The sequence below is a fragment of the Schistocerca cancellata genome, chromosome 4 (assembly GCF_023864275.1).
Source record: "Schistocerca cancellata isolate TAMUIC-IGC-003103 chromosome 4, iqSchCanc2.1, whole genome shotgun sequence".
NCBI classification, from domain to species: domain Eukaryota; kingdom Metazoa; phylum Arthropoda; class Insecta; order Orthoptera; family Acrididae; genus Schistocerca; species Schistocerca cancellata.
The window spans coordinates 547941730-548013818 of record NC_064629.1 but is presented as its reverse complement, the minus strand read 5'-3'; the positions used below and the strand labels follow the sequence as shown (position 1 = coordinate 548013818).

At 43.2% G+C, this 72089-nt stretch overlaps 1 pseudogene; it reads left to right on the top strand.

Moving 5' to 3' along the window:
- Positions 1 to 43407: 43407 nt before the first annotated feature.
- Positions 43408 to 43525, top strand: LOC126185727 (5S ribosomal RNA; annotated as a pseudogene).
- Positions 43526 to 72089: the final 28564 nt, after the last annotated feature.

Below are 72089 nucleotides of genomic sequence, written 5' to 3'. Positions count from 1 at the left end.
TCTCTAATTTTACATTCGTGATCTCCTCGGGAGGTATAAGTAGGGGGAAGCAATATATTCGATACCTCATCCAGAAACGCACCCTCACGAAACCTGGCGAGCAAGCTACACCGCGATGCAGAGCGCCTCTCTTGCAGAGTCTGCCACTTGAGTTTGTTAAACATCTCCTTAACGCTATCACGGTTACCAAATAACCCTGTGACGAAACGCGCCGCTCTTCTTTGGATCTTCTCTATGTCCTCCGTCAACCCGATCTGGTACGGATCCCACACTGATGAGCAATACTCAAGTATAGGTCGAACGAGTGTTTTGTAAGCCACCTCCTTTGTTGATGGACTACATTTTCTAAGGACTCTCCCAATGAATCTCAACCTGGTACCCGCCTTACCAACAATTAATTTTATATGATCATTCCACTTCAAATCGTTCCGCACGCATACTCCCAGATATTTTACAGAAGTAACTGCTACCAGTGTTTGTTCCGCTATCATATAATCATACAATAAAGGATCCTTCTTTCTATGTATTCGCAATACATTACATTTGTCTATATTAAGGGTCAGTTGCCACTCCCTGCACCAAGTGCCTATCCGCTGCAGATCTTCCTGCATTTCGCTACAATTTTCTAATGCTGCAACTTCTCTGTATACTACAGCATCATCCGCGAAAAGCCGCATGGAACTTCCGACACTATCTACTAGGTCATTTATATATATTGTGAAAAGCAATGGTCCCATAACACTCCCCTGTGGCACGCCAGAGGTTACTTTAATGTCTGTAGACGTCTCTCCGTTGATAACAACATGCTGTGTTCTGTTTGCTAAAAACTCTTCAATCCAGCCACACAGCTGGTCTGATATTCCGTAGGCTCTTACTTTGTTTATCAGGCGACAGTGCGGAACTGTATCGAACGCCTTCCGGAAGTCAAGAAAAATAGCATCTACCTGGGAGCCTGTATCTAATATTTTCTGGGTCTCATGAACAAATAAAGCGAGTTGGGTTTCACACGATCGCTGTTTCCGGAATCCATGTTGATTCCTACATAGTAGATTCTGAGTTTCCAAAAACGACATGATACTCGAGCAAAAGACATGTTCTAAAATTCTACAACAGATCGACGTCAGAGATATAGGTCTATAGTTTTGCGCATCTGCTCGACGACCCTTCTTGATGTTGGGGCGTGAGCGGAAGACGGCCTAACGGTGTGCGGGACCGTAGCCCAGCTTCATGGAGACGGTTGCGAATGGTCCTCGCCGATACCCCAGGAGCAACAGTGTCCCTAATTTGCTGGGAAGTGGCGGTGCGGTCCCCTACGGCACTGCGTAGGATCCTACGGTCTTGGCGTGCATCCGTGCGTCGCTGCAGTCCGGTCCCAGGTCGACGGGCACGTGCACCTTCCGCCGACCACTGGCGACAACATCGATGTACTGTGGAGACCTCACGCCCCACGTGTTGAGCAATTCGGCGGTACGTTCACCCGGCCTCCCGCATGCCCACTATACGCCCTCGCTCAAAGTCCGTCAACTGCACATACGGTTCACGTCCACGCTGTCGCGGCATGCTACCAGTGTTAAAGACTGCGATGGAGCTCCGTATGCCACGGCAAACTGGCTGACACTGACGGCGGCGGTGCACAAATGCTGCGCAGCTAGCGCCATTCGACGGCCAACACCGCGGTTCCTGGTGTGTCCGCTTTGCCGTGCGTGTGATCATTGCTTGTACAGCCCTCTCGCAGTGTCCGGAGGAAGTATGGTAGGTCTGACACACCGGTGTCAATGTGTTCTTTTTTCCATTTCCAGGAGTGTAAATGGTGCAAAAGGAAAACACAGTGTGTATAAGAAGAGGAAATGTACCTACTCAAATTATGATACAAGAGATGGCACTGCAAGATATTGATCCATTTCCATATCTCCGCAGCCTTATCTGTAATGACGGGGACGTAGATGCAGACATCAGCAGCGGAGCTGGCAAAGCTTCTGCAGTATTCCAACGAATGTGAATGCGACCCATATGGCAACGCTTCGAATCCACTCTATCATCCTACCGCTGGCCATATACGAAGGTGAAACCTTGAAATGACTGTAGAATCAGCACACAAGCGCAATGTTTTTCACCAACGATGCCCGAGGCATATTTTCAAGATCAATTATCGCGACCCGTTTGAAATGATGAAGTACTGAGAAGATGCAGTCTGCACAAAAACGTTGCTGAAAGAAGACTGAAGCACAAAAGAGGGAAGAATGTCCAAATCAGCACTACTGTGGAAACCAACGGATGGAGACAGAAGTAGAGGAAGACCTCGTAACACCTGGAAACGAACTTTTGCAGAGGATCTTCAACATAATGGCATGAACTGGGAGGAACATGAAAACCTGGTAGCTGATCGAGTTCGCTGGAGGAAACTTGTTACTCGGTGTCCTACTTACAATTAGCACTGAAGAAACCAAGTCTAGGTAAATAAGTGTTACGGGCCACGAGTCGGGCACACACTGAAAATTCTAGCATAACATAAAAAACCCTTTAAGATCTGGTAACCGTTTTACAGCAAACCACGATGCTCTGTTTTTGTTTCCAAGTTATGATTCTTTGAGATGGATAGCGAAGCTTTATAGATATCCTGTATTACACTATTGTACAAGAAACTGTAGTCTCTGCCGAGCGCTTCACAGTGACCTATGGAGTGTAGTGAGCGTTTCCACGATGATACAAACGTTCAACAACGATGGAGTAGGACAAATGTATCTACCACTAAAACGTTTCATATTTCTTCGGAAAGCAACAACAATAACACTGAGAGAAGAAACCGTGCCGGCCGCAGTGGCCATGCGGTTCTAGGCGCTTCAGTCCGGAACCGCGCGACCGCTACGGTCGCAGGTTCGAATCCTGCCTCAGGCATGGATGTGTGTGATGTCCTTAGGATAGTTAGGTTTAATTAGTTCTAAATTCTAGGGGACTGATGACCTCAGATGTTAAGTCCCATAGTGCTCAGAGCCATTTGAACCATTTGAAGAAACCGTGACGAGATGTACATTTATTTAAAACACAACAGTATAAAAATCACAATGGAGTTTGGTGGCAACTTCATAAATTATTTGGATCTAATCGTAGACATCAGTGACTGTATTCATACTTTCAAGATTTATAGGAAAGCTACCACCACAGGTATAGTAATACCGACCGTTCTCAACACCCAGTGATCCATAAACAAGCTGCCAATCATTCAATAATACATCACCTAATATCCATCGCCCTGAGTGAAGACAACTTCCAAATGGAATTAAATGCAATCAAATATGTACCATAGCACAATGGGTATCCTCCTGTCTTGGTGGGCTTCATAATGCAAACAATCAAAAACAACAAGGGTACCGGTACTCAGTTGTTCACCCTGTCCATGACCCACAACCTCAAGAACGCTATAAATGGTGCACAATTCCATACTTAGGAAGAGTTTCAATGGATGTAGCCAAAACCTTAAATCCAGGAACGTAAAAACATCATTTTATGTTCACAACACCATTGAATACTTTTTGACCAATGGTAAAGACAGCACTCCACCTTTGAAAAAGAGCGTAATATATAAAATTAGTTGTAATTGCGGCAAATTCTGTATAGGTTCAAATAGTTCTAATGGCTCTAAGCACTATGGGACTTAACATCTGAGGTCATCAGTCCTCTAGACTTAGAACTACTTGAACCTAACTAACCTAAGGACATCACACACATCCATGCCCGAGGCAGGATTCGAACCTGCGACCGTTGCGTCTATATAGGTCAGTCTGGCAGGGCAATAAGGAACACCACAGAAATTGGAAACTTAGAAAAGGAGACTCTACTTTTGCAGACCACCTGCTTAGAAAAGAGCATAGTTTACAAGGTGGAACATGAAGCGTTACATCACATCCATAAATGAAGGAAGATGAACTGTCTTAAAATAATGGAAATTAATAAACACATGTCTATCAACCCAAATTTAGTACTGAATGACCAGTTCCCTTACTCACCATTTCTAACTGCATATACTACCCGTAATCCCATCCAGGTTATGTTGCAAATTACCCCTGTTACTCACATGACCACCGAGCGAGGTGGCGCAGTGGTTAGACACTGGACTCGCATTCGGGAGGACTACGGTTCAATCCCGCGTCCGGCCATCGTGATTTAGGTTTTCCGTGATTTCCCTAAATCACTACAGGCAAATGCCGGGATGGTTCCTCTGAATGGGCACGGCCGACTTCCTTCCCCATCCTTCCCTAATCCGATGAGACCGATGACCACGCTGTCTGGTCTCCTTCCCCAAACAACCAACCAACCAACTCACATGACCCATATCCCTTTATTTCAGTTACTATATTTGCCCTCGTTGTATCAAAAATTTTGCTTTGTATCATCACAGCTACTTCACTCACCTGTTTAATGTCTCTATTATATCTTATAAGTTTGTAATTTAGAACCAATTAACGACAAGATTATTTTGTTCAGCCACATCTTTGGAATATGTCACGAAAGTTTATTGTTCAGTTATTTTCCTCTATGTACAACTGTTGTAGTTTGCCTATAGTTCATTAGTTAATGTGTCACATATTTTATTTTAGTTAAATAATTATAATCTTTCATCGCATTTACACTGAAACGATCTCTCTTGTTTTATTCTTAATTCTAATATTAACATTTTCATCTCTGGAAATGGAGATACTTTGTAGATGCTATAGTACAAAAACATTGATCCAAAAACTTTTCACAGTACCACATGCTAATCTTCGTACCTGATGATGGCGTAACAGCCGAAAACCGGTTCGTGTAACAGTTAACAAATATTGTAGAGTATTGCACCAGTTTTGTGTGTTTCACTCATAACTTATTTAAAATATTTTCTGTAAACAGTGCTGCACAGCTTCAGTGTATTTAAAGGACGGCGCCAGGAAACCGCCAGAAGCTGTTGTAATGTATACTTACAGGGTAACAATTATTGAACTATATGAAATAAAATTGACATAACTTCTGAACGGTTTGCGTTAGGATGTTCAAATTGCACGGTTGGCCGGGAGGCATGATGGAAATTAGTATAAGCATGCATGGTTTGGTTTAGCGACGAAGCCCACTTTTATTTGGATGGGTTCGTCAATAAGCAAAACTGGCACATTTGGGGGAATGAAAATCGGCGTTTCGCGATCGAGAAGTCTCTTCACTCTCAACGGGTGACTGTTGGCGTGCAATGTCCAGTCACGAAGTAATCGGTGCGATATTCCTTGACGGCACGGTGACTACCGAATGGTACGTGAAGGTTTTGGAAGATAATTTCATCCCCATTATCCAAAGTAACCCTGATTTCGACAAGATGTGGTTCATGCAAGACGGAACTTGACCCCATCGAAGCAGGAGAGTATTTAATATCATGGAAGAGCACTTTGGGGACCGCATTCTGGCTCTGGGGTACCCAGAGGCCAGTGGCATGGGCCTCGATTGGCCGCCATATTCTCCCGATCTGAGCACATGCGACTCCTTTTTCTGGGGCTGTATTAAATACAAGGTGTACAGCAATAATCCCAAAACCATTGCTGAGCTGAAAACAGCCATTCAAGAGGTCAGCGACAGCATCGATGTTCCGACACTTTAGCAGGTCATGCAGAATTTCGTTATTCGTCTGCGCCACATCATCGCCAATGATGGCAAGCATATCGAACGTGTCATAACCTAAATCCGAATATCTGTAGTGATGTTTAAATGTTGAACAATGTGTGTGCACACCATAGTTTGTAACTAATTTACGTTTTTTCATATAGTTCAATAACTGTCACCCTGTATTTATCGACAATCAGTTTCGGATAAGCATCCGTCTTCTAGTCATTTACACACTAATAAATATTTATAAGAAATAGTATGCGTCAAAATAATTAAGATGAACCATTGGATATACCAAATACTTACGGATGCCATTACATCAGGCAGAAGGAAGATTGCTTGGCGTCGAGTATACAGGGAGATTTTTGTTAAATGGGAATGAACTGTAGGAAACTATTGCTCAGGGGATGAGGAGCCAAAAAGGCCATATAGCCGGAAATGTGTGCTAAGAGCGGTACAGTCACGTGAAGATGGAGATTAAAGATATTTAATAGTTTAGATTTCAATTATTGAAAGCACACGTGAGAAAACACTAGGCAAATGAGAATGCTTTGTCTGCATCAGTGTGTTAGCTCCACACACAAGAGGGCAGTGAGCTGGAGTACCATTATGCAGCAGCCGCACTCTTCAGCAGTAGCTCTCGCCGCGTTAAACCGTTGGCACTTTATCTTGGGCATCATCACGCAGCTGTGTCCAAAGTAATGAACAGTAAAACTTTAACGAGACCCTAGACGACTATTGCGAGGAGCCTAATCCGATATTTGTTGGCGTCTGTCGTGTCCATCAACTAACTGCGATTGCTGACGGCTGAGGAGAAAGTGGGATTGAGGTGGCCGTACTTCGGAGTTAATGACCTCGGAATGGTTATTTGCCAGTGAGCTTCCAGCTTAAAAAAAAAGTCTCCTGCTAAGTGGTGAGAAGGTCAGTGACCATGTTCTATCTGCTGGGAGATATTGTAGAAAGTGCTGTGTTGTTATGAAGATATGAAACTCAGCCATACATTCCGCCTGCTTAGCTGGGCGGTAAAGTGCTCGCCTCCCATGCAAGTGGGCCCGGGTTTGATTCCCGTCGGGGTTGGAGATTTTCTCTGCTCGGGGTCTGGGTGTTGTGTTGTTCTCATCATCATTTCATCCTCATCACAGGCGTGAAAGTCGCCCAATGTGGCGTCGACTGACATAAGACATGCGCTTGGCAGTCGAACCTCCCCGGATGGGGCCTCCCGGCCAACAATGCCATACGCTCATTTCATTCATTCAGCCATACATAGAAGAGCGCCGAGCTGCCTAGTTCTCAGGAGCAGCTGAATTTAGGCTAGCCTCCGACAGAGGGCGCACAAGGAAGGAACTGGTTCAAATGGCTCTGAGCACTATGCGATTTAACGCCTAAGGTCATCAGTCGCCTAGAACTTAGAACTAATTAAACCTAACTAACCTAAGGACATCACACACATCCATGCCCGAGGCAGGATTCGAACGTGCGACCGTAGCTGTCGCTCGGCTCCAGGCTGTAGCGCCTAGAACCGCACGACCACTTCGCCCGGCAAGGAAGGAACTGTTTTGTGCGTAATCTCTTGGTTGATTTGGGTGAAGGGGCCAAAGAGCGAGGTCGTCGGTCCCATCAGATTAGGGAAGAATGGGAAAGGAAGTCGGCCGTGCCCTTTCAAAGGAACCATCCCGGCATTTTTCTGAAGAGATTTAGGGAAATCACGGTAAACCTAAATCAGATCCGTCCATATAGCCGTGCGTGTTAAAGTGCCGCTTTCGGGGCGAGGAGATTCGCGGACGCCGGATCTTCTCCGCCCAGCCAATTAAGGGAGAGGATCGTTGTGCCAGCGAGACTGGATGTGGTTTTTAGGCGGTTTCCCACATCCGACTGGGTGACTACAGGGCTGGTACCCAGTTACAGGATTCGCAAACATTTAGAGAAACTTTCATACACTTCCACATGCAGCCAGTTGTGGTACACAAATTCCGTCCCAGAGGATGACGGGGTAGCAACCGACCGCTCACTAAATTAATCATGCGACATCCCTAGTGACCATGCCGAACCTGCACCGCTGTGGGACAAAGACAAAAGTGGATATCCAGCCTCCAGACGCAAACATAAGCAGAAACACGGCTCCTCTTAGTATCCACTCAGCACTGCACAGTACCGCAAGACAGCATTACAACCGTGCGTACAGGCACTACCAAGGTGTGCCAAACTGGACATTTTACAAATGACTGTAATTGTCGTTTACTGGATTCAGGACTAGCCCAGAGTTAAAGATAAATCAGCGCAGTTGATCATGAACTACCGCAACGCACCATCTTCATACTACAGATAAGTATTTGTAAAGTTTATATTAATAAATAATTATAAATTGTTGATAATCTGTGTCACCATCATTTTGCTGTCGCTGTTGTCTAATCGTGTTTGGCACTGTGACGAGACTGTAAAGTCGCTGCATGCAAGCCACCCCATAACAACAGCCACATTCGATGGTGAAGGGTCCTCTTCCTCCCACATTTATATATTTGGCACAAACAGCATTTGATGAATACGGCAGAGAGTACCTTGAACTTTTTAAGTAATTAATTTGTACGGGATTAATTTGTGCTAATGGGTTCGAGTTATTCACTGAAATGGGCGCCAGACTAGTTAACTACAACTCATGTAAATTAGACCTATCAAAACATAGCAATTAACGTAAACAACATTAGAAAATCTTTACATTCCAATGACTAGCTCAGAAAAACAAATATTGACAGGCTGCTCACAGAGCAAGACTTTCTCAGGGCGTTTTCCCAGAATTACATGAGATGAAAACGAGTGCGCATCTAGGGTTCGGTTCTGGAGGGATGAGGGTCACACTTGTTACTGTCTCGTGAAATAACAGTGCGTCGAAATTTTAGCGTTAATGGGCTGTGGCAACAGACGATCGATGCGTGTGCCTTTGCTAACAGCACGACATCGCCTGCAGCGCCTCTCCTGGACTGGTGACCATATCACTTGGATACTAGACGACTGGAAAACTGTACCGATTTCAGTTGGTAAGAGCCGATGACTGGGTCAGAGTTTGGCGCAGACCCCCACGAAGCCATGGACCCATGTTGTCAACAAGGTGCTGTGCAAGCTGGTGCCGGCTCCATAATTGTGTCGGCTGTGTTTACTTGCACCGGAGTGGGTCCTCTGGTCGAACTGAACCGATCATGGACTAGAAATGGTTATATTCGGCTACTTGGAGACTATTTGCAGATATTCGTGGACTCCATTTTTATGGATGACAATGTGCCATATCACTAGGTCACAATTGTTCTCGGTTGGTTTGAAGAACATAATGGACATCTCGAGTGAATGATTTGGCCACCCAGATCACCCAACATGAATCCCAAAAAAAATGATTCAAATGACGCTGAGCGCTATGGGACTTAACATCTGAGGTCATCAGTCCCCTAGAACTTAGAACTACTTAAACCTAACTAACCTAAGTACATCACACACATCCATGCCCGAGGCAGGATTCGAACCTGCGACCGTAGCGGTCGCGCGGTTCCAGACTGAAGCGCCTAGAAACTTCAGCCACATGAATCCCACTGAACATTTATGGGACATAATAGAGAGCCCAGCTCGTGCTCAAAATCCTGCACTTGCAACACTTTCGCAGTGATGGACGTCTATAGAGGTAGCGTGGCTCAGTATTTTTGCAGGGGACTTCTAGCGGCTTGTCGAGTCCATGCCACGTCGAATTGCTCACTACGCTGGGCAAAAGGAGGTCCGAGACGGTATTAGGAGGTATCCCATGAGTTTTGTCACCTCAGTGTAAATTACAGAACTTTGCGATCTTTCCTGATGCGTTAAGATTCAAATGCTGTTTCGTTATAAATAAGACCAGTGCTGTGGACACAGTGGTAATATCTGTAGAGGAAAAGTTATTGTTACAGATAGAGAGAGATCGTGTGCGTGACAGTTCATGTTAGGGCTACGAAATGCACCGTAGCTCTCATAGACCAACCATTATTCTAATCCTTCTTTAACTAGCGAATAATGATCCAAGTTAAAACCGTCAAAAAGTTCAGTGTGGTCGTTTCTAGGCGCTTACTGTCCAAACCGGAAACCACACCCACGACCGGCGTGGAGGCGGCTTAAGATGAGACCGTGTACTCGGGAGCAGCGAGACTCGTGCTGACCTCGTTCTGGACGAGTCGTAAAACTGCGGCCTCGTTCCTTCCCACCTCCGCCGGCCTCGTTATATGGGACCGCCGAGCATCTGCCCGCTGCGTGCGGTTGTTAGGTATTTTGCATCGGCCGCCTGCTGATGGGGTAACTGGTGTCAAATGCAATCTTCTCCTTGAGAGACGGCAAAGCAGATATTGGCTAGATTGGCTGATTGCCCCATCCGGCAGCGACGCCCTCACAATATCAGCAGCCCTCTCATAACTGCTATTTGCTCAAGGTGACCTCTGACGGTCTCTGGCCTATTGCTTTAACCCTGTCATAGCCGCTGTTAGCTCAAGGTGACCTCCCATAGTCTCGCGAAATGCTTGAACTCAGTGCCTTTAACACTTTGTATACCAACAATATTTTTTTTATAAAATTTAATTTTTATTGAACTATTATTGTCTTAACTTAGATACAAACAAGAACGCTGGTGTGCAAAACTGAAGGACGAAAGTAAGTTTTGCGTTAAGTGCCACTACCAAGTAACGTAGCTCGATGAAGGTTGGATCATACATGGAAAGAACTGCTACGGTATAGTACAGAAGATAACTGAAAGAAACACGGTAATAGACAATCAGACATGATGCTTTTATTCAAAGACAATAACTACACTTCCCTTGACAATATAACGGGCGGGAGATGGTTCTTAGTAGGGTGCGTGTTCACCATGTACGCCAGTGGAATTTCTGCAAGGTTTTCCCACGTTGGTCATAAAGTTGGTAGGGAGTTCTTGTGGTAGGTCGTTCCATTCCTCCATCAGCGCGGTTGGTAGCTGCTGGGTGGTCGTTGGTGAATGTAAACGCGTTGCAATACTTCTCCCTAACGCGTCCCATACGTGTTCGATGGGGAAACGGACAGGACAGTTCATTCGCCGAATATCCTCTCTTCCCAAGAGCTCCTCAACTTGCGCTATTCGATGCGGTCGCGCATTTTCGTCCACAAATATGAAGTCGGGGCCGAATGCACCTCTTAACAGACGTACATCAGGAAAGAGTACAGTGTCACGGTAACGTAACTGGTGACTATACCGTGCGCAAAGATATGGTCAGTCTGCCCATGTAACATTGTGTCTCCCCACACTATAACACCTGGACCACTAAAACGATCATGTTCGACAATGTTCCTGGGCACATGAAGTGTTCCCACCTTTCACCATATGAGGGCACGTCCAGAATCAGCACTCATGGTCAACCTGTTGTCTTCCGAAAAGAGCACGCGGCCCCACTCCACGTCTCGTGGTCCAATCCCTATGCTCCTGGGACCATCGCAAACGGTGTCGCCATAGTGCGGGTGTCAACGAAAAACAACGTAATGGTAGCCGGCAATGCAGTCGCCGTGCCACTGTGGGGCGTGAGATTGTCTGTCCTGCAGTCCTGTTAATGTGACTACAATTGCACCAGCGTATTGCCATGGGTCTCTTCTTGCCTGCTGTACAACGTAGCTGTCATCTGCTTTTGTAGATGACAAGTGCAGACCACGTCCTCTCCTTCGTGCATCAGTGTCTGTGGTTCGGAACACTCCCCATGCGCATTAAACAACACTGTGAGTAATACCAAAATCGTGGGCTATAATAGCCACACTTCGTCCTTCTTCAGTTGCCTGAGGATATGCGTGTGAAGTCATCCAAAAGTCGTCTCTGCGCCATTGTATAATGGAGACCACAACCGCAGAGTACTGTAACTGCTCGCTGACTGACAAGCACTGTCTTTCCAGTTCTTTTAATTGCCTCACGCTGCGGGGGCAGCCCCATTTGGGGCCCAGGTATCTGTTACCGACTGAGAGACATCTGGAAAAATGCTCCCTAGCTTTCGTTCATTTCCACCGAGTAGTTAACGTGCTGGTCCGCAGTTCGAGGTCTCGCGGTAGCGTTCTCGCTGTCCAAGCATGGGGATCCGGGTTCGATTACCGGCGGGGTCAGGGATTTTCACCTGCCTCGAGATGACTGGGTGTTGCTGTGTCGTCTTCATCATCATCATTCATCCCTATTACGGTCGGAGGAAGGCAATGGCAAACCACCTCCACTAGGACCTTGCCTATTACGGCGGCGCGGGTCTCCCGCATCGTCCCCTACGCTCTGTCAAGGAGTATGGGACTTCATCATCATCAGTTAATAAGCAATGTTACTTTATGTAGCTTGTCCTTCAGTTTTGCAGAGGAGTGTAGATATCAAATCAACGTAAGTAGAAGTCCGCTACTCGCCATTAAAACAGAGCCAACGGAAAGGATAGCAAATAACGAAATTTTGCTTATTTTGCCTATGGCGTATAACAGAGAGAACATATGAGTAAATTTGTGTGAGAGATGCATGCAGAAAGGTAGTGAAGTACAGAGAGCTACCAACTCTGGCAGCAACAGTGAATCCAACCCCACTGGATATCGAGTCGAACTGCTTTAACCAGATGACAGTGTCCGTCAAAGTTGTAGGCGAGGGGTGGCGTGCCAGTCTCTCAACAACTCACGACGAGATGTTTTCAGTGGGTGAGACGTCTGGAGGGCGTGTTGGCCAGAGCATAAGTCGAACATCCTCTGCATCGAGGTGGGTGAGGACAGCACTGGTTCAAATGGTTCAAATGGCTCTGAGCACTATGGGACTCGACTGCTGTGGTCATAAGTCCCCTAGAACTTAGAACTACTTAAACCTAACTAACCTAAGGACATCACACACATCCATGCCCGAGGCAAGATTCGAACCTGCGACCGTAGCGGTCGTGCGGTTCCAGACTGTAGCGCCTTTAACCGCTCGGCCACTCCGGCCGGCTGACAGCACTGATAACATGCAGCATAACTTCATGGAGTCCTCGAAGAAAGGGGACAGTCATCAGCCTTTACACGTCAGAAATGTAGCAGATGCTTTCCAAATAACCAACTACGTAAATCAGAGGTCATTGTTGTACGCACCCAATAGCATATCATACCATCACGCCATTCACGTAGCCCACAGCCGACATGGTGCTATCGATTACATCAGGCCCTGCGGGAGAGCAGGTGTATTTCCCATGTAGCATTATACTGCCTCCATCGGCCTGTCTCCGTGGCGCCGTGCGTGTTTCGAGCAGCCATTCGCCTGGATGACGGGATATCCCAACACGACAATTTACCTAGTGCAACAAGAAACATGATTCATCCAACTGGGCGATACGTTCCCGTTGATCCATAGTCCAGTCTTGATGATCTAGTGGAGTCATAACTGACGATGGCGTTGGCTCAACATAGAAACACATAGAGGTCGTCTGCTGCAAATCCCCAGTTCAACGATGTGTGCTGACAGGTGCATGCCTGCACAAGTATTGTACTCTGTCGTCAGATCTGTCACACATCGTTGTCTACCCTGCTTTACAGATTGGGAAAGTCTCCTAACTCCACGTTCTGTGATGCGGCGTGGACCTCCAACCCCATGTCGCGTACTGGTGGTTTCACCGCACCGTCCTTCAATCACTTTCCATGGCTGCTCACGACAGTAGCATGCCAACAGCTGACCAGCTTGGCCGATTCCGAGACGCTCGTTCCCAGGCGCCGAGCCATAATGCTTGTCACTTTTATCAGTGGACATCCGTATTTTCAACCCTTATCGTCATTAAAAAAATTCCCTGTCGTCTCCTCTTGTACATGGCGGTCAGAAACAGTCTCAAAAGCTTGTAAGGGTGTTGCAGTGTAGCTTGTGTTGAGAAATAATTGTTAAGAAAAAAATTCGATACGTTGCGCCGTTTCTGAGTTAATTAGCGTTGAAGTTGGCCAATCACGCCGTTAGCGTGCAAATTCGAACGGCCCACCGGAGACGGTGCCGCCAGATTTGGTCTTCGTTGGTTTCCTAAAACGGAACAAGAAGGGAGATTCTTGACCAGCCTGCATACTTCCTTCACCGTGCAGCATGCCCGCAACGTGAACAAGCGGCATTTAATCTCGCAGTGATGAATGATATTTGGTTTGTGGGCGCTCGACTGCGCGGTCATCAGCGCCCGTACAAAGTCCCAATTTTTACACAGTCCAATCTAGCTAGTGTTACGAATGATGATGATGATGGTTAAAAGATGAGGACAACACAAACACCCAGTCCCCGGGCAAAGAAAATCCCGAACCCGGCCGGGAATCGAACCCGGGACCCCGTGATCCAGAATCAGCAATACTAGCCACTAGACCACGAGCTGCGAACAACATTGCGGTGGGCAGTGGTCATAACATTTTGATTCAACAGCGTGCCTCGATTGAAATAGAATCTCTGCAATGAACTGAAGCATGGTGCAGGGAGTGGCAATTGAATCTCAATGTAGACAAGTGTAATGTGCTGCGAATACATAGAAAGAAAGATCCTTTATCATTTAGCTACAACATAGCAGGTCAGCAACTGAAAGCAGTTAATTCCATAGATTATCTGGGAGTAGCCATTAGGAGTGATTTAAAATGGAATGACCATATAAAATTAGACGTCGGTAAAGCAGATACCAGACTGAGATTCATTGGAAGAATTCTAAGAAAATGCAATCCGAAAACAAAGGAAGTAGGCTACAGTACACTTGCTCGCCCACTGCTTGAATACTGCTCACCGGTGTGGGATGCGTACCAGATTGTGTTGATAGAAGAGATAGAGAAGATCCAACAGAGAGCAGCGCACTTCGTTACAGGATCATTTAGTAATCGCGAAATCGTTACGGAGATGATACATAAACTCCAGTGGAAGACTCTGCAGGAGAGACGCTAAGTAGCTCGGTACGGGCTTTTATTGAAGTTTCGAGAACATATCTTCACCGAGGAGTCAAGCAGTATATTGCTCCCTCCTACGTATATCTCACGAAGAGACCATGAGGATAAAATCAGAGAGATTGGAGCCAACACAGAGCCGTAGCGACAATCTTTCTTTCCACGAACAATACGTGACTGGAATAGAAGGGAGAACCGATAGAGGTACTCAAGGTACCCTCAGCCACACACCGTCGTGTGGCTTGCGGATTATGGATGTAGACGTAGAAATGATAGGGGTTAAATAAATCAATATGGTATGAAGTTAGTTGCTATTTAAGAAAAATTTTTGGAAATCATAAGTAGAAAGATGAAAAATTTAAGGCAAGTCCGGAGATACAATGCTCAGCCAGAACATTATGACTACCGACCTGCTGTCCAGGCGATAGCAGCGCCACTTGGCGAGGAATGACTGCTAGTGAGGCACATGCACGGTGCACGTAGTATCAATGAACGTGCTGTCCATGTGTAGAATGGGGAATGCGCACGATCTGCCTGAATTTGACCGAGGGAAGACTGTGATGGTCCGGAGGCTGGGCAAGAGCATTTCGGAAATCGCACGATTTGTCGCGTGTTCGAGAAGTGCTGTGATCAGCGTTTTCAACACGTGGCGAAACCAAGTGAGAGCAGGTCCAGACGTCGTGAAGTTGGGCGGTCACCCCTCATTACGGATGTCGGACGTAGCACGGTACAGGCGGCGAATTGCGGCGGAACTAACACAGACTTTAATGCTGGGCGGAGCACAAGAGTGTCTGAACACAGTGCACCGAACATTCCTAAAGATAGGCCTCCGTGGCCGACGACCCATGCATGTGCCAATGTTAACAGCACGACATCGGCAACTACGACTGAAATGGGCGCCACGTGACAATCTGCACTGGCCGTTGGCGCGGTGGCAGAGCGTTGCATTGTCTGATGAATCCCGATACCGTCTTCACCATTCCGATGGAAGTGCGCGAAGCCGTTGTCTTCCAGGGGAACAGCTTCTTGACACCTGTCTTGCGGGAAACATTCACATGCGCACCCATGGGTCCAGTGGAGCTCGTGCAAGGCACCATGACGGCCACGGCGTATCGTACACTGGTCGTGGACCACATGACGATCATGTTTCCCGAAGGCAGTGGCATTTTTCAACAAGATAATGTGCCCTGTCACAAGGCCATGAGTGTGATGGAGTGGTTCGAGGAACACAACGGCGAGTTCCAACTGATGTGCTGGCACCTCAACTCACCAGATCTGAACCTGATCGAACACATCTGAGATGTGATGAAACGTGACGCCAAGAGCTCGTCGTCCCACTCCCCGGAATTCGTGGGATTTAGGCGACTTGTGCCCACGTATGTGGTGCCAGCTCCCTCCAGCGACTTTCCAAGACCACATTGCTTTCATGCCACTATGCGTCGCAGCTGTTATCCGTGCCAACGTTATGCAGGTGATCGTAACCTTCTCGCTGATCAGTGTATACTGACAGTCTAATGATTAAGGTAACTCCTCGCGAAAAGAATGAAATAATGGTTCCATTGCCGGGGCAAATTTTCAACTGATACGACATATTCGGTGATTTGTTGCTCAGGTAGTGATGTTCAACTTTGATGCTATTGGATAGGAGTAAGCCACGTACCAGAACGAGGTTTAACTTCATCCCAAAAAAATGGCTCTGGGCACTATGCGACTTAACTTCTGAGGTCATCAGTCGCCTAGAACTTAGAGCTAATTAAACCTAACTATCCTAAGGACATCACACACATCCATGCCCGAGGCAGGATTCGAACCTGCGACCGTAGCGGTCGCCCGTTTCCAGACTGTAGCGCCTAGAACCGCACTGCCACTCCGTCCGGCCTAACTTCATCCCATTTTGATTCATAACAACTCAGATTATCACACATCTATACGGTAAAGATGTACACGTGGCACTTCAAAACTGGTCACAGGATGCAAAATGAGAATTAGGTCCACGATGATGGATTAGCCGAGCGGTCTTAGGGGCTGCAGTCATAGACCGTGCGGCTGGTCCCGGCGGAGCTTCGTGTCCTCCCTCGGGCATACTTTAAGTTAAGTAGTGTGTAAGCTTAGGGACTGATGACCGTAGCAGTTAAGTCCCATAAGATTTCACACACATTTGAACTTTCTTTTCTTTTTTTTTTTTTTTTTTTTTTTTTTTTTTTTTTGCCCGCGCCCAGACACTTTTGAACTGTTTGCAACCATCACTACCTCAGCACAGTAGTATCTTTAATTTTTGCATTGGAGTTACTGTAATACTGCTGTCCATTTGTCTTGATTTTCTGGCGTAATAAAGCAACCTGATCGCCTGTCAACAAGGAGCACCGAATTTCGTTCATAGGTTTGTAACCCTGTTACACCGTTCGGTACTCGTGCAATTGGCCGCGATTAAATGCACCGAACTACTGAAAAAAGGCTTCAGTTTCGAAGATGCTAAACCGTAAGGATGCGGGAAGGTGTAAAACTAATCATTACTATGACACGTGAATACGTTGCCCAAATAACAATCGGTTGCAAACATGCGTAATTATACAGACTAATTTTGATCAGTTAGTCGAATGTTATGAATTACGTTAATACAATTTAATGAAAATTTAATTCCAGAATGAGATTTTCACTCTGCAGCGGAGTGTGCGCTGATATGAAACTTCCTGGCAGATTAAAACTGTGTGCCCGACCGAGATTCGAACTCGGGACCTTCGCCTTTCGCGGGCAAGTGCTCTACCATCTGAGCTACCGAAGCACGACTCACGGCCGGTACTCACAGCTTTACTTCTGCCAGGCAAAGGTCCCGAGTTCGAATCTCGGTCGGGCACACAGTTTTAATCTGCCAGGAAGTTTGAAAATTTAATTGCTGAGTGAAATAGTAGGGTCACCAATCCAAAAGTGGACAATAGTTTCGGTACTGAATAGGTTAGATTGGATTTTAACTTTTGAAGCAATTAATGATACGTACATGAACTACAACGATCATTACAAATGCGGGAGCTCAATTAAACACGCAAGCGATCACAGTAATCTAGCTTGTCAATTACCCGTATACTCAACACTTTTTCATTATTTAAATTCATAACTGCTTGGCTTTTGCTGCGCGCAACCGGGTAATAATTAAGCAGCGTTGCCTCACGATAATGTTCACTGTCACTGAGTTTAACTAACCTGTCTTTCCAAACAGCAAAAGTTCATTATCAAAAAGTATAGTGTAGGTCTCCCGCGAGCAAGCAGAAATGCCACAACACGATATGGGATGGACTCGACTAATGTCTGAACTAGTGCTGGAGGGAACTGACATCATGAATCCTCCAGGGATGTCCATAAATCCCTAAGAGTACGAGGCGGTGGAGATCTCTTCTGAACAGCATGTCTGGGGTGTTTGGTGGCCAGCGAAAGTGTTTAAACTCAGAGGAATGTTCCTGGAGCCACTCTGTAGCAATTCTGGACGTGTGGGATGTCGCATTGTCCTGCTGGAATTGCCCACGTCCGTTGGAATGCACAATGTACATGAATGGATGCAGGTGATCAGACAGGATGCTTACGTACGTGTCACCAGTCAGGGTCGTATCTAGACGTATCAGGGGTCGCAAATCACTCCTGCTGCACACGCCATACACCATTACAGAGCTTCCATCAGGTTGAACAGTCCCCTCCTGACATGCAGGATCCATGGATTCCAGAGGTTGTCTCCATACCCGTACACATCCATCCTCTCTGTACAATCTGAAACGAGACTCATCCGACCAGGCAACATATTTCCAATCATCAGCAGGCCACTGCCGGTGTTGACGGGCCCAGGCGAGGCGTAAAGCTTTGTGTCGTGCAGTCATCAAGGATACACGAACAGGCCTTCCGCTACGAATGCCCATATCGATGATGTTTCGTTGAATGGTTCGCATGCTGACACATGTTGATGGCCCAGCATTCAAACCTGCAGCAATTTGCGGAAGGGTTTCACTTCTGTCACTTTGAACGATTCTCTTCAGTCGTCCTTGGTCCCCTTCTTGCAGGATCTCTTTACTGCCTCAGCGATGTTGGAGATTTGATGTTTTATCGGATTCCTGATAATCGCGGTACACTCGTGAAATGGTCGTACGGGAAAATCCTCACGTCATCGCTACCTCGGAGATGGTTAGTCCCATCGCTTGTGTGCCGACTATAACACCACATTCAAACTCACTTAAATCTTGATAACCTGCCATTGTAGCAGTAGTAACCGATCTAGCAACTGCGCCAGACACTTGTTGTCTTATGTAGGTGTTGCCAACACCAACGCTGTATTCTGCCTGTTTATATATCTCTTTATTTGAATACTCGTGGCTATACCAGTTTTTTTGGCGCTTCAGTGTCGATTTTTCCAAGAATCCGATTGCCGATTTTATGGCGGCAGCTAGTACTATCAATAACAGGATGATATATGGCGCAGATAAGACTCAGTAAACAGGAATACAGCGGATGCTTCCGTAACCAAGGTAGTTGTGGTGTTTGATGTTTTAAGAGGCACCTTATCGAAGATTTATACCGCATACAGAGAAAGCAGAAAAAACATCATCAACTAATACGCAACGCAGACGAAAGTGTGCATTGAGTGGTCGCGATGGACGTCTTTGAAGATGATTGTGGTGAGAAATAAGAGTACAATAGCTGTAAAAGTCACTGCAGAATTGCATGTAGTACATACGAACTCTGTCAGCACCAAAACAACACGAAGGGAGGTCTGTAAGCATGGAATTACTGGGCGAGCGAAGAGATCACTGCCTCGCGGAATAGCCGTGCGGTTTGGGGCGTCTTGTCACGGTCCGCACGGCTTCCCCCGTCGGAGGTTCGAGTCCTCCCTCTGGCATGGGTGTGTGTGTCGTCCTGAGTGTAAGTTAGTTTAAGTTAGATTAAGTAGTGTGTAAGTTTAGGGACCGATGACCTCAGCAGTTTGGTCCCATAAGACCTTACCACAAATTTCAAAATTTCCAAAAGATCACTCATAAGTGACGCAAATCCCCGTAACAGGAAAACGTGGAGCCGAAGACATAAAACCTGGACTCGAGAGAATTCGTTTATCTTTATGTGAAATTCGTGCTCAATATGGAAACCAAATTTCTGCGTAGTAAGTACATTTATTTCTTTGTATTTTATGTACCCTGCTTTGACTGGGTATGTCTTTATTCCAGTCTTCTACTAGTCCAGTGATAGTCAACTTGGCCCTTGCTGCCCACTAGCTTTGATGATGGCTGGCGAGCGATAGGTGTTTTAAAACCATCTTCATTACATTTTTTAAATTTTCGCAGAAAGTGTTTGATAATTAATTATTATTATATGCTTTAACTTGCTGTAACTCTGCTTTACAAAATTTTGTATGGGAAGTTACTTCCCAACTGTATAAACTACCGTCAGTGTGGAACTGGTGGGCGGTTAGAACATTTGACTACTGTCCATCTTCTCCACCCCTCCTCCCCCTCCCACTTTGAGTTTACCACTACCTCTCCCTTCTCCTTGTCGATCTCCTCTCTTTCCAAGTTATCACCCTCACCCCAATAGGAGGTTGCTGGTTCTTAACCTTGCAGTAATTCTTTCCAGATAGTAATATTCGTGCCAAATTTGGTTGAAATCGATCCAGGGGCCTAGGAGATGCTTTTTACAAGTGGCCTCGCCCACAAGTGCATGTGTCACATATATTTCACATATTTCACACGTATTTGTGCACATTTCACCTGTCTCACTAGTCAGCTACCTCCTGCAGTTTCATTTTCACGCCGGTCAGTATTTTATGACGCCATATCATCTGAAATTCGTGTCATAAAATAATATAATTTTGCATGTACATCCAGTGGTATATGTGGATACTGTGTGCGAAATATGTTGCGAACAGAGCTCGTAGCAAAGAAGTAATAAATTTAAACATCATCCATGAACTGGCAGTTTCTCGCGCACCTCAGTGTCTATGATGTCATATCTCCTTAACTATGTGTCGTGCAATGATATAATATTGCTGGAACATTCAGTGGTACATGCGACATGTGTCAAAAATTTGTTGGGAATACAGTTAGTAGTAAAGAAGTAATAAATTAAACCTTCATGCAGGATGCGAAAATATACAGCGAAAATGTAGTAAACAATAACCTTTTATACTTTTACCATTTTGAGGGGGTTATCAGCGAGAAAAGAATCTTAAAAGTTTGAAATTATCTGTAAAGTTTGTTGCAAGTCATTAAGTGCTCTCATTCTCAAGTAGTGGATGGATAAAGTACGGGTATTCGCGCGTCGTGGACTACACTGCTTTTTCAGCACCACCCCCAACCCTTAGACAGGTAAGTGGTTCTTACCGCCACTATTAATCTTTCCAGACAGTAAGTGATATGTGTAATAAGTTTGACTGAAATAGATCCAGTGGTTTAGGAGGAGACGTGGAACATACATACATCCATTTTTACAGTACGTATGGATTTATGTATTTATCACAGTCCACTTTCTCGATTATAACAATGGACCGGGGTGTCCCAAAATAATGTATACACACTTTGAAACTGAACATCTCTTTAATGAAAGGGCAATTTTAGGGGTGTTAGGTGCCTCGTGGTCCGATTTAAAGTGGTAAATGTTCAAACTCGCGTCCGTCTATCGCACTGCATCGTCGGCAACCATTTACGACTGGGCGACCTGCCAACTTTATTGTTCCCAACGGAATAGCATCACTGGCTTGCTCAATTTGCTCTGTAAGAACATCCAGTGTGTGTGGTCTCGCAGCGTAAACTCTTGAGAGTACCCCGCAGAAAGAAGTCTAGAGCAGTTAAATCTGGAGATCGAGCGGGATACTCCACACTCCTTCTTCGTCCTGTCCATCTGGCAGGGAATGTACGATTGAGAAATGCCCTCACATGCAGGCGAAAGCGAGGTGGCGCCCCATCCTGTTGAAAGTAATAATCTTCATTTCGAAACAAAACGCTAAGACCAGGAGTTATCATTTCCAACATTTCCAAGTACGAGTCGCCCGTGACATTGCTGTCAAAGAAGTACAACCCGATTAACCTTGTAGAAGCCAGACCAAACCAGACTGTTACTCCTGGTAGATTAATATGCCTCTGCATTGTTACGTATGGATTCTCCCTCGCCCAGTACATGCAACTATGGCGGTTAATTGTTCCATCAAGTTTAAACGTCGCTTCATCTGACCAAAGAATTTGATCTTGGAAACGTTGTCCTTCTTCACATCTGTTAGTGAACCACTCACAAAATTCTCATCGCCTATCAGGATCATCCTGGTGAAGAGCATGGAGAAGTCTTGGAATGTAAGGCTTACAGTTCTAAGACCGCAAAATTCTATGAACACAGATTTCTTCGGGGATCGTGTGTATGCCTGGATTACTGCATCAACACTCTCGTTTGTTGATCTTCTGTTTCGTCCGCTATGTCCCTTCTTCATATCGTGCACCGTTCCTTCAACTTCAAACTTATCTCTGACTTTTGTAATTGTTATTCTTGCCGGCGGTGGTGTTCCAAATTCAACTCTCCAACGTCGGCGTACCGTTCCAGTAACACTTTAGCACCAATTACCGTTGTTCAAACGATAACTCCATGTTTGCTGACAATCCTGAAACAAAAGAAAGTATTGTTATGTTTTTCACCGCCTTCTAAATTATTACCCATAAAATTGTATTTCAGTCTCCTTTAATTAAAGAGATATTCTGTTTCAAAGAGTGTACACATTATTTTGGGACACCCTGTACATATACTATGGCTATTGTGCAATGGAAGGATGTCATGTGATAGGATGAGTCGGGTTTCACATTATTTTCAACTTGTTCCGAAGTTTAAGTCCAAAGAGTGAAACATGGCGGGAGATTGCGCGATGATTCCGGCAGCTGTATCGTCGTATTCCATTAGCTCCACGCTTACTCTGCATGGTCACATTACTGCCAAAGATTATGTGACCATTTTAGCTGATCAGGTCCCTCCCACAGTACAATGCCTGCACCCCAATGATAATGCTGTGTTCCAAGAGTGATGGGGCTCCTGTTCACGCACCAGCCCGGGACTGGTTTTGTGGGCACAAGGTTGAATTGTGCCATCTCCCCTGACCACCACTGTCACGAGATATCAATATTATTGACCCTTTGTAGTCAACTTTGGAGAGAAGGGTGCCTGATCGCTGTCTACTTCCATTATCATTACCTGAACTTGCCACTATTTTGCAAGAAGAATGGTAAAAACCACACAGGACGTGTATTTATGATTCTGAGACGATATGAAGCTGTTTTGAGTGCCAAGGGTTTTCCTACATCCTATTAGCATAGTAATGTGTTTTATTTTTGGTGTTCCCACAGTTTCGTCCACCCACTGTTATTTCACAGGAACAAGGATAAATGGGGAAGGCTTGTATAAATCAAATGATAGTATGACTCTGTAAGAAGCCAGCAGAGACCACAGGTCTCATATATCGAAATACTTAAAAAATATTCCCGACCAAGTCCAGAAATTTAGTTGCGACGTTGGTGATCACCCTGTATACAGGGTGAGGCATTTAAAACTGTTTTTGAAAGTATCTGGAAATCTACAAATCAGTTTAAAAAAAATAAAAAGTATTGTTCCTCCCGACGGATGATCTCCAATAACACGAAACTCGAACCCCCTTGCCCCATCCCCAGAGGGTGGGAGATGATCAACTTTGAAACCTTAAATAGGAATCCCCATTTTTATTGCGGTTTCGGATTCTCTGGGAAAAATACGTAACTTTTGTGTTTACTGTTTCATTCGTTGCTTGATAGATGGCGTTTTAATCGAAAAAAATCAAAATGGGTTAATAACCTTTTATTTGCTACAGGCGTACCAACGGCCTTGTCGCAGTTGTAACACCGGTTCCCATCGGATCTGTGAAGTTAAGCGCTGTCGGGCATGGCTAGCACTTGGATGGGTCACCGTCCGGCTCTGCCGAGTGCTGTTGGCAAGTGGGTTGCACTCAGCCCTTGTGAGGCCAATTGAGAAGCAGCGACACAGCCCACGAAAACTGTGGTATGCTGACCACATGCCCCTCCGTATCCGCATCCGGTGAAGCCTAATGTCTGATGATGATATGGCGGCCGGTCTGTACCTTCAAGGCCTGTTCGGACTAGGATGGTTGACATTTTTAAAAATATCGGAATCCGATATATCGATATTTAGAAAAATATCATTGTTGGTTCTCGACATGTAGGAAAAGGGGTCGATATATCGACGGAGGAAATATCGACGTAACAGCCTATAAAATATCGGCTGCACTTTGTAAATATAAGGTTGGTTTTAGAGCTGTATATTTAAGTATTGATTTATTGTTAGATATTCTATACATAAACAACCAAGCAGCCTGCTTACCCACTTAGAACATGAACTAAAAGGAAATCGATGCACGTTAACGCTTAACGATAACCACTTCGCTAACAATGATAACTGCACGCAAGTGGTTCAATAAAAGGTGTCCGATGGGTCAGTCGTTCGGATTCGTCACATATCGGATTTGTGTGCAACACTTCATGGCGACTTATCTGTTTCTCCCTGTCTGGAAACGCCAGCAACCCAGCAACTGTAATGTCAAAATTGCGTGATGAAGTTAAACGATGCAGTTTTTGTTGGTGGCGTCGAGCGCCGATTACGTCAGCATTCCCCCTCACACTCTCCGCCGGCCGCAATCTCGTCATTTTCAGCAACTGTTTTTGAAGAGTGCCGATGTGAAGAAATAGCAGACTAGTTGCGTTAAAAATTGTTTTTTAACGCAACTGGTGTGCTATTTCTTCACATCGGAAATCTTGTTATTCCGTTCACACCCCACCCCTCAGTGCAATCGGACTTCTTCTTTGTGCCACTTATACTGTAAGGTGTCAGGCAAATCCAACACCTTCCATGAAAACCCTGACATGCTAAGCAAATCCAGTAGTATGTCACATAGCTCCGAATAAACCGTGACATTAAATTAACCACAGTAATACGAGTAACGAGTGAGCAAATGCAATACCACAGACTAACACAAGAACGCCTAAATGCATGTCATACCTTCCCACCGTGAGACAGACGCAGTTCCGAGGGGAGAAACGAGAACAGAAGCCGAGAGCAGAACCGTGTTAAGCTAGAAGGCCCTACGATAATGGACGGACACTGACGTCGCCAGGTAACCATCACGACCAACCCCCAGCCCATGTTAAAAGCTAGAGCCCTCCAGAAGGACAGTATAGATCTTACGACAACACTAAAAGGGCCACACCAGCCGCAAGTTTTAGCGTGAGACTTTTTCGCGTCTCCGTTACGTTGCAAACGTCAAAAACATTGCCCCACCACGAAAAGTAACCTCCAGGACCACCCCCCAGCCCATGTTAAAAGATAGAGCCCTCCAGAAGAACAGTATAGATCTTACGATAACACTAAAAGGGCCACACCAGCTGCAAGTTTGAGCGTGAGACTTTTTCGCGTCTCTGTTACGTTGCAAACTTTAAAAACATTGTCCCACCACGAAAAGTATAACGTTTCTCATTGGATAGACAGAATTTTTGTAGGCAGAGCTTAAGGTTAACATTGAAACCCTGATTGGTCATATGAAAACGCAGCCAGATAGTTTTTTTTAACCAACTTCGGTAAATTGTAGTAAGGAGAAGTTAGGAGAGAGTTGCTTCCGAGTCGGCGAGGTGCGTGGAGCTGTGCCGACCGACGCCCCCTGACACTGCCTAACCAACGACAAGGTAATGAACGCACGCGATGCCGCATAACAGTGCATAAAGCTTCACTCAGAACTGCAGAAGTCTCATCTGTTACACCCCCGTTTTGCGTAATACTAGTGTCGATCGTCAATTAAAGCTCATGGTATTCACATTTGCTACGTAAGTTAAAATCTGAAACGCGATGATTTTTCTGTTATAGAATTATTGAGAAGCCACATCAGCCACTGTAATTTACGACAAGTTAGATAAGTAGTTATAGATAATTGAGGGTCACTGTAGACCATTTTGATAGTTTTCTCTTTTGTGAAACTTAATTTAAACCTAGATTATAGATGTGATATGGCATAGGTCATCCTTCGATCCATTGTAGAACTTGGAAACCCATTCAGGAAATGTTCGTTCACATTTTTGTTGAACGCAGTTGCTTTTTATCATCCTGTATTAAAACATTTCCTTTTATCAATAGTGCAATTTATAAACAATGTTTTGTGAGTAGAATAAAATTTCCAATGGTAAACTTAACTGCTTTTTCGACGTTATTTTACCAGCTAACTAAAAATAGGAAAGCCTTGAACCCCTTCCACTAAATTTAGTTAGTATTAAGACTCTTTTACAGGGAGTGCAGTGGAGCTGACGCTGAAATCATTAAGTAGTTGGTTATATCATCGTTAGTCTCACTGAACTCTTCTGAACTCTACATGCCATGTGTGGTCTGGCGTCTCCTTACCAGCAACAGGTCCCAGGTTCAAACTAGTCAATTCCCTAAAAAAAACGCTCAGAGCGTCGTTGCGCGAAAGTGGTAGGGAGGCACGACATAGAACAACAGACACTACGCAGAATGTTAGAGAATGGCGACCTTGCCAGGATGGTAAAATACCATGATTGAAGGTCGACCACATGCCTAACTAGGTCAGAAAAATATCCTCTTGAAAATTTTTTTTGAAGTTATACATAGTCGAAAACAGTAGCTGCAGCGATAGATAGTAAGAAAGTATTCAATAGAAAGTGAGACATTCTAGCAGAGACAATAGCATAATAAAGTTATGAATTTTAATATTGTTAGAATTAAGTTTTCTCTCCAATGCAAGCGCACAGGTGGCGGATACATCGTTGACAAGTTGGTTCTGATCCAACAAGTAAGTCAATGGATTGTCAAGTCGTGTGTGCAAAAAGTTTATGAAACGCGTGAGATCGTATGAGCGCATGTTGACGCTAAGTAGGGCGCGTGAATTGCTTTTAAGACAGAAAATAAGGGATTCGGAAAGATTAGCAATGGCAGATCGAGACCTTGACCGAATTGAGGTAGAGACCTAACATGAAGATGGACAGAGAATAGAGGATAGTACAACAGACGATGCAGTATCGCGAGAAATAGGACAGATAACGCACCATAACGAGGATAATGTACGCCAAGGCACAGAAAACCTAGGTCAGCATACGACAGAGGAGCAGGAAAGTAGAGAGACAGCCGATGAGGATTCTAACTTGCGTCTTGAATACGTAGAACCCATAGTACAAGTAATCAGAGCTCCCTCACCACAGAGTAGAAGGAATTCGAGCAGAAACGTGTTACCGCACAGTTCAATGCAATCGGTTGCAAACCAACACTTGGGCGAAAACACAGAGCGTAGCACGTTGGAAGAAAACGCAATAGAACCCACCAATCTGGCAGAATTATTGCAACAAATGACGGAATCCATGACAAGACAAAATAAAGAAATTGCGAACCAAATTAAAATTCAGAATGCAGAAACGACGAAACAAATTGCAGAAACCACGAGACAAATGCGTGAGATTAAAGAACAAAACAAAAAAATTCAGTTACACCTAAGTCATATTGAAGACGAGGCAAAAGAATCTCGAGAAGTGATAGGAAACTTAGTAACAGGTCACAATCAATTGAGAACAGACATTGACAAGGTACAAGCGGACGTACAAACATTGCGTAATGACACTCAGGACGAGATCAAAACATTGCGTAACAACACCCAGGGAGAAGTCAAGAAACTAGAGAAACAGATAAACGTAATTACTAGATAAGCAGCAGGTACAGCGCGTGAAATTGTTGAAAACAGTGTGTTACACAAACGTATCACAAAAGCAGCGCTGAAAAATATGATAACCACATAGTCAAAAGAGAAGCGCAAACGAAGCAACAATTTCAGAAATTGCGAACAGAGTTGTTGCAAACAATTGAAGAGCGTAGTGAACAAGATCGAACAAGCACTGAGTCTGCAACCACATCCGTATCTGTAACAGCACCGGAAAAACAAGCAATTAACGAAGATATCATGCATTTTCGATTCCAATCACAGGCGGAAAATAACATACGTGAAATCAGACAGCCTGCACCGCAACAAACACGTTTCGAAATTCTTGATGAACAAACAGCACCACAAACACATGCAGAACCACAAATGTATGTTTCAAGACAGTTTGGATCATGCAATGAAGCGGCAAGGTTAGCCAGACAAGATACCGAACCAATACCTGACAATGGAAAGCCAGGTCACGAAGAGTACAGTGCAATGCATTCCGCTACACGTTCCCAACCGATGGAAGAAAATTATTGCGTAGCACTCCAACGATACTACGCAAGGGTAGGCGAAAGTTACAGTGGACAATATCCAATGGATCTACCACAACCGGAAAGAACGACGGGAGAAATGATCAGAAACAAAAGTGGCGAAGAATCGCGAATTTCATATCGAACTATGAAGTACGACAACGATCATTTCCTCACAGTCAGAAAATTTCAACACTTTCGGGAAGGAAACTCATTACATCCACGAACTTTTACTGATCAATTCCGAGTAGGATTACCAGAACACTGGACGCTAGCACACAAATTAGACTTTATATGTGCACACATGTAAGGAACAGTCGCAGAAACCATGCAAAATGTTGCAGCGACATGCCGATCGTACGAAGATTTCAGAGAGAGGTTTCTCTCACGATATTGGTCCAGTGAAGCACAGAACAGAGTGAAGTACGAATTATTACAGAACCCATATTTTGGAAATTCAGGAGAGAAGAGCCCCGTGAAATTTTTCGAATTAATGACAAAGAAAAATCAATGCTTAGATGTACCATACAGTGACGGAGAGTTGATTAAATTATGCGCGATGAAGTTACCATTGAAATACCAGCAATCATTAGTAGGTCGCGGAGGCAATGACGTCGAAGCATTTGAAGGTATTCTAAGGGAACTAGAGTTCGTATTTTCGGAAGATGACGCAAGAAAAAGACGAAGCGTACGTGAAAACGAAAGCAAAAAGCAGTGGAATCCACAAGACACAGTGCGAAGAAACAATAATTACGAACCACGTGATAACTTCGCACTAAGAAACGACAATAGATTTCAACAAAGAACCAGTTATGGATTTAGAAGAGAATATGGCAATAACTATAATTCACCCAGGAACGGCAACAACTATTACTGAGGGAATAACGACAACCGGAACGGGTATTTGAGCGCCAATAGGCCGACAAATTATCAACAAAGAAACCAATATCAACAAGTGGAGCAAGAAAAGAGAATACAGATAGAAGAGGTGGAGGTAAGACCACCAAACCCCGAAAAACGTTCGATTTGACAGCTAAGCGCCCATGCCAAAGGGAATGACGCACCGACCCAGGATAATTGCAGCACCTTGAACAGAGAAGTAAATACCTTATCACGAGAAGACAAGAAGGAAGAAACAAATCCGCAGGGACCAGATGAAAACGAAGACAGGAAAATAACAATATCGTGTTGGGACGAAATTAATTGGGAGAATACTGACGAGGAAGATGAATTACCAGAGGCATGCACAACGAATGTAGAAGGAAAGGACGAAGTAATGAGTATTGCAGAGCTATTTGAGATGGAAACCAGGGAAAGCGAATTCAATGATAATGCGCAGTCGACAGAAGTTAAAAATAAGTTACTAGTGGGCACACAACCCAACGTATATAATGAAGGAAGTTATGAAGCGATAATTAGAGTATTTAGATGCGATTATGTGGAAGTAGCGACGAAGAAGGAGAAGATAGAAGAGTATGAGGAAAAAGTAGAGGATGTTGAAGAAAGCGTAAATAAAGGAAGAAATAGAGAAGAGGAAATAAAAGAGAGAGAAGTAGCAGTCGAAGCTTATCCTACAGAAAGTTCGAATTCACAAGGGAAATTCCTGAAAAGACTCATGTATGATTCAGAGGAGGATTCGTTGATGCAAGAAGAAGAAGAACAGAACCAACCCTTTCAAATTCAACCAATTGTGAAGGCCATGGTAAAGCATATCCCAGTCAATATTGTAATTGATAGCGGAAGTGAGCTGACTGCGATCTCAGAAAATTTATTCATGCAGTGTAATGCCAATGAGGAATTGCCAGTTCTGAACACACGTAAGATTAAAGTAAGAGGTCCTATTAGAAACAATGCTGCGGAAGTTACGAGACAAACAAGGTTAACTCTTTCGTGTCAAGGTCAAAAGATCGAAGCCAACTTTGCGATTATACCTAAACTAACTGTAGATTTGATTATAGGTGCAGATTTTTTAAATGAGAGACGAGCGATAATAGATATGGGGAAAGGTAGCGTAACATTCGGGAATGTCACACTTCTCTTTGAGCAAAAGCTAAAATTAGAAGAAATACCAGTTATAAACAAACAATTAAGAATGACGCGAGTTAAAGAGGATGAAGAACTAGAATGGTATGCACAAAAGGGGGAATCGCCTCAACTCATGTTAGAAGTCCATAAAGAAATCGACGAAACGTTGCAAGAAGTTCAAGTTATTTCGGAACACAGTAAAAGAGAATTAGAGGGTATTTTACGAGATAAAGCAGAGGTATTTTTACCTGCGACTGGCAGTATTAAACACTTTCAGTACAAGTTTGAAGTAAAACAGCACAAACCATTTAGAGTGCCACCCTATACAATCCCATTAAGCTACAGGAATAAAGTATTCCAGGAGATATCTAAAATGTTAGATGATGATTTTATTGAACCAACTACCTCCATATATAACAGCCTGCTCCATATTGTACAAAAACGAGATGGGAGCATCAGGTTAGTGCTTGATTCCAGACAGATCAAAACAATCATAATCACTGAGACAGATCGCCCAGAAAAAATTAGAGGAATTGATACAAAACTTCCACGGTGCTAAGATATTTTCATCAATTGATTTACGGAGTAGTTTCTGGCAAATAGAATTGGCCCCAGAATGGAGAAAATTTACGGCATTTATCGTATTCGGTAGATGGTACCAGTTTAAACGATTGCCATTTGGTTTAAACATATCATCAGCAGCGTTTATTAGAGGATTTAATACTATACTCAGTCCTGAAATTTTACAAAAAAATTATTTGTTATGTTGACGATGTGATTATAGCAGAACCCTCTTGGAAACATCACAACAACACATTAAATCAGTTTTTACAGATCATGAAAGAGCATGGGGTCACAGTAAATATAACAAAATCCAAATTTGGAAGGCGAGAGGTCAAATTTCTAGGACACATAATTTCAGAGAAATGGGTAATGTTCGACCCAGAAAAACTAACAGCAATCAAAGAATTCTGCACTCCATATAATAAGAAAACTCTCAGAGGATTTCTAGGTCTCACCGGATTCTATAAAGAATTTATTTGGATCGACTCTCTCGCAACACCACGCCTATGTGCATTGACTGGAAAAAAACACGCCATGGGTATGGGATCAACAAGCCAATGAAGAATTTTTAAAAGTGAAAAACGCACTAACAACAGCACCGATTTTAGCACATCCTGATCTAACACAAAATTTTTGTATGGCCACTGATAGCACGAAAACAGGTTTAGGAGTTGTTTTATTCCAAGAATACGAACAGGCAGGGCTAAGATCATATAGAACAATTGCATTTGCCAGTCAGGTACTCACAAAAAGCGAGAAAAACTATTCAGTCACAGAGCTGGAAGCATTGGCCATTGCATGGGGCTTCCAACGTTTTCGATACTTCCTATTCAAAAAATGGTTCAAATGGCTCTGAGCACTATGGGACTTAACAGCTGTGGTCATCAGTCCCCTAGAACTTAGAACTACTTAAACCTAACTAACCTAAGGACATCACACACATTCATGCCCGAGGCAGGACTCGAACCTGCGACCGTAGCAGTCGCGCGGTTCCGGACTGCGCGCCTAGAACCGCGAGACCACCGCTGCCCGCACTTCCTATTCGGAAGAAAAACAAAAGTATACACTGACCACAAAGCATTAGAATTTCTGTTATCCGCCAAACTAACTCATGGGAGGTTAGCCAGATGGATGTTAATACTACAAGAATTTGACTTCACTATTACGCACATACCAGGACCAGCGAATGTATTTGCAGATGCTTTATCACGATGTCCACAGGGTGCATCCAATAACATAGGTTTGGAAACAGCAGAAGACCAGTTTACAATGTACTATATGAAACAAGTACCTTTCCAAAACTACATTACGACAGCATTGCAAAACATAGGCAAAGAACAGGACAAGGATCCCGAAATACTAGGAATCAAACACAAGTGGAGAAGTAAGGATTTTTCCAGACACTCGACATCACTATCTCGCAACAAACAATGTTTTATTTTTTAGACGAAATGTTGCAACGAATGAATGGTTAATTTATATCCCAGATGAACTAATTAATAAGTACATATGGTATACACATTTAAGTAATGGCCACTTTGGACCAAAGAAATGCTTTTTAAAAATAAAACAAACAAGCTATTTTCCTAATATGGAAAGACGAATTAGAACAGTATTAGTCAAATGCGAAAAATGTATGAGAGCTAAACTCGTCACTTTCCAAACCAAACCACCTATGTTTCCAATAATCCATAAAAAATTAAAACAAATAGCTGCAACAGATTTGATGGGGCCCCTACCACGCACAAAAAATGGATATATTTTCATATTTGTCGTTTTGGAACTTACTTCTTAACATGTTACCTTGACACCATTAAAACGGGCAACAGGTCTTACTATAAGTAAAGCATTTAGACAAGATTTTCTCAGACAAGTAGGTCGAGTGGAACGAATAATGGCCCACAATACAAATCAGTGCAATGGCAGAACACGTTAAAACAACACAAAATAAAACCCATCTACATATCTAAGTACAAACCTAGCGTAAACCCAGCAGAACGATCTATGAAGGACATAGGCACTTTATGCCGATGATATGCAGGCAAAAGACACAACACTTTGGATATATACCTTAAAGATTTTCAAGAAGTAATAAATGAAATGCCACATAGCACTACACTACTACCTCCAGTTACTGTACTTAAAAATATTGAACCCCCAAACATAACCAGAGAAAATGTTAGATTTCCTATTGTACCACGTAGACAGCACAAACAAGTCATAGCAACAGCACTCTCCAACATCAGAAAGGCAGCCATTAAAAGAAGAGAAAGAGGAGATAGAACAGCAATTAAAAGAACATTCTCAGAAGGCCAGAAAGTATTTGTAAAAACACACCATCTCTCCAGCAAACTGAAACACAAAATACATAAGTTTTACGCTGCATACAAAGGACCTATCATAATTAGCCGAATTGCTCATGATAATGCTGTGGAACTGATGAACCCAAAAACAGGCAAAACCTTAGGACTTCACCATGTGAGCCATATCAAAAAGTTTGAAGATTAATTTTATTACTGGCAAATAACCAGCACAATATTTCAAGATTATGTTGCAGATAAGATCGTCAGGAGAAAGAAGAATGAAGAGAGAGGAAGGTGGGGAAAAAAAAGTAATTTCAATAAAAACAAAAACAAAAATAACACCAATAGTACCATAGATTAAGGTGAAGGGATAAAGTGTAGATAGTCTAACAGCATGAAATACTAAAATGCTATACACCACAACACTACACAAAAATTAAAAACGAATTTGAGGACTCTTGTAGAAGTTAAGACTCATAATATCTAAGAATTGTAACATGGAAAGGGCACAGAAATTTGTAAAGCTTTTTAAGAAGGCGTAAATCAATGTAGGTACTAGACATATGTTAGATGATTATAAGTAAAACTTTTGGTAAGAACCATTGTAAAAACTCCAGCAAAGAGCAGATGCAATGACCCACAAGTTGCAGCTCGAGAAGTATCAAGAAAGAAAATGACATAATTAGCAAGACACAATTCCTACAAGGCAGAAGCGTCAAGAGAAGGGAAAGGACAGCGAGACCAACAGAGGGCCCTTGTAGCCGAAGTTGGCAGTAAATCTGCTGAACCACAGAGTGGCGGAACCCTGCTAGGACAGAACACGGAACCACAAAGTGGCGGAACACGGAAGGCCAAGAGGGTCTTGGAACGCCCCGACTCAGCGGAGCGAGCAAAAACCGGCCCGACGAGAAGACCGCTTGGGCAAGCCACCACTGGCAAAAAAATATGTGTAAAAGTCACAATACTGCTATTAAACAGCACGCTGATGCACAAAACTGAAGAAAACTTCCACAAAGTAAAAATGACACGCCCAAACAATTTATCAAACTGTTACTAAGAGGAGAACTTCAAAGCGACTAGTTATCAATAAATATTTCCACATCCTGCCCAGAGAAGAACCAAGAAGCAAGTAAGAAGCAGAGAAAAAGCAGGAAGAACAGAAGTTGAAGATTCGCAAGATTGAGACCAAGAAAGAAGATGGGTGAAGAATAGATGACATACCTTCCCAAATCCGTATCCTATTGCAAACTAGTCGTCTGCGAAGCATTGCAATGAAAAACGACCGTTTTCAGCGACACATAACGATGACTTTCACGAATACAAAGTCAGTAAACCACGAGATTCTGCACTCAAAGCTCCATTCCATTATGGGACCTCCACAACAGCAACAAACACTTGCAAAGCTAACAAGGAATGATGAACGAAGCTGTACATGAAATACTTGCCCACATCCATCTTGCTCAAGTCCATCATCTTCGTGCAAAAACATTCGCCAACCTCATGCTTAAACATTCATAGGATTGTGTGAATGTATGAAATCAAATTATGTGATGTAGGAATTGTGTAAAAGAAATGTGTGAAAAACTAAATAAGTTAAGCATACCAGACAGCTAATAAACTACAAAATAACAGTCATTGACTATGGACTTAAGTAAAAAATAGACTATCGATAAAAATAAGTCATTAGTTCTGAAATGGACAGTATATAAAGAACAAAAGTAAGGCATAATAAACACTAAAACTGTATGCCACTTATTTTCTCCTCATAAAAATAAAAGAATAACTATATTTTACTTATTTTCTCCTTATAAAAACAACGAATAAAAAATTATCTTGTTGGATGTTTTCCCTTTTTTTTAACATTTGTACCATTTGTTAGGATAATATCTCAATACTTGTGTATGTATATTTCTTTGTCAAAGCAATTCTTGGAAATAATTCTTATTTGTTAGTGTAACAATGTTGAAATGAGTGTCTAGAAACAAAAACATTTAACTTGTACATGATATTTAGAAAATGTGTTAGGAATATATTTTACTTAATTACTACATTTATAAAAAAAAATATTTCTAAGAAAATCGATGTGAAAGACTCCTCACTTTCGATAACAAACTTCTTAAAAAACAAGCTTCACACTTAAATAAAGAAAGAAAATAATTAAAAATTAATAATAATAATTATAGCATAAAAATATTCTTCTCTTGTCAATATAAACATATTTTTGAGAATAATGTGGAAGAATATAAAAATATAAATTAGTAATACAAACTAGCATAGAACCAGAATAACGTGGCTGAACAGTATGCAACAAAATTTAGATAAAGGAATAATTTTTGACTGACTTAGACAACGATTCAATCATTCCCTAACTTCAGTGCAAAAATTAAGTTCAAAGGTTGGTGATATGTAAGGTGTCAAGCAACCCCAACACCTTCCATGAAAACCCTGACATGATAAGCAAATCCAGTAGTATGTCACATAGCTCCGAATAAATCGTGACATTAAATTAACCAAAGTAATATGAGTAATGAGTGAGCAAATGCAATACCACAGACTAACACAAGAATGCCTAAATGCATGTCATACTTTCCCACCGTGAGACAGACGCAGTTCCGAGGGGAGAAACGAGAACAGAAGCCGAGAGCAGAACCGTGTTAAGCTAGAAGGCCCTACGATAAGGGACGGACACTCACGTCGCCAGCTAACCATCACGACCAACCCCCAGCCCATGTTAAAAGCTAGAGCCCTCCAGAAGGACAGTATAGATCTTACGACAACACTAAAAGGGCCACACCAGCCGCAAGTTTTAGCGTGAGACTTTTTCGCGTCTCCGTTACGTTGCAAACGTCAAAAACATTGCCCCACCACGAAAAGTAACCTCCAGGACCACCCCCCAGCCCATGTTAAAAGATAGAGCCCTCCAGAAGAACAGTATAGATCTTACGATAACACTAAAGGGGCCACACCAGCTGCAAGTTTGAGCGTGAGACTTTTTCGCGTCTCTGTTACGTTGCAAACTTTAAAAACATTGTCCCACCACGAAAAGTATAACGTTTCTCATTGGATAGACAGAATTTTTGTAGGCAGAGCTTAAGGTTAACATTGAAACCCTGATTGGTCATATGAAAACGCAGCCAGATAGTTTTTTTTAACCAACTTCGGTAAATTGTAGTAAGGAGAAGTTAGGAGAGAGTTGCTTCCGAGTCGGCGAGGTGCGTGGAGCTGTGCCGACCGACGCCCCCTGACACTGCCTAACCAACGACAAGGTAATGAACGCACGCGATGCCGCATAACAGTGCATAAAGCTTCACTCAGAACTGCAGAAGTCTCATCTGTTACACCCCCGTTTTGCGTAATACTAGTGTCGATCGTCAATTAAAGCTCATGGTATTCACATTTGCTACGTAAGTTAAAATCTGAAACGCGATGATTTTTCTGTTATAGAATTATTGAGAAGCCACATCAGCCACTGTAATTTACGACAAGTTAGATAAGTAATTATAGATAATTGAGGGTCACTGTAGACCATTTTGATAGTTTTCTCTTTTGTGAAACTTAATTTAAACCTAGATTATAGATGTGATATGGCATAGGTCATCCTTCGATCCATTGTAGAACTTGGAAACCCATTCAGGAAATGTTCGTTCACATTTTTGTTGAACGCAGTTGGTTTTTATCATCCTGTATTAAAAAATTTCCTTTTATCAATAGTGCATCTACATCTACATCTACATTTATACTCCGCAAGCCACCCAACGGTGTGTGGCGGAGGGCACTTTACGTGCCACTGTCATTATCTCCCTTTCCTGTTCCAGTCGCGTATGGTTCGCGGGAAGAACGACTGTCTGAAAGCCTCTGTGCGCGCTCTAATCTCTCTAATTTTACATTCGTGATCTCCTCGGGAGGTATAAGTAGGGGGAAGCAATATATTCGATACCTCATCCAGAAACGCACCCTCTCGAAACCTGGCGAGCAAGCTACACCGCGATGCAGAGCGCCTCTCTTGCAGGGTCTGCCACTTGAGTTTGTTAAACATCTCCGTAACGCTATCACGGTTACCAAATAACCCTGTGACGAAACGCGCCGCTCTTCTTTGGATCTTCTCTATCTCCTCCGTCAACCCGATCTGGTACGGATCCCACACTGATGAGCAATACTCAAGTATAGGTCGAACGAGTGTTTTGTAAGCCACCTCCTTTGTTGATGGACTACATTTTCTAAGGACTCTCCCAATGAATCTCAACCTGGTACCCGCCTTACCAACAATTAATTTTATATGATCATTCCACTTCAAATCGTTCCGCACGCATACTCCCAGATATTTTACAGAAGTAACTGCTACCAGTGTTTGTTCCGCTATCATATAATCATACAATAAAGGATCCTTCTTTCTATGTATTCGCAATACATTACATTTGTCTATGTTAAGGGTCAGTTGCCACTCCCTGCACCAAGTGCCTATCCGCTGCAGATCTTCCTGCATTTCGCTACAATTTTCTAATGCTGCAACTTCTCTGTATACTACAGCATCATCCGCGAAAAGCCGCATGGAACTTCCGCAATTTATAAACAATGTTTTGTGAGTAGAATAAAATTTCCAATGGTAAACTTAACTGCTTTTTCGACGTTATTTTACCAGCTAACTAAAAATAGGAAAGCCTTGAACCCCTTCCACTAAATTTAGTTAGTACTAAGATTCTATTACAGGGAGTGCAGTGGAGCTGACGCTCAAATCACTGAGTATTTGGTTATATCATCGCTAGACTCACTGAACTCTTCTGAACTCTACATGTCATGTGTGGTCTGGCGTCTCCTTACCAGCAGCAGGTCCCAGGTTCAAACTAGTCAATTCCCTAAAAAACACGCTCAGAGCGTCGTTGCGCGAAAGTGGTAGGGAGACACGACATAGAACAACAGACACCACGCAGAATGTCAGAATACTTGCATCACACAGTCAAAGAGGAAGACTGGAGATAATGAATGCTCAAAAAGTAATAAAACTCCTCCACACAGTGAAAGTATAATTATGTTCTACTACAATTTCAAAAGAACAATTTCAAATATTTACCGAAAATTGCGAAAAATATAATACAAAATAAAAATATCGGCGCTCGATATTACCGTTTCGATATCGATATATCGATATATTGGTGATAGAGACGTTGCATTGTATCGAAACTTTTAACGGAAAATTATCGATATAACGTTAGGTTGACAACAGCCCTAGTCTGGACGATGTTTGTTTTATTTACGAGAGGCAAGGGGACCCACCTAAAAGAAGCACCCCAATGGTGGGAGGCAAGGGGACTCACACTAGAAAAACACCGCGAAGAGAACAAGATACTACTATGTCCACGTCGTTGTTTCTGGGTAGCGCAGAAAATAGTTTTTAATTCATTGATAAACAAACCAATGAATTTTTCCGACTGCTTTCTATTTCAGTGACATATATGAAAGAGATTACACCAATAACGTAGACAAAGCAATATATTCTGCTCTGGAGAATCGCGTTTTTTGCTACAAAATCCACTGATTTTAGAATAAATGTCTTTCTAACCATAATTATTAGGATGGTAATGTGATGAGTATTGCTTACGATATTATCATTTTTCAACGGTTTTTTAACACATTTTCATTTTTGTCGATTACAGCGCCCTCTGTCACGCAAATACAAAAATGTTATATATAACAATTACGTGTTTCTTCCTGGAGAATGCGAATACGCTATAAACAATGTGGGTCCTAATTCAGATTTCAAAGTTGATCCGCTTCAGACCCCTGGTGTGCCGGCCGAAGTGGCCGTGCGGTTAAAGGCGCTGCAGTCTGGAACCGCAAGACCGCTACGGTCGCAGGTTCGAATCCTGCCTCGGGCATGGATGTTTGTGATGTCCTTAGGTTAGTTAGGTTTAACTAGTTTCCCTTCGAGATGAATAACTTTAACGTAAGCTTTCTTTACCGGATTTGTGGTTTTCCATATATTTCCAAAAACAGTTTTAAATGCGTCATTTTGAATAAATGACTTCGAGATTAAAGTCAGTAGCCATACGAAGCTGTTTGCAAACAACGCAGTTGCGTACGCGAAAGTTACCTTGGTTGGCAACAGGTTACGCAATGCTGAAACTTACAGATAATCAGTGATTAAATGTAATGTACTGGACGTAAGCAGTCGAAATAATTTGACGTTTTTCATCTGCACGATCAGGGATCAGTCTCTGTAATTTGTTACAACCTTCAGCTAGCGAAGAGTTTCCGTCTATACCGCTTTATGGCGGATGGCCGCAAAAAATTTATCAGTTCTGAAGACAGATACGGTATTCATATTTACTCAAGAGATCGTATGGAAGTGTAATTCATGCACGAAAGAGGTCGCTTACAAGACCCTTGATCGACCCATTCTTGAGTTCTTTCCGCCGACATGGAATAGTTATCATGCTGCATTAATGGAAGTGATAAGAGAGAGCAACTAAAGCTGAACGCTTCGTCACGGGTTTGCTTTGTCAGATTGATAGTTTCACAGAAATGCTATATTAAATTTATTTTGGAGACGTCATGAATTTGTTTCGTTATACCTAGGATAAAGAGCTCTCTTTCCAGCAGAACGTTTCATGCATCCTGCTGGCGTTTAGAGAGCAGCGTGTCTTTTAAACAGCTTTTTCAGGTTGTACCATATTATACATCACTTCAGAGCTGGGCCGTGGTTCTAGAGAAACGCACAACTATTAATGATGAATGAATAACAATAACAACAGTCGACACTCAATAATCATTCAGATTATCATAAAAATTACAGTAATTAAAAAGTCAAGAATGATGAGGTGTTTCCAAAAGCTGCATAGCTGTATGATCGTGCTTTATTCGCAGCTACCGGTTTCACGTCAGTATAGACGCATCTTCAGGTTTATTATGGTTAATTTCCATAATGTAGATCATTTACAGAAGAATGGAAAAACTCGTAGAAGCCGACCTCGAGGAAGATCACTTTGGATACCGGAGAAATGTAGGAAAACGCGAGACAATACTGACCCTACGACTTCTCGTAGGAAAAGGCAAACGTACGTTTATAGCAATTATAGACTTCGAGAAAGCTTTTGACAATGTTGAATGGAATACTTTCTTTCAAATTCTAAAAGTTCCAGAGATAAAATTCAGGGAGCAAAAGGCTATTTACAATTTGTGCAGAAACCAGAGGGCAGTTATAAGAGTCGAGGGGCACGAAACGGAAGTAGTGGTTGAGAAAAGAGTGCGACAGGGTTGTAGCTTATCCCCGATGATATTCAATCTGTATATGGAGCAAACAGTAAAGGAAACTAAAGAAAAATTTGGAGCAGAGATTAACGTCCAGGGAGAATAAAGAAAAATTTGAGGTTTGCCGATGACATTGCAATTTTGGCAGAGACAGCAAAGTACATTTTTAAGAGCAGTTTGGCGGAATGGACAGTATCTTGAAAGGACGATATAAGATGAACATCAGCAAAAGCAAAACGAAGATAATGGGATGTAGTCGAATTAAATCAGATGATGCTGAGGAAATTAGATTAGGGAATGAGACACATAAAATAGTAAATGAGTATGCTATTTGGGAAGCAAAATAACTTACGATGGTCCAAGTAGGGAGAATATGAAACGCTGACTGGCAATGGCAAGAAAAGCGTTTTTGAAGATGAGAAATTTGTTGATTTCGAATATAGATGTAAGTGTTAGGCAGTCTTTTCAGAAAGTATTTGAATGGAGTGTAGCCATGTATGGAAGTGAAACATGGACAACAGACAGTTTAGACAAGAAGAGAACAGACGCCTTTTAAAGAGGTGCTACAGGAGAATGCTGAAGATTAGATAGGTAGGTCACGTAACTAATGAGGAAGTACTGAATAGAATTGAGAAGAAGAGAAATTTGTGCACACCCCGACTAGAAGAAGGGATCGGTTGGTAGGACACATTCTAGGCATCAAGGGATCACCAGTTTAGTACTGGAGGGACGCGTGTAGGGTAAAAATCGTGGAGGGAGACGAAGATATGAATACACTAAGCAGATACAGAGGGATGTAGGTTGCAGTAGTTAGTCGGAGATGAAGAGGCTTGCACAGGATAGAGTAACATGAAGAGCTGCATCAAACCAGTCTTCGGACTGAAGATGATGATGATGATGTTTGGTTTGTGGGGCGCTCAACAGCGTGGTTATCAGCGCCCGTACAATTACCCAATCTTTGCTCAGTCCAATTGCGCCACTTTCCTGGATGATGATGAAATGATGAGGACAACACAAACACCCAGTCATCTCGAGGCAGGTGAAAATCCCTGACCCCGCCGGGAATCGAACCCGGGACCCCGTGCTCGGGAAGCGAGAACGCTACCGCGAGACCACGAGCGGCGGACTCGGACTGAAAATCACTACAGCAACAACAGAGGAAAATTAGGGAGTCCCAGCTTTCGGGACGATATACACGTTAAGAGTCAAATCACAATGGTGGATTGTCAAAATAAAATTGAGTACACCCGAAAGACGCATGTGAAAATGTACGGTGCATCACTTTCGAATGACAAGGCCCGACAACAGCCTGTAGGATATAATATAAGATCCAGTGGACACCAGCTGTATAAAACCAATGAAGTAAAACCTAAATTTCGGTATAATACGGGTTATTCCGCCGTATTGCTAATAGGTCGATGTGGTGTATGCAGCCCGTGAAAGGTAGCAGTACACTGGAAGGCGGAAGGCCACGGTGCAATGGTTATATTTCCATAACGTAACAATGCCCTGTTAGCCTCCACGGGCTGCTTACACCACATTTCAAAATGGTTCAAATGGCTCTGAGCACCATGCGACTTAACTTCTAAGGTCATCAGTCGCCTAGAACTTAGAACTAATTAAACCTAACTAACCAAAGGACATCACACACATCTATGCCCGAGGCAGGATTCGAACCTGCGACCGTAGCGGTCGCGCGGTTCCAGACTGTAGCGCCTTTAACCGCTTGGCCACCACGGCCGGCTACACCACATTTTATTATGTCAACTCACCATTGTGGTTTTCTCTTAATGTGGATAACTTCTCGAAAGCTGGGACTCTGTAAATCCCCATCTACACTATGGAAATATAACCATTATAAAGCTCTTGACAATGTTGATTGGAATGCTTTCTTTCAAGTTATAAAGGTGGCAGGGGCAAAATACAGAGAGCAAAAGGGTATTTAAAATTTTGTACAGTAACCAGATCGCAGTTATAAGAGTCGAGAGGCACGAAAAGCAAGCAGTGGTTGAGAAGGGAGTGAGACAGGGTTGTTGCCTGTATCCCATGTTATTCAGTATGTACATTGAGCAAGCAGTAAAGGAAACCAAAGAAAAATTAGGAGAAGGAATTAAAGTCCAGGAAGAAGAAATAAAAACTGAGATTTGCCGATGGCGCACCAGTTCTGTTAGGGAGAGCAAAGGACTTGGAAGAGCAGTGGAACGAAATGGACAGTGTCTTGAAAGATGGGTGTAAGATGAAGATCAACAAAAGTAAAACAAGGATAAAGGAATATAGTCGAATAAAGCCAGGTAATGCTGAGGAAATTAAATTAGGAAACGAGGCACTTAAAGAAGTAGATGAGTTTTGCTACTTGGGCAAAAAAGTAACTAATGATGGACGAAGTAGAGCGGATACAAAATGTAGATTGGCAATGGTAAGAAAAGCGTTTCTGGATAAAAGAAATTTGTTGGCATCGAATATATCATAGATGTGAGTGTTAGGAAGTCTTTTCCGAAAGTATAGAGTGTAGCCATGTATGGAAGTGAAACATGGACAATAAACAGTTTAGACAAGAACAGACGCCTTTAAAATGTGGTGCTGCAGAAGAATGCTGAAGAGAAATTTGTGCACACCCTGACTAGAAGGGATCGGTTGGTAGGACACTTCTTGAGGGATGAAGGGATCATGGGGGGTAAAAAGTGAAGAGGGAGACCAAGAGATGAATACAGTAAACAGATTCTGGAGGATGTAGGTTGCAGTAGTTACTCGGAGATGAAGAGGCTTGCACAGGATGGAGTAGCGTGGACAGCTGCATCAAACCAGTCTTTGGAGTGAATACCACAACAACAACACAACCATTACAAACTTGAAGATGCGTCCATATTAACGTGAAACCGTTAGTTGCAAATAAAGCACCTTCATATGGCTATGCAGCTTTTGAAAACACCTCTTCATTCTTGACTTTGTAATTGTTATAATTTTTATGAGCTGTAGCTGCCTTCCCCAGAAAGTTGTTTGTAAATAATTAAATTTCAATTTTCAGACGAAACAGACGCAATCGCACGTGGTGCATCTTGCGCTAGTAAGTGAAATTATTCCTTATGTGGAACTGAGAAAAGCTGTTATAATTCAGGAAAATAGGGAGAAAGTGACTGTGATGAGACCAGTCAAGCATAGTGAGCAAGTAAGAAAATAGAGGAATATTGTTCCGAAATAATTTCGCTACATCCTAATACTTCTGGCAGGAGTAGCAAGACATGACCGGAGGGGCAGATTAGACAGCGAAGTGGCTGGCCAACTGGAGGGAGGGTTTACTGCTTCCGTAGCCGGTAGTGATTACGTGTCGCGTCTACCACAGACAAAGAAAGGTTAAGTGTAAATTATTCCGTTTGGTGCTTCATGGCAATAATAAGATTAGCAGGATGGAAGGGAGTGATAAACCTGTGACAGTGAAGGAAAGCGTTGTTGTCACCTTTAATGTGGACGTAAGTCAAGCTGCAGCAACGGCCTTGCCGCAGTGGATACACCGGTTCCTGTCGGATCACCGAAGTTAAGCGCTGTCGGGCGTGGCCGGCACTTGGATGGGTGACCATCCGGGCCACCATGCGCTGTTGCCATTTTTCGCGGTGCACTCAGCCTCTTGATGCCACTTGAGGAGCTACTCGACCGAACAGTAGCGGCTCCGGTCAAAGAAAACCGTCACAGCGACCGGGAGAGCATTGTGCTGACCACACGCCCCTCCTATCCACATCCTCAACTGAGGATGACACGGCGGTCGAATGGTCCCGATGGGCCACTTGTGGCCTGAAGACGGAGTGCTTAAGTCAAGCTAGAGCTCCAAAACAAATACTGGGAGGGGAAATAGAAACTATTGATATTTCGATTGAAAATTACCTGCAGTTATCTTAGATTGTGGGGATAACATTGTAACAGAATTCATCGATGAATGCAACTGTGAGTGACGGTTTTAATTTTGGCAATAATCGAATGAATGACTTTGGTTACTCTGATTTGATTTGTAATAACCACGGTGAAACAAATCAGCACAAGACAATGGAATCTGATGTTCAATTTGCGTAGTTTCGTGTAGAGCCAGTTAGACTGGAAGTGCTATAAGAGGAGTATAACCTGGAACACATGTAAGAAATGTTTACAGCATTAATGTTTACAATGAATAAAACTTTTACTGATGTAAAACAAAATACAGATCAACAGTCTGGTAGCGTAAATAATTTGGCTAGTGAGCTCAAAAGCTTCATATCTGAAGTTAATGAATATTTAGCTCGCCGGGCGTCAAACTCGAAATAAATTTAGAAAAAAGAGTTGCAGACGTTTGGTTAAAAAAATTTGAAAGAAATTTCTAAAGTGTAGGTAAAATGTATAAGGTCATCACAATGAAAAACTTCACATCGAACGCTCAGAACCGCACGAAAATGTGCTAGAATATAAATCACTCACCCCAAAAACAGCGGTATGAGACTTTCGCATGAAAAAAACGAATGACATTTAAATTATCATTTATTCGAGGTCTAAGAGAGGAATATTGGTAACTCGAAGAACCAAAAAATCAATATAGTATGACCAAAAACATATATATTTGAATATCGTGATTTGTATTGCTGTGCTTCCCTCTGTTTAAAATAATTACGCTAACTGAACTTTTCCTACTGATTTCATAGTGTTACACTGCTATTCAGTCTTCATACTGCAGGTGTGGGATTTCAGAGTTGTGGTTAATGCAGAGTGGAACAGAACGGTATGCACATCTGACTAAAACTACTTTTTCATATTCAACATCACTTCTGCGTTCTAGCAGTTCAGTATCAAACGCCACACTAATTACATATGCAAACCTCGTGCATGCTTGCCCTCTACCCTTCGCCCACCTCACTAAAAACATCGCGCACAACTCGTTTCTCACAACCAGCAGCCATTCCTCTCCCCTCCTCTGAGAAGTATGCTATCTGATCAAAAGTACGGAAACTCTTACGTAATTATTCCTTCTTAGGTAACACCTTCAATATTAATTGAGATGATGGTCAGTTTTGAGACGTAAAAGGGCATGTTGATCATTGAATTGCGTTGTGAGCGCTGATTCATCGTGAAGTAGCTGCCAACGAGGACCATGGACACGTTCCCGCAGCTCCAAGATTGAGAGCCAGAATAAATTTCCTCAAGACCACTTCAGTCTTGCAAACAACAGCAGCTACAGCAAGAAAGCAACTGTGGATCTCTCGATTTGAGAATAACTTTACCAGGCCTCTTCCTTAGGCAATCCTCCCACCTGGACATGAAGAGAACTGGATTGTGCGAACGTCACTCAACTGCCTTGGTTCTGTAGTTGGAAGATCCAGGAGTAGCCTCCTGAAATGGCACCTTCTTGTGGAGGCCACCAACTGTGACCGCGGAGAACCAAAGACCACAGTGCATCTACTGGATTGTCGACTTTGCTCTGCACTTTGCGCATGAGAAGGCCTGCTTACGACGCTGTGTACAAGTTAAGTTGCAACATTTTGGCCAAGACCTCTACGTAATGCGGAAAGGACCATTAGTTGTCATAAGAGGCGGATCCACCGTTATACGAGGGACGTTTGAAAAGTCCGTGCAAAGTCCGAGAGATGGCACCACCGGCGCGTATCGAGGTCATGTTTAGTTAGTACCACCTTTGGAAAGAACGCACACCAATTTTCAGCAATATTAGTCTATTTCTTTGTGTTTGGAATTCGTGTGAATCAAGAAAGTCGAGTGATTGTCAAAAAATGGACGAAAAAAATTTCGTGTGGTGATTAAACATTACTTTATGAAAGTCAAAAGGCCTCTGGTGACTAAAGAGAAGCTTGATGAACATTACGGTGACTCTGCACCTTCGAGTAGGACAGTTTATAAGTGATTTCAAATTTTCGGAGTGGCCATATGGGCACAAGTGATGCTGAACGTTCTGGACGCCCTGTAGAGGTTACGGCTCCAGAAATCATTGATAAAATCCATGATATGGTGATGGATGAAAGAGGAGTTAAGGTGCATGAGATTGCTAGTGCTGTGGGCATCTCGAATGAACGGGTACATAATATTTTGCATAAACATTTGGACATGGGAAAGCTATCCGCAAGATGGGTTTCGCGATTGCTCACACTTGACCAAAAACAGAATCGTGTGAAGCGTTGCAAGGATCGTTTGCGGCTGTTCAGGAAGAATCCGCAGGATTTTAAGCATCGTTTCATCACTGTGGATGAAACATGGATACATGACTATACTCCTGAGACCAAACAACAATCTAAACAATGGGTTACCAAGGGGAATCTGCACAAAAAAGGTGAAGACCATTCCTTCGGCCGGAAAGGTTATGGCAACTGTCTTTTGGGATTCGCAAGGGATAATCCTCATCGGCTATCTGGAAAAGGGCACAACTGTTACAGGTGCACATTATTCATCGTTATTCAACCGTTTGAAAACCGAGCTGCAAGAAAAACGCCGGCGATTGGACAGGAAAAAAGTCCTTTTCCATCACGACAATGCACCAGCACACACCTCAGCAGTTGTGGTCGCAAAATTATTGGAAATAGGATTCCAACTCGTTTCACATCCCCCCTATTCTCCAGACTTGGCTTCCTCGGATTACTATTGGTTCCCCAAATTTGAAGAAATGGCTGGCAGGACAAAGACTTTGTTCAAACGAGGAGGTGACTGCAGCAACTAATAGCTATTTTGCAGACTTGGGCAATTCCTATTATTCGGAAGTGATCAACAAATTAGAACAGTGTTGGACGAAGTGTACATGTCTAAAAGGAAACTATGTCGAAAAATAATAAAGGTTTACCCCAAACACGTAAGTAGTTTTTATTTTTGCATGGACTTTTCAAACGCCCCTTTGTTGCCAGTAGAAAAGCAGTAACAGCAGAATGGGTCAGTCAGGGGGATTCAGTGGCTTCGAATGTGACGAAATCATTGGATGTCACCTGAGTGACAAATTCATCCAGGACTTTTCAACGTTTTTAAAGCTACCCACATCGGCTGCAGATGACTGGATTGTGGAGTGGAAACGCGAGGGAATAACAACAGCTAAATCAACAACAGGCAGACTTCAAGTACTGACGGACAGGCAGCATCGAGCATTGTGGGGGGTGGTTAAAAAAATCGCATCAAATGAACAGTGGGAAACACTTGTGAGTCCCATTGTGCTACCAGTAGTCCAGCAAACACAAAGACTGCGCGTAGGAAGTTAAAAAGAATGGGTTTCAGTGGTGTTGTAGCCCCATGTAAGCCGCATAATTTTGTCAATGCTCAGCAACTTTTGATAGATTGTAAAGGGCGACGCTACTGGACAGCGGATGACGAAACGAGTGGTTTGGAGTAATGAATCACGCTATACACTGTGGCAATCCGATGGAAGGGTTTGTGTTTCGAGAAGTCCTAGAGAACGTTACCTGCCGCCATGTGTAGTGCCATCAGTCAAGTACAGAGGAGATGTTGCCCTTATAGCACTCAAGAAAACACTAAAGGGGGCGGATATGAACATGTTTTACAGCATCATGTACTGTGTATGATAGAGAAACTGTTCTGAGAGTATTACTGCTTGCATCAGCGTGCAATGCATCCTGTCATAAAGCAGCACTGTGAGATAATAGATTATGGATGATAACGTTCCTGAATTGGACTAGCCATTCCAGAGTCCCGACCTCAAACCAATGGAACACCTTTGGATGTGTTAGAACGTTGACTTCTCTCCAGACCCCTGCATCCAATATCACCACTGTCTGCAATTTCGGCTCTTGAGGAAGAATAGGGCGCCAGTCCTCCACAGGTATTTAGACACTTCACTGACAGTGTCCTCAGCAGACATCAAGGTAAAGAGTTATCACACCTTATATTTATGTCTCTGCGTCCTTTAACAAAGAACTTTTTAGAAAAACAGGCTAGTTTATTTTTAATATTTTAGTAAAACAAAATATAATCTTAACAATACTTTCCCCAGTATCTCAATCCTTGAAACAGCTATTCGTCCATACATAGTTCCACATATGAAATACTGCACTCAGTCATTGTGGTTTCTGGTCAAAGACTAGTGTGCTGCAGCACTCTATGCTTGTGCATTCTATATCGGTCTCTTTTATTTCTGCATAATTACTGCAGTCTACGCCCCTTGAATCTCATTAACGGAACTATGATAATATGATGTATCAAACGAAATTCGTAACTAGATTCAGAATTCATTGGTACGCAGGACGCAGTTTGTTATGCTAGATGAAAAGTCATCAACAGGTGTACGAGAAACTGCCAGACTGTCCTAGGGAAGTGTGATACGACCCTTGATGGTATATGTTAATGACTTACCAGACAGTATTTAAAAGGCGGCTTAGACTTTTTGCGGGCAACTGCCTTGCCGCAGTGGAAGCACTGGTTATCGTCAGATCACCGAAGTTAAGCGCTGTCGGGTGTGGCTGGTACTTGGATGGGTGACCATCTGGGCCGCCAAGGGCTGTTGCCGTTTTTCAGGGTGCACTCAGCCTCATGATGCCAATTGAGGAGCTACTCGACTGAATCGTAGCGCCTTCGGTCACAGAAAACTATCCCAACGACCGGGAGAGCGGTGTGCTGACCACACGCCCCTCCTATCCGCATCCTCAGTGAGGATGACACGGCTGTCGGATGGTCTCGATGGGCCACTTGCGGCCTGAAGACGGAGTGTTTTAAACTTTTTGGGGATGATGCAGTTATTTATAATGAAGTAGATGGCAGATTTCGGTTCATTCATAGGATACTGGGAAAGAGCAAACAATCTTCAAAAGAGATTGCTTATAAAGTGGCGGAAGTTAATCGACCGTCATACACCAGTCAGCTGTATGTGAGCTGCTGGCACGCTCTGAAAGGACTGAAACCCATGTAGGTCACATTCAAAGGACTACTTCCAGAAAACACCTGTTTATCAACATACTATGGACATCTGTGAATGTACAAAGATGCATGTCATATTTTCTAATTTCTTTCTTTTAGTTTTTCTTATTTTTCCTTTCCATCCTTCTGCTGGGCGTCTGAAGTTCTCTTGTTTTCGGGGCCCCGAGCATTGCCCCGACTACCATTGCTAGTTAAGCCACTGTCTCGCACACCATCTTTAAGTACGTCAGGTTGTTTCGACGTACGTCTCTTTTAACAACTATATTCCGAACACTTTGCACGAGGAAGTCTTCAATTCGGTGCCACGTCTGTTATGATATTCCGCATCCACGTATTTTGTTTCTAGGCGGCGATGATCAGCTGCAATTCGATGTCAGTAATAACTACTTCCACACCAGACTGCTAGCGCATTGGCCAGTAGCAGCGCAGGCGCCGGCGAGCGCCGTTAAGCTTAATAGCAAAGCAGGCCCGTTAGAAAACCAGTCAAGTGGGCCCAGTCCTCTCCGAACAACGTGTCCTGGGGCACAGTGAAATCGCTCGCGATTAGTGGAGCAGCCAGTAAACACGCGCTCGTTTCAAACGAACAGCTTGCCACTTGGTAGCTGAGTTTCGTTTGCGGGACCAGGTAGTATACAAAGCTGCAGTGGGAGACCACAACTGGAATCTCTCCGAATGATTTAACGCTCCATGCTCTCATCCAGTGGGTCAGCGAAAGACTGCAGTGTTTCTGTTAGCTTCATGAGGAGCTATACAGGTTTTTCCAGGAGGATTAGTAAATGTTTTAGGTCGTGTAGTATCGAAGAATTCGAATAAAACATTCTATATAACATATGTCCAATTTTTAATACGCACTTACTACAAAAACTGCTATAATATTTTAAAGAAAGTCATTGAAATGACAGAAATTAACGATGTATATAATAAGAGTAAAACTGCATGGGATATTGTCAAACGGGAGACAGGACAGGCTGTCAGTGTACGAGATACCATAACAGTTAAACTAAATGTCAGTGTTTTGACTGATAACTGACAGGTTGAGAGAGGCATTTGAATGATCACTTATTCAAGATCTAAGGGACGAACTTTCATAACGCCAAGAAAAGAAATGTCAATATAATAGGAACAAAAACACGCATATTTCAATGTCGTGATTTTTTGCTGTATTTCCCTCTGTTTAAAATAATTACTTTAGCTGAACAACAAACTTTTTCTACTGATATGATAGTGTGACACAGCTATTCAGTCTTCAAAGTGCAGGTGTGAGATTTCATTAAAATGGTCAAAGCCGAGTGTAACACAATAGTTTGTACGTCTGACTAAAGCCACTTTTCACATTCAACATCACTTCTGCGTTCGAGCACTCCAATATAAAACGCAACTCTAATCACATTTTCAAATCTCCTCCAAGTCTGTCCTTTCCCCCTTGCCCATCTCAGGCCCACATCTCGTCTCTCATATCCACTCCCCTCCCTTCCCCCGAGAACTACACTATCTGATCAAAAGTATCCGGACACTTTTACGTAGTGTGGAAAGGATTACTAGATTTTTAAATGTAGCAATAAAAATAGGATTAAACGGTTCAGCTGAAGGAGCAAGCGAATATAATAAAAATTGAGTTCCACACAATTTTAAGCAACTAGAAGTAACACCAAATCCTTCATTGAAATTAATAGAATCATAACAACTGTAAAACACAAAGACACATATGGTGTTGTTGAAATATCAAACAGAATTCTGAAAAAGTGTTCTAACTTAATAATTAATGCCTTTAGTAACACATGTAATTCATCCTTGCACAGGGAATTTTTCCATGCAGGTTACAGTATTTATTTGTTAAGCATCTTTATGAGAAAAGTGACTAGAAAAACTTAAATAATTATTGTTGACTTTCCTTACTGACATCTTTTCCCAAAGTATTCGAAAAAGTAATATGCTCAAGAGTAATCTCACATTTAAGTTGAAACAATTTACTTAGGGTATCACAATCACACTTCCAGAGAAGTTGCTCGACTGAGAATTCTACTTTTACGTTCATTGAGCAGATGTTACAAGCCTTAAATAAAAACATATCGTCAGTTGGTATTTTTTGTGATATTTCCAAGGCGTTTGTGTAGATCATATTACACTCTTAGAAATAATTTTTTGTGGAACTGATCAGTTTACACAAAACTGTTTTGAATCTTACTTAACAAACAGAATGCAGACAATTGTACTGAATAATTCAAACAATGTTGAAAAGACAGAAAATATTAGTGACAGAGGCAGAAATCACAAAGGGAGTTTCACAGGGTTCAGGTTTGGGTTATCTCCTATTCCTTATACACAGTATGTGGATGACCTTGCACTTAACGTTCAAAAGTCAGAATTGGTGCTTTTTCCAGACGATACTAGTGTTACAATAAATCACATTAGAAAGGAAACCACAGAAGAGATTGTTAATGATGTTTTTCGAAGGATTAGTAAGGACTTCTCTGAAAATGGGCTCTCCCTAAATTTTGAGGAAACACACTACATTCAGATCTGACCAACAAACAGAGTCATACCAAAAACTGAAGTAGCACATGAACAGGAGTCAGTAAATAGGGCAGATTGCTCCAAATGTTTGGGTGTACGTATTGATGAAAACTTGAACTGGAAAAAGCATATTACAGAGCTTCTCAAACAGTTAAGTTCAGTTACTTTTCCTCTTAATATAATTGCTAGTCTTGGAAATAAACGAATCAACCTCCTGATATAATTTGCGTATTTCTAATGAATAGTGTTGAATAAACTTATGGGGGGTCCGCCCCGGTAGCTGAGTGGTCAGCGTGACAGACTGTCAATCCTAAGGGCCCGGGTTCGATTCCCGGCTGGGTCGGACTGGGTGTTGTGTTGTCCTAATCATCATCATTTCATCCCCATCGACGCGCAGGTCGCCGAAGTGGCGTCAAATCGAAAGACCTGCACCAGGCGAACGGTCTACCCGACGGGAGGCCCTAGCCACACGACATTTCCATTTCCAACTTATGGGGTAGCTCACGATTTAGAAAATGATGCATGCAGAGTCCACAAAAGCGTGCAGTAACGAAAACATATGGCGTTTACTCGCGGTCGTCATGTAGGTGTCTCTTCGAGGAGTTATGCATTTTAACTGTACATGGCTCGGAAAGGAGATCAATATGCGTAAGAAAAATTTTTATGATCATTTGTGCAATAACTTAAAATGTCTGACTGGTACCGAAGCAAGTTTTAAATCTCACCTAAAATCATTTCTCCTGGACAATTCGTTCTATTCCATATTGATTACGGAGATAAAACTAATGGAATGTAAAGCAAACATATAATCACAAAAGAAAATTCTGACTCTGACCTCTATGCTCTTTCGAATTCTCTTGCCAACACTAGGCGTAGCACTGCTGAGCTCGTTACGGCGTTCTTCTGTGTGGACAGCACTATTCATTACGTGAACGATCAGTTCGTCTCATACGTTTACTTTTTTTTTTTTATTTTTTTTATTTTTTTTTTAGATTTCGCCTTTCAACCACCCGACAGTCAAAAATCTAAAGGGGTAAGGTCCGATTACCTTTTTGGCCAAGAAGGATGAGTGTTTCTACTGATCCACCTTCCGACAAAGGTTATCCATCCTTGTAGCCAAAGGAAGCTTTTCCAATAATGCTGGAAGTTCGTTTTCAATAAATTCTACATAACGGGGCGCTGTAAGACGGTGCGGTAACACAACAAACCCTATCAGCTGATTATCTACCATATTACATCACACATTTACAGAGAAGTGTACTTGAAAATGAATTTCCCCAAAGCCATGAGGGTTCTCTTCAGGCTACCGTTGTGAGTAACAAATGTTAATAATACCATAAAGAGTGAATGTGACTGCACCAGTAAACAGTATTAAGGGATTGCTCGCAATTTGCAGTTAGCCAACGAAAAATTCAATTATGTTAACTCAAGCACAGCTTCAAAATTTTAAATTCAAAGCAAACATGACCATCGATAAATAAAGTCATAGTCACCAGTGTACCAACATGTGGAACGAAGACTTACCTCTGTGAGCAGTTGTGTCTCTGTAATCCATAAAAATTGGACGTTATGAGGAGTGTTTTATCCTAATTACTCTATAATACTCTGTAGTAAAATATTTGCTGTTTCTCCTGGAAAACCCTTTATTTGTTTCGAAGACTCCATCAGCGGGATTCTAGAATTCTTGAGTGCACAATTACAAGTAGACTTACTTTAGGCGCTCCATAAGATGGAAGTAAACAGTAGACAGGATCTCTAGGGCGGGATGCTAAACCCGTAAGGAGAGAAAGTTTGAATTTGCAGATATATTAACCGCACATAATGAAAAAGTAAAGTGTAATGTCGTGAGAAAATGTTACGAAGGGGTCAGTTCGATACACGAAACATGAGGAACGCTGGGGGCTGCCACGGCTGCCGTACTGACAACTTTATTTTTAAAAAGGAGAATAAAAATTTGATGTTCTTCGCCCCGCAAAACACAGTATTTGAATTTTAAAAATAACATATTGTAACTATAAGCAAACATGTTGTTACCCAAATGCAAGATAACAAAAAGAATATAACACTAATGAAATTTTTGCCTATATTTCATTTAGATACAATACCTCCCACATTATCAGCTTTCAATTGAAAGTTTTAAACTATGTTAATTGCTAAATGAGTTGCTCCTCATAACACATCACTTCAATAACGTCTACACAATGGCATGTCCACTGAAGGACTTTCGTCATTGCATTAAAGGTAGTGTCACTGAAGTGCATGTTCACTTTACTAAAAAATACGGCTTCTTACTTAGCTGATTGCCTCTAAGTCCATTGCCTTCCGTTCAGGGTATGGTAATGTCCGCAGGTCTTGCTTGTATGAAGAAAATATATTGATTCCGGGATTATGAATGTTTGATGAATCACTAAATGTGAAATAATGTAAAATGTCTACATTTTGAACTCTTTGTATTTTGAGCTCTTCAAATATAAGGTTTACGAAATTTAATATCCATTTTCTTCTTTGAGCTACAGTTCCAAATAAACATATGTGCCTTTCGCCACATATCCAAGATGACATGAGTCCATCACATCACACACTTCTGCCAAGTGCCAACAAGAAGCAAGGCAAAGATAACAATTGAGACAAGAAAGTTTAAATGATTGACAGCGAACACATTGTTTCAATTAAATCAGTTATATTTAGAAAAACTTATTAAAAATAAATTTACTGATTACCACATACAATACAAATAGTTATACATGAAGAGTAAGCATTGTTTGATATGAACTTTTCTACTCTTAAATGAAATTGTCGATACCCATCGATATTGGTGTGTTCAAAATCTTCATTACATCACAGCCTACATTTCATACTACTGAGGCTTGATTATCCTACAACATTACTTTCAGTACTGAGTCTTCACCCAGTTCTGAAAGTAATATTGTATGATAATCAAGCTCAGTAGTATTAAATGTCGAGCCTGACATCTAACATGGAGTTTCGAAGCCTACTTTTGATCAACTTTAATTGTTGTTACATGTTAACCTCTAAAGCAACTTTTGGTACAAAATATTTACATTTGAAAATTAAGCAACTGTTGTCAAAATATTTTACATTATTTTGCATATAGTACAGAGTTGAGACCATATCAGTAAGTTCAGGCATTCTATGTTGTTAATTTACGATATGTCTAAAGGTTTTAGTTTCGTAATAAAGTTTGAAATAAAGTGGATTCATACATTTGTTTACAAATGTCACATGAAGCTTTTGGTTGTTTATGGTGGTAGTTTTACACCTACTACATACTTTACAGCTTGTCATCTGCAAACAGTAAAACGTTTCTCTTTTTCGTTTATTATGCATTTCCTACTGAGAATCGCTATATATCGGTTTATTTAGCATGTTACTTACAGTTTTTGATGTTTTGGTGTTTTTCCCCTTGTTCGGATCGAGGGAGCACGCTTATTTCTTTCGCTGTTGTCATTGTACATGCATTTTCTAATATTTGTTTGCCAAGGACAGTTTCAGCCGCAATTAGGCGATGTTACGGCTGTGTGGTGTTCATTTGTTTCGTAGTGTGTTTGGGATGTGGCACGCGGCTTTGAAATGGTGATGACGTTTGCGATGCTTAGCTCATGTGTAAGACAGAGACGAAGAGAGAGAGAGAGAGAGAGAGAGAGAGAGAGAGAGAGTTATGAATAGGCAGCTAGAGTGAATGGTGTGGAGTATTGGGAGAGAGGAATTTAAATTTAGAGGGTGATCATATGCAGTTTTTGGATGGGGGTTATTTATATAGTTCTTCTATTGTAGCAAAGATGATTTTACTGCACAGTTATGTCTATTCATTTAATCCTTTTTTTCTTGGGCTATTGATTTTTGGACGTGGTAGTTTTCTTCCATTGTTAATTTTGGCATAGGCTTTTAGTAGTTTTAAGAATTTTTAAATCAGTTTCTATATTCGTTGGATGGTTATTCTGTGCCGTTAGGTGCTCTGCAAATGTTGAGTATGAGCTATTACTTTTCAGTGCTCTAAGGCGTTCTGTACACCTAGTTCTAAAATTCCTGCATGTTTGATCCACATATGCAGATTGACAGCAGTTGCAAGTTAGTCGATAAGTATCTGACTGGCTGTATTTGTCAGTGTTGTTAGTGTTTCTCCCAAGTCTGTTCTGTATTGTGTTGTTGGTTCTGTATTCTTCGTTAAATCCTTGTCACTTTAGTATATTGCCCTTCCTGTCTGTGACATTTTTGTTGTTAAGATATTATGTGCCATTTGTTGCTTACTGTCTGGTGATCTGCCGTGAGCTGTGGTTAATCTATGTGTATGTAAGTGTGTGTGTGTGTGTGTGTGTGTGTGTGTGTGTGAATGTTTTCTAATTCTGTATTGCCGGTTTTTGTACTTTAGTGTTTACTTTATCTGCTGTTTTGAATCATATCCATTCTGCCATGCAGTTTGTTTCGTTGTGTTCAGTTCTTTTGTGTAGTCATGTTTATTCATAGGTGTTTTGTTCAGTGTGTGTATGAAACTAGCCTCTTTATGAGTTATGGGGCTGATTGGACTAGTTATTAATGAAGGTGCTGGTGATTTTAGCTTTTCTATAAATTATGAACTCATGTTTGTTGTTACGCTTGTGTATGGTGACATCTAAGAAACACGTCTGGGTGAAAACATAACCACAAAACGGTTTCTTGCATGAGGCAGAATTCGTCTCCAATTTTTCTTAGCAACCGCGAAAATAAGAAGAACTGTAACATTCATAAGATACTTGTTATTTTAAAAATCGTAGTGGTTTATCAAATTTTTGAATTTGACAAGATGAAGCGCAAAGTTAGAGAAGTGAATGCTGTCTTAACTTGTATCAGTTGTCCATTGAAAAATTCAACCAAGCAAGTCCATACAAAATAATTACGTCTTCATATCGGTATTAAAAACAAAGAGCTTTTTATATACTTCATTTGTGGCCTTTCGACATGTTCCATTCAGCCAGCCTTTGATTCATGATACGTTACAAATTAATTGACATATCCAGTCTCCCTCTCTTTCTCTCTCTCTCTCTTTCACACACACACACACACACACACACACACACACACACACACACAAAAACACACACACACACGACCACACATAGAATATCCACATTGTATATGAAAATACGAGGGGCGTTCAATAAATAATGCAACACAGTTGTTTTCTCGGCGAATTTAGATTGAAAACATTTGGAATTTGGTGTGGGACATGGAAAATTCTCGCTTCAGCCCCTATAGTTTCATAAAGTTCCGATTGGTTGCGGCACTACACATAGCCTTCAAAATGGCTTCTGTAACGGAGGTGTGTTCCAAGCAGAGAGTTAATTGAGTTTCTTTTGGCGGAAAACCAGAGCATCACAGATATTCGTAGGCGCTTGCAGAATGTCTACAGAGACCCGACAGTGAACAAAAGCACAGTGAATCGCTGGGCGAGGTGTTTGTCGTCATCGCATCAAGATCGAGCAAATCTTCCTCATCCATCCTACAGCCCGGATCTCGCACTCTGCGGGATGCTAATGATGTAGGAAGACGTTGGCTCCTACGTACACCAGAAGAATAGTACCATGCGGTCATACAGGTCCTCCCAGTAAGGTGGCGCAAGGCCGTCGCATTGAACGGAGTTTATGTTGAAAAAAAGGATTTTGTAGCCAAAACGTGGGAAACAATACGGTGTATTAGAACCTCGAATAACGCCAAAATGTCTTCAGAAAAAAAAAATAGTTTCATTATTTACTGGCCACCCCTCATAGTAGTTATACCATTACGTGTTCAGCCGTGTTCCGGAAAACAGGTTCCAATATTAACAGGGGATGTAGTATGCAACAAGGGAAGGAAGAAAGTTCCTATAAACATTGGTCGGAAACTTCGTTGCTCGGAGTTACGGCCTACTGCCATTGTTGCCAACGAGCACCATGTCTCTGTGCTACTCTTCACAACACGCACTCGATGTGACTGCCATCCGTTGCAATATATCCTTCCACTCTATGTCTCATGGAATCACACATTCACTGGAATACACCTAGTTCCTGACGGATTGCGTCGCAGGCGTTGAACACACGTTCTCGTAGTGTATCCACATCATTTATGGGGACCGCGTAAACCGAGATCTTTACATGTTCCCAAAGCCAAAAATGCACAGGATTAAAGGTCAGGAGATAGGGCCGGCCAAGGTATTGGCCCTCCCTGACCAAACTATCGCTCCTGAAGATTCGTGTTAGGTGTCGCCTCACTCGAAGTTGAAAATGGGCTGGTGCCCCCTTACGCATGATCACATTTGCAGTCGTTCATGTACTGGCACATTCTCCAGCAACACAGGTAATTGGTTCTGAAGGTGAAACGTCTCCAACTGCACAAAGCTAAGCGCTGTTCACATCCAACAACCGAACACTACACAAGCGGAGGTGAGCCGCCAGCCGTGGTGGATGTGGGGAGAGAGATGCCAGAGTTTTGAGAAGGACGATCTGGACGTGTGTCCGTCAGAAAAAGGAAATTTGTTTAATTGGATGTCACAAAATTATATATATACTATGACTTTTGAACGCTATTAAGGTAAATACATTGTTTGTTCTCTATCAAAATCTTTCATTTGCTAACTATACCTATCAGTCGTTAGTGCCTTCAGTAGTTATAATCTGTTATTTAGCTGGCAGTATTGGCGCTCGCTGTATTGCAGTAGTTCGAGTAACGAAGATTTTTGTGAGGTAAGTGATTCATGAAAGGTATAGGTTATTGTTAGTCAGGGCCATATTTTTTTTAGGGATTATTGAAAGTCAGATTGCGTTGCGAAAAAAATATTGTGTGTCAGTTTAGTGATGAACAGAATAAGTAAAGAGAAAACTGTTTGAGTACGTTGAGTTTTGCTCAGCTGTTTCAAAATCAAATAACGTAGAAGTTTACCAGCACAGTCACTCTTAATTTTTCAAAGGGGCCGTTTCAAAGGAAGTAATGATACCTAGCACCATTCATTGTGTTGTGCAGAGTGTAGAGTCGATATCAGCCTACAGGTGCGTATTATGGTACGTTACGATACCGTTTCTTGTGAAGCATGCCTTATCAGTACAACACCTTCACCGTGAACTGCAGGTCATGAGCTCACGTTTGGAGATACCACTGGTAGAATTGCAGTCTGGCGGGTTGGTCGTTAGGCAGCAGAGCTTGGACTCGCTGCACATGATAGGGGTCGGTCCATTTCAGGTACGCATGCTGATCGAGGTCCTTCATGATCCCATGTTTATGCTGCACAGGATCCGATTTACGAGTGCACGGGGTAGCCGCGCCGTCTGCGGCGCCTTGCCACGGAACGCACAGCTCCTCGCGTCGGACGTTCGTGTCCTCCCTCTGGCATGGCTGTTTGTGTTGTCCTTAGCGTAAGTTAGTTTAAGTCAGATTAAGTAGTGTGTAAGCCTAGGGACCGATGACCTCAGCAGTTTGGTCCCATAGTCCTTACCACAAATTTCCAATTTCTTATATTTACGAAAGTCACTGGAACAGGACAAAACATCTTTACTGGTGGCTTACGGCGTTCTGGATCTTTTACAACATACAGGTTACATGCTTGTATGCTGCTTCTATTTGCTTGCACGTAGCAGAAGACCATATCTGCCATCTCCTGTCTTGAATAGTAGGCCTCCTATGGGAGCTGTGTGTCCAGTGACGGGCACAGATAAATTACAAAAAAAAATGGCTCTGAGCACTATGGGACTCAACTGCTGAGGTCATTAGTCCCCTAGAACTTAGAACTAGTTAAACCTAACTAACCTAAGGACATCACAAACATCCATGCCCGAGGCAGGATTCGAACCTGCGACCGGAGCGGTCTTGCGGTTCCAGACTGCAGCGCCTTTAACCGCACGGCCACTTCGGCCGGCAGATAAATTACACTAATGTAAACAATGCGCCATATGAAAACTACAGTCACACCAGACGAAAATAACATAACTGATCGATACACTACGTACTGTACTATGCTTTGGAATGCGATACGTTTTCTTGGGGTAGAGGTGTGTGCTCGACACCAATGCAAACACGTTGTGCTGCATAAACGTCTAGTACGTACGTTGTTTCCTCATTTGTCTCGTACCAAAGTGCTCAGCGTGCAAGACATGCTTCTCGTACGCACGCAGGCTGTAACACCGAAGATACGAGACTTACGACCAATGTTTATAGGAACTTCCTTCTTCCTTTGAGTCCGCAGCTCGTGGTCTGGCGGTAGCGTTCTCGCATTCCGAGCACGGCGTCACGGGTTCGATTCCCTGCGGGGTCAGGGACTTTTCACCTGCCTCGAGATACTGGGTGTTGTTGTGTCATCTTCATCACCCTCATTCATCTAATTACGGTCGGAGGAAGGCAATGGCAAACCACCTCCACTAGGACCTTGCCTAGTACGGCGGTGCGGGTCTCCCGCATCGTTCCCCTACGCTCTGCATATTACTTCCTCTGTAAATATTGTAACCTTTTCTCCGGACACCTATACACATCATGCATTGTGAGTAACGAGTTTATTCCGCCGGGAAGTTGTCGTCCACTAAGCTCTAAACATTTCAGGACATTGGTTGTCACGTGGTAGCGCAATGGGAAGCCGAAAATGATGTGATCGATGTTCTCCTCCACATACGGTGATTGTGAGTCAAACAGTTGTAAGACTTTTTGTTTATTTTAAAATATTAGTGGTGCAGGCAACTCAAAAGTAGGCCTGATTTGTCTCCAAAAATCCCTACGCTGTGGTTGTCATTCCTCGCTGATAGCCTCTAAAAAAAGTGGTTCAGATGGCTCTGAGCACTATGGGACTTAACATCTTAGGGCATCAGTCCCCTAGAACTTCAGAGCTACTTAAACCTAACTAACCTAAGGACATCACACACATTCATGCCCGAGGCAGGATTCGAACCTGCGACCGTAGCGGTCGCGCGGTTCCAGGCTGAAGCGCCTAGAACAGCTCGGCCGCAGCGGCCGGCTGATAGCCTCTCTTACAGGAGAGATACAGAAGAGTTTATGTGATGCTGGGACAATACGAGAGAGATTTAGTTTCATTTCTGTATTACCGAGTTGCAACATATGAAAATTTGTGCCGGACCGGGACTCGAACCCGTACTTCCCACTTACAGCGAGCAGTTTTCACTGTTCGTGCACACTCCCCGGCCCGATCCAAACCTCCACAGGTAATTGTCCACTTCCTTACATCGTCCTCTTATCTATGTTTCCCTTTAAGCTCGCAACATTACTTGACTACCGCACAGGGAGAATGACACTACCACAGCATATCTAGACCATTTTTATCGTCGTATGGCCCGGCTCCGCTTATGAACTTACATATGATTTGACGATCAGTGTATGAAATATTATTCCAAATTATTCGGTGAATGCCATTTTCATGACATGAGCTGCAATGGGCATACATTTATTACCCAACTGTGAAATATGAAAATTTGTGCCGAATCAAGATTCAAACCCGGATATCCCGCTTATCGCGAGCGGTCGCCATAAGCTTTTCGGTTATCCGTACATACTCCCCGAGCAGATCTAAACCTCCATATTGGATTGGCACAGATCTTCATACGACACAATTAGGCAATGCATCTATACACATTGCACCTGATGTTTTGAGATTTGCATCTGCAAATAATTTGGAATAAAATTTCATGAAGTTGCTTATCATCAAATCATACGTAAGAATCTCAGTTAATCTGCAAATATCAGCCGGCCGCTGTGGCCGAGCGGTTCTAGGCACTTCAGTCCGGAACCGCGCTGCTGTTACAGTCGCAGGTTCGAATCCTGCGTCGAGCATGGATGTGTGTGATGCCCTTAGGTTAGTTAGGTTTAAGTAGTTTTAAATCTAGGGTACTGATGACCTCAGACGTTAAGTCCAATAGTGCTTAGAGCCATTTGAACCATTTGCAAATATCACACGTTCCGTGGTCAATGACCTTTTCTGTTTCGAGGTACAAGATGATTCACGGCCGATGAAGTATAGCTTAACCGTCCACACGTTATATAACTAGTTTTAAAAACCCAGTATGTTTCACAATTCATGCTACAAACTTCTAGAGGTTGCAGAAGGGATTCAGTAGATCACTTTTTACATAGGAACCCATGTCCCGAAACGTCATCCAACCACACTATAGAGCGTCAAAGTTACAGGTGTCGCAGTCTGTAAATGTATGTACATGGTTTGTATATGCAGGCTGATTTCGTGATGATCTCGCAAACTTTCTAGGATGATGGAGAAGGATAAATGTATCAATTTGAGGTAAGGTTCCCCTCTACCAGGAACGAACGAGTCGAAAGTTATAAGCGAAAACCGGTCTGACACATCTAGCAGTGGACTACATGTGCCGGTACTGTTGTTGCTAAGATTGTAGGTTAGGCAGCTTTCAGAGGTGGTAGCATGGACCACAACAAGGAGAAAAGGTGCAGTAAACATGGCTCTACAATGAATACCAGAGGGGCTATGAGCAGTTGGTCATCTTCGCTACTACGAATCACATCTCCTCTACTGAACAAGTGCTCGTAGCTCTTAAGGTATGCATTTTAGAGCCCATATTTACTGGACATTTTTTCTTGTTTTGGCTCATACTACCACCTTTGAAAGTTACCTTTCCTACGGTATTAGCACCAACAGGACCAGTACATGTCAGACGTGTCAGAAACGGTTTTCGCCTATAACTTTCGACTCGTTTGTTTCCGGAACAGAGACCCTTATCCCAAACTGATACATTTATCCTTCTCCATCATCCTAGAAAGTTTGTAACATCATTATGGAATCACCCTGTATATGCATACATTTACAGGCTCCGGCGTCTGTAGCTTGACACTCTGTAGCGTCTTTGGATGACGTTTCCGGACATGAATTCCTATGTAAAACTTGATCTACTAAGTCCCCTCTACAACCTCAAAAAGTGAGTAACAAGAACTGTGAAACACCCTGTATACGGAATTTTACTTTCGGTAAAATTCTGTAACTAACAGTTAACAATATACACTACTGGCCATTAAAATTGCTACACCAAGAAGAAATGCAGATGATAAACGGGTATTCATTGGACAAATGCATTATACTAGAACTGACATGTGATTACATTTTCACGAAATTTGGGTTCATAGATCCTGAGAAATCAGTACCCAGAACAACCACCTCTGACCGTAATAATGGCCTTGATACCCCTGGGCATTGAGTCAAACAGAGCTTGGATGTCGTGTACAGGTACAGCTGCCCATGCGGCTTCAACACGATACCACAGTTCATCAAGAGTAGTGACTGGCGTACTGTGATGAGCCAGTTGCTCGGCCACCATTGACCAGACGTTTCCAATTGGTGAGAGACCTGTCTCCAGAAAGGCCCGTACAGGACCTGCAACATGCGGTCGTGCATTATCCTGCTGAAATGTAGGGTTTCACAGGGATCGAATGAAGGCCACAGCCACGGGTCGTAACACATCTGAAATGTAACGTCCACTGTTCTAAGTGCCGTCAATGCGAACAAGAGGTGACCGAGACGTGTAACCAATGGCACCCCATACCATCACGCCGGGTGATACGCCACTATGGCGATGACGAATACACACTAACAATGTGCGTTCACCGCGATGTCGCCAAACACGGATGCGACCATCATGATGCTGTAAACAGAACCTGGATTCATCCGAAAAAATGACGTTTTACCATTCGTGCACCCAGGTTCGTCGTTGAGTACACCATCGCAGGCTCTCCTGTCTGTGATGCAGCGTCAAGGGTAACCGCAGCCATGGTCTCCGAGCTGATATTCAATGCTGCTGCAAACATCGTCGTACTGTTCGTGCAGATGGTTGTTGTCTTGCAAACGTCCCCATCTGTTGACTCAGGGATCGAGACGTGGCTGCACGATCCGTTACAGCCATGCGGATAAGATACCTGTCATCTCGACTGCTAGTGATACGAGGCCGTTGGGATAGAGCACGGCGTTCCGTATTACCCTCCTGAAGCCACCGATTCCATATTCTGCTATCAGTCATTGGAGCTCGACCAACGCGAGCAGCAATGTCGCGATACGATAAACCGCAATCGCGATAGGCTATAATCCGACCATTATCAAAGTTAGAAACGTGATGTTACGCATTTCTCCTCCTTACACGAGGCATCACAACAACGTTTCAACAGGCAAAGCCGGTCAACTGCTGTTTGTGTATGAGAAATCGGTTGGAAACTTTCCCCATGTCAGCACGTTGTAGGTGTCGCCACCGGCGCCAACCTTGTTTGAATGCTCTAAAAAGCTAATCATTTGCATATCACAGCATCTTCTTCCTGTCGGTTAAATTTCGCGTCTGTAGCACGTCATCTTCGTGGTGTAGCAATTTTAATGGCCAGTAGTGTGTTTGAAATAGCTTTAGTATATAATACAGCATTTACAAATGCTGCACAAAACACAATCTCATGTCTAACAATTGTAGAAAGTAGCAGTAACTGCTTAGGGCGGTCTCCAGTGCGCATTCGTTCAGGTGATTTTAAAATCAGTCGCGAGAATGAAGTACCGGCCATGACACATCCTGTGTTCCTGCGTGCACTATTCTCTACGTACAATACTTTCTCTTACCGAAGATTTACCAGAGATCCGTAAGTGGGCGAGATTGTCGAAGACGCAGTGAACATCACGTTAGAAGGGGAAGATAAGGATGTAGTCACGGTTGTTCGTTTAGCTCGAAACTCACAGAAGCAGAAGCGCGGTGAAAGCGGCGACAAATTTCTCTTTCTTTATAAAGGTCACGTCCCAGCGACACGAGGACGCTTCACACGGGCTCGTGTGTCTGCTGTGACAAAGGTCAGCACCGGGCCACGTGGCACACTGCTAGTGTCAGCAAGCTCTATCAGATTGTTTGCTGAGGATGCCGCCATCCACGGGAAAGTACCGTCGTTGGACGTTCGTAACGAATTACAGAAAGCTATGGACAACGTTTCCACTAGATGTAATGAATAGTAGCTCTCTCTAAATGTGGATAAATGTAAGATAACGCCTATAACAAAGGGAAAGAACTGTGTAGTATCTAATTACGAGAGTACTGGGGAACATATCGAGCCCACCACGTAGCATAAGTATTTGGAGATGATACTGACAAGGGAAGTGCGTGATCTCCAACGCGTATAACCGTAAGAAAATGTGCTTAGAACATAAATCACTCATACGAAAAACAGTGGTATGAGCCATTCGCACGCAAAACTGCACGTCTTACCACGAGAGACATCTGAATGGCGAAATATTCAACGTCTGCGAAGAAACAAAGTATCGATATAATATGATCAAAAACACAGCAAAGACAACGAAATGCTACCATTGTTTGAGGTGTACTTTAGGCAATATAAACTCTACGTGAGAAGGATCGTTGAAGAATACGATGTGAAAAACTACAAGTAAAGGTACGCGACCTTCATTCCATTATCAGTCTTCACTCTGCACCATACAGGTTGGTCCATTGATCGTGACCGGGTCAAATATCTCACGAAATAAGCGTCAAACGAAAAAACTACAAAGAACTAGCTTGAAGGGGGAAAGCAGATGGCGCCATAGTTGGCCCGCTAAATGGCACTGCCATAGGTCAAACGAATATCAACTGCCTTTTTTTAAATAGGAACCCCCATTTTTATTACATATTCGTGTAGTACGTAAAGAAATATGAATGTTTTAATTGGACCACTTTGTTCCCTTTGTGACAGATGGCGCTGTAATAGTCACAAACATATGGCTCACAATTTTAGACGAACAGTTGGTAACAGGTAGGTTTTTTAAATTAAAATACAGAACGTAGGTACGTTTAAACATTTTATTTCGGTTGTTCCAATGTGATACATGTACCTTTGTGAAGTTATCATTTCTGAGAACGCATGCTGTTACAGCGTGATTACCTGTGGTACGTTTAAACATTTTATTTCGGTTGTTCCAATGTGATACATGTACCTTTGTGAAGTTATCATTTCTGAGAACGCATGCTGTTACAGCGTGATTACCTGTAAATACCACATCAATGCAATAAATGCTCAAAATTATGTCCGTCAACCTCAATGCATTTGGCAATACGTGTAACGACATTCCTCTCAACAGCGAGTAGTTCGCCTTCCGTAATGTTCGCACATGCATTGACAATGCGCTGACGCATGTTGTCAGGCGTTGTCGGTGGATCACGATAGCAAATATCCTTCAACTTTCCTCACAGAAAGAAATCTGGGGACGTCAGATCCGGTGAACGTGCGGGCCATGGTATGGTGCTTCGACGACCAATCCACCTGACATGAAATATGCTATTCAATACCGCTTCAACCGCACGCGAGCTATGTGCCGGACATCCATCATGTTGGAAGGACATCGCCCTTCTGTCATGCAGTGATCCATCTTGTAGTAACATCGGTAGAACATTACGTAGGAAATCAGCATACATTGCACCATTTACATTGCCATCGATAAAATGGGGGCCAATTATCCTTCCTCCCATAATGCCGCACCACACATTAACCCGCCAAGGTCGCTGATGTTCCACTTGTCGCAGCCGTCGTGGATTTTCCGTCTCCCAATAGTGCATATTATGCCGGTTTACGTTACCGCTGTTGGTAAATGACGCTTCGTCGCTAAACAGAACGCGTGCAAATAATCTGTCATCGTCCCGTAATTTCTCTTGTGCTCAGTGGCAGAACTGTACACGACATTCAAAGTCGTCGCCATGCAATTCCTGGTGCATAGAAATATGGTACGGGTGGAATCGATGTTGATGTAGCATTCTCAACACCGACGTTTTTGAGATTCCCGATTCTATCGCAAATTTGTCTGCTACTGAAGTGCGGATTAGCCGCGACAGCAGGTAAAACACCTACTTGGGCATCATCATTTGTTGCAGGTCGTGGTTGACGTTTCACATGTGGCTAAACACTTCCTGTTTCCTTAAATAACGTAACTATCCGGCGAACTGTCCGTACACTTGGATGATGTCGTCCAGGATACCGAGCAGCATACATAGCACACGCCCGTTGGGCATTTTGATCACAATAGCCATACATCAACACGATATCGACCTTTTCCGCAATTGGTAAACGGTCCATTTTAACACGGGTAATGTATCACGAAGCAAATACTGTCCGCATTGGCGGAATGTTGCGTGAGACCACGTACTTATACATTTGTGACTATTACAGCGCCATCTATCACAAAGCGAAAAAAGTGGTCCAACTAAAACATTCATATTTCTTTACGTACTACACGAATATGTAATGAAAATAGGGGTTCCTGAAAAAAAAAAACGCAGTTGATATCCGTTTGGCCAATGGCAGCGCCATCTAGCAGGCCAACCATACCGCGCCATCTGTTTCCCCCCCTGAGGCTAGACGAGTTTCGTTCTTTGTAGTTTTTTCGTTTGATGCTTATTTCGTGAGATATTTGGCCACGTCACTATCAATGGACCACCCTGTATAGTCAACTTTCTTCATTGAAATACAAACCTATGTTACAGTATAGTAAGGCAAAAAGGAACGTTATGACGTTAATATACCAATATCATCATTTCAAAATATAATTACGGTGGCGTTTGATACTGGACTGCTTGAATGCGGAAGTCTTGTCGGATGTGAGAAAGTGGCTCTGGTCGGACGTCCATACTGTCCTGTCCATTTTGCGTTAATCACTTCATTGAAATCCCACAACTGCACTTTGAAGACTGAAGAGCTGTGCAACACTATCAGGTCAGTAGAAAAAGCTTGTTGTTTAGGTACATAAATTATTCTAAACAGAGGGAAATATAGCAAATAAGCACGACTTTGAAATGTATGTGTCTCCCGGTCGTGCTGTATGGATAGCCCTTGAATACATTATCACTCAAATGTCTTTTGGTGAGAAGCGCAGTTTTACATGTGAATACCTCATGCCACTGGCTGTTTTTCTTTTGGACAAGATATTTATTTTCTAAGTTCATTTTCGTGCTGTTCTGAGCATTCGAGGTCACGACCTTCTCTTTTAAGAAGCGGCATGAAATGTGACGAGCACATAAAACCAGCGTTAGTGGAGGCGAATGAAGATTTGTTCGAAAGGTCCAAAGAAAAGGCAATGCATCTACAGGAAATCGCATACAGTATGCTAGTTCGACCAATTATTGAGTATCGTTCCAGTGTTTGGAGTCGTTATAAAGAGCGAATGACAACACACATCGAATGAATTACAAGGTGCGCAACTAGGATGAAACAGGGTGAGGTGGCGCAGTGATTAGACACTGGACTCGCATTCGGGAGGACGACGGTTCAATCCCGCGTCCGGCCATCCTGATTTAGGTTTTCCGTGATTTCCCTAAATCGCTCCAGGCAAATGCCGGGATGGTTCCTTTCAAAGGGCACGGCCGACTTCCTTCCCTGTCCTCCCCCAATCCGATGACCTTGCTGTCTGCTCCTTCCCCAAAACAACCCAATAGCTAGGATGATAACAGGTTGGTATAGCCAATACCAAAGTGTAACAGCAGTGCTTTCAATGGAAGTCCTTTGGAAAAGGAAGATGCAATTCTTGTGATACCCTGTTGGTTAAATTTAAAGAAATTCGTTTTTGAAGCCGTCTGTGCGTTGCTACCATCGTATATCTACCGTAAGGATAACAAGATAAGAGAGATTAGGAGCGATGTAAGCAGTCATTTTCCCTCGTTCAGTACACGATTGTGATTGGGGGGCTGGAATTCAACAGTAGGAACAGGAAGAGAAGGAATAGAACGTGAATTTGGAGTGGTGGAAAGGAATGAAAGCTTATGTCGCTCAGTAGAATTTTCCACAGATCATAATTTAATCATCGCTAACAGTTGGTTCAAGAATCATGAAAGAAGGTTGCTTACGTGGAAGAGACATGGAACAACCGGAAGGTTTCAGATTAATAATACAGGGTTATTACAAATGATTGAAGCGATTTCACAGCTCTACAATAACTTTATTATTTGAGATATTTTCACAATGCTTTGCACACACATACAAAAACTCAAAAAGTTTTTTTAGGCATTCACAAATGTTCGATATGTGCCCCTTTAGTGATTCGGCAGACATCAAGCCGATAATCAAGTTCCTCCCACACTCGGCGCAGCATGTCCCCATCAATGAGTTCGAAAGCATCGTTGATGCGAGCTCGCAGTTCTGGCACGTTTCTTGGTAGAGGAGGTTTAAACACTGAAAGCCGGCCGGAGTGGCCGAGCGGTTAAAAGCGCTACAGTCTGGAACCGCACGACCGCTACGGTCGCAGGTTCGAATCCTGCCTCGGGCATGGATGTGTGTGATGTCGTTAGGTTAGTTAGGTTTAAGTAGTTCTAAGTTCTAGGGGACTTATGACCACAGTAGTTGAGTCCCATAGTGCTCAGAGCCATTTGCACCATTTTGAACACTGAATCGTTCACATAACCCCACAGAAAGAAATCGCATGGGGTTAAGTCGGGAGAGCGTGGACGCCATGACATGAATTGCTGATCATGATCTCCACCACGACCGATCTCCTGTTTAAGAACTGCGGAGCATCATGATGGAAGTGCGGTGGAGCACCATCCTGTTGAAAGATGAAGTCGGCGCTGTCGGTCTCCAGTTGTGGCATGAGCCAATTTTTCAGCATGTCCAGATACACGTGTCCTGTAACGTTTTTTTCGCAGAAGAAAAAGGGGCCGTAAACTTTAAACCGTGAGATTGCACAAAACACGTTAACTTTTGGTGAATTGCGAAATTGCTGCACGAATGCGTGAGGATTCTCTACCGCCCAGATTCGCACATTGTGTCTGTTCACTTCACCATTAAGAAAAAATGTTGCTTCATCACTGAAAACAAGTTTCGCACTGAACGCATCCTCTTCCATGAGCTGTTGCAACCGCGCCGAAAATTCAAAGCGTTTGACTTTGTCATCGCGTGTCTGGGCTTGTAGCAATTGTAAACGGTAAGGCTTCTGCTTTAGCCTTTTCCGTAAGATTTTCCAAACCGTCGGCTGTGGTACGTTTAGCTCCCTGCTTGCTTTATTCGTCGACTTCCGCGGGCTACGCGTGAAACTTGCCCGCACGCGTTCAACCGTTTCTTCGCTCACTGCAGGCCGACCCGTTGATTTGCCCTTCCAGAGGCATCCAGAAGCTTTAAACTGCGCATACCATCGCCGAATGGAGTTAGCAGTTGGTGGATCTTTGTTGAACTTCGTCCTGAAGTGTCGTTGCACTGTTATGACTGACTGATATGAGTGCATTTCAAGCACGACATACGCTTTCTCGGCTCCTGTCGCCATTTTGTCTCACTGCGCTCTCGAGCGCTCTGGCGGCAGAAACCTGAAGTGCGGCTTCAGCCGAACAAGACTTTATGAGTTTTTCTACGTATCTGTAGTGTGTCGTGACCATATGTCAATGAATGGAGCTACAGTGAACTTATGAAATCGCTTCAATCATTTGTAATAGCCATGGTAATAGCCCTGTATAATGCTAGGACGGAGATTTCGGAGCTAGATTTTAAACTGTGAGACATTTCCAGGGGCATATGTGGACTCGAACCACAATTTCTTGGTTATGAACTGAAGAAAGTGCAAAAATATAGGGAGATGTAGGGAAAGGTAAGGAGATGGGACATGGATAAGTTAAAGAACCACAGGTTGTTGAGAGTTTCAGAGGGAGCATTAAGTAAAAATTGACTATAACAGGGGAAAGGAATGCAGTAGAAGACGAATGGGTAACTTTGAGAGATAAAATAGTGAAGCCAGTAGAGGATCAGATGGGTGAAAAAACAAGGCCTAGTAGAAATCCTTGGATATCACAGGATTTATTGTGTAAGTAGGCTGTTTATGTTTTCTTATTGGCAACGTTACATAGCGTTCTGTATGAAAATCACTGGCTGTGCTGTGTGCAGTCTGTGGCTAGTTTGCATTGTTGTCTGCCATTGTAGTGTTGGGCAGCGGCAGCTGGATGTGAACAGCGCGTAGCGTTGCGCAGTTGGAGGTGAGCCACCAGCAGTGGTGGATGTGGGGAGAGAGATGGCGGAGATTTGAAATTTGTAAGACTGGATGCTATATCTACACTCCTGGAAATTGAAATAAGAACACCATGAATTCATTGTCCCAGGAAGGGGAAACTTTATTGACACATTCCTGGGGTCAGATACATCACATGATCACACTGACAGAACCACAGGCACATAGACACAGGCAACAGAGCATGTACAATGTCGGCACTAGTACAGTGTATATCCACCTTTCGCAGCAATGCAGGCTGCTATTCTCCCATGGAGACGATTGTAGAGATGCTGGATGTAGTCCTGTGGAACGGCTTGCCATGCCATTTCCACCTGGCGCCTCAGTTGGACCAGCGTTCGTGCTGGACGTGCAGAGCGCGTGAGACGACGCTTCATCCAGTCCCAAACATGCTCAATGGAGGACAGATCCGGAGATCTTGCTGGCCAGGGTAGTTGACTTACACCTTCTAGAGCACGTTGGGTGGCACGGGATACATGCGGACGTGCATTGTCCTGTTGGAACAGCAAGTTCCCTTGCCGGTCTAGGAATGGTAGAATGATGGGTTCGATGACGGTTTGGATGTACCGTGCACTATTCAGTGTCCCCTCGACGATCACCAGTGGTGTACGGCCAGTGTAGGAGATCGCTCCCCACACCATTATGCCGGGTGTTGGCCCTGTGTGCCCTGTCGTGTGCAGTCCTGATTGTGGCGCTCACCTGCACGGCGCCAAACACTCATACGACCATCATTGGCACCAAGGCAGAAGCGACTCTCATCGCTGAAGATGACACGTCTCCATTCGTCCCTCCATTCACGCCTGTCGCGACACCACTGGAGGCGGGCTGCACGATGTTGGGGCGTGAGCGGAAGACGGCCTAACGGTGTGTGGGACCGTAGCCCAGCTTCATGGAGACGGTTGTGAATGGTCCTCGCTGATACCCCAGGAGCAACAGTGTCCCTAATTTGCTGGGAAGTGGCGGTGCGGTCCCCCACGGCACTGCGTAGGATCCTACGGTCTTGGCGTGCATCCATGCATCGCTGCGGTCCGGTCCCAGGTCGACGGGCACGTGCACCTTCCGCCGATCACTGGCGACAACATCGATGTACTGTGGAGACCTCACGCCCCACGTGTTGAGCAATTCGGCGGTACGTCCACCCGGCCTCCCGCATGCCCACTATACGCCCTTGCTCAAAGTCCGTCAACTGCACATACGGTTCACGTCCACGCTGTCGCGGCATGCTACCAGTGTTAAAGACTGCGATGGAGCTCCGTATGCCACGGCAAACTGGCTGACACTGACGGCGGCGGTGCACAAATGCTGCACAGCTAGCACCATTCGACAGCCAACACCGCGGTTCCTGGTGTGTCCGCTGTGCCGTGCGTGTGATCATTGCTTGTACAGCCCTCTCGCAGTGTCCGGAGCAAGTATGGTGGGTCTGACACACCGGTGTCAATGTGTTCTTTTTTCCATTTCCAGGAGTGTATTATGACTATTAAGGTAAATACATTGTTTGTTCTCTATTAAAATCTTTCATTTGCTAACTATGCCCATCAATAGTTAGTGCCTTCCGTAGTTTGAATCCGTTATTTAGCTGGCAGTAGTGGCGCTCGCTGTATTACAGTAGTTCGAGTAACGAAGATTTTTGGTGAGGTAAGTGATTTGTGAAAGGTATAGGTTAATGTTAGTCAGGGCCGTTCTTTTGTGGGGATTTTTGATAGTCAGATTGCGTTGCGCTAAAAATATTGTGTGTCAGTTTAAGCACAGTCTTGTATAATTGTTCTAAGGGGACGTTTCAATTGAATTTAATTGATGAAAGG